This window comes from Rhinolophus sinicus, chromosome 18 (genome assembly GCF_057876585.1).
Source record: "Rhinolophus sinicus isolate RSI-liver-muscle chromosome 18, RSI-T2T, whole genome shotgun sequence".
NCBI lineage: Eukaryota > Metazoa > Chordata > Mammalia > Chiroptera > Rhinolophidae > Rhinolophus > Rhinolophus sinicus.
This window is the reverse complement of record NC_142518.1, coordinates 109541762-109613850: the sequence shown is the minus strand read 5'-3', so window position 1 is coordinate 109613850 and position 72089 is coordinate 109541762. Positions and strand designations below refer to the sequence as shown.

Genomic DNA, 72089 nt, shown 5'->3' with positions numbered 1-72089 from the left:
TGACTATTACATGTGTACTTGAAAATAGTATATATTCTTCTGTTGTGTGGAGTGTTCTGCAAATGCCAATTAGATTAATTTAGTTAATAGTGCTGTTTGCATCCTTCAGTATTTTTGCATGTTTTCTGTCCACCTTTTCTATCAATTACTCAAGGAGGAGTGTCACAGTCTCCACATATAATTGTAGATTTGACTATTTGACGTTTCCATTTTTTCAGTTTTTGTTCCATGTATTTTGAAACTCTGCTTTTAGGTGCATACACACTGAGGTTGCTGTTTACACATCAATGAGACAGATTGACCCTCAGGCTGACTGGTTGTGAGGACTGGCTGTGACTACAGTGGAGGAGCTGTGGTGCAGGGACTGACCCTACAGAGCAGGAGCTGCCTCAGCAGGGCTCTGGGGCCTGTCCAATCCTCCTGTTGGGTGTGTCATTCTTGGAGGTGGCTGGGTGAGGCTCCAGCTTGTTTTGAAGCTGGCCACTAGGCATGCCAGCCCCAGGGCCACCTGGGAGGGGACCCACTGCTGGTCAGGTTCACCTGCAGCGCATGCTCCACCTGGGGCTCCTGGCAGGAGCCCCAAAGCAATCTAACAATGGCCACTGCCCACACCTTGCTTGGAAGTGCCTCAAGAGGCCAAGCTATGAACCGAGGCCAGCTGCTGCTAGTGCTGGGCCCAGGGTTGCTCAGCCAGAGGTATGGGACATGCCCTAGCCAGATAATGCTTGCCTGGGTTCCATAAACCTTTGAGAGACTCTTTAAAAAGGTAAGAAACTTCCATTGGATCAAAACCTTCTCCTGTAACCAAAGACATTAAATTTGTCTCATCAAATATGTTTACATCAAGGTCATATAGAAGGTCTTGGCTTGTTAGATTCCTGATCTGATGGATAAGTGGAGGAAATGCTGTCAAATTAGTTCCAGGAAGGTTCTGTGGTATGAGAATATAACTGCAGAAATGGTTCTTCTGGCCGTGAAGTCCTTGCTACTGGATCTGTTCTAAATGTGTTGTTAGGATACAGCAACATAGACTCATGGAGACTCATATCGGGACTTGTAACCTGGCTAAAATTTATGTTATAATGTGCTCAAGAATTCATGCCATCATTGATAATTCCTAGAAAAGGAGAACTATCTCCCAGTGAGATGACCTCCAGTGAATTTTCAGACTGTGATGAAAGCAACTGAAATAAGTCTTCCAGAAGGAAAGACGTGCTGGTCTCATTTAGATGTATCTAATTTCTAGATTCGGTGGTCTTTTCTGTCTCCCACTCAGGTTTATCTGCTACTTTATTGTTTTGCTGTACTGATGTCTCATTCTGGGACACTGCTCATTTTCCTCATGCTGGGAACTGTGACCCACAGCTGTTAGTACCTCATTCTCCTCGCTCACGTGTCCGCTGGTGTTGGGTGCTTGAGCCATGGGTTCCACCAGTGTCTTTCCTCCTCCCCAGGGGCCAAGGTCCAGGTGGAGGCCTGCCAAGCTCAGCAGAATGGTGAGGTGGAGTAGGGCACCAGCAACGGACCACCACAGCTTCAGGCACTTCATCCCCAGCCACACAGTGGTGCCCTTGCTGGCACCCATAAGCCCCAGCACTCCAGCAGTGGCTGTGGCACTTGAGGTCTCCTCGCCTGCAGCTGGCACCTGCTGGAAAGAGACAGAGAAGCTAAATAATGGACCCAGGCGTCCAGCGGCGTGGACGGGTTTGCGGAGGGTTCCCGGAGCAGGGCACAAAAGTGCCCCTTCACAGGTCCGCAAGGTGCCTGGCGCTTAGGAGAAGCAAAGGAGGAATGACCTGCGTGTGGAGCCAGCCTTTCCAGCCGCCTCGAAGCTCTGCTGGAGCCAGGCCCCACCCTTATTTTCTTTATTATCATTTTGTATTCTCATTTTAAAATATTTTGAAAAAAAGTATTACACACATACATAAAAGTAGACAAGTTATATGCATAAATATCCAGAAATTACCATGATTGTATCACACCAGGGTCACACAAAAATCAGGTCAAGAAATAATTGACAAAGATGTACAGGAAATTCAACAATGAAAGGATAATGTTTTCAGCTAAAGATACTGAAAGAATTGGACATTTAAAAAATAAACCTCAATTATTATCTCACACCATATACAAAATTAACTTGCTTTGTATCATAGATTTCCATATAAAAATAAGAGCTGTAATACTTATATCAGAAACATAGGTGAAAATTTTTGAAACCTTAGGTTAGACAAATATTTCTTAGGACACAAAAACAAGAACCATAAGTGAAAATTTGATGAATTGGAGTTCATCAAAATTTAGAATTTCTGCTCTTCAAAGGACACTAAAAGAATAAAAAGACAAGCCACAACTTTGGAAAAACTATTTGCACATTACATATTTGATAAAGGACTTGAATCCAGAATATATAAAAGAAATCCCAAGTTAGATGGCCTGAACTTTTTGCCAACAATTCATGGCTCTTGCATCACAACAATGCACCAGCTCACAGGACACTGTCTGTGAGGGAGTTTATAGCCAGGAAACAAGTAACTGTATTGGAACACCTCTCTACTCACCTGATCTGGCCCCCAATGACTTCTTTCTTCACCTGAAGAAAAAGGAAATATTGAAAGGAAGACATTTTGATGACATTCAGGACATCAAAGTAATATGACGACAGCTCTGATGGCCATTCCAGAAGAAGAGTTCCAAAATTGCTTTGAAAGATGGACTAGGCGCTGGTGTCAGTGCATAGCTTCCCAAGGGGAGTTCTTCAAAGGTGACTGTAGTGATATTCAGTAATGAGGTATGTAGCAAGTTTTCTAGGAGGAGTTCACAAACTTAATTGACCTCGTATATACAACAGAATGTTACTTGGCCATAGAAAAGAATGAAATCTTACCATTTGAGACAACGTGGATAGACCTAGAGGTTATTATGGTAAGTGAAATAAGTCAAACATAGAAAGACAAATATCCTATATCATTTTTGTTCATTAATTCCTTCATTACTATTCTTTCAGTTCCTGCAAAACACTCCAATGTGTTGATCTTTTTCTAGTGTACCATTTTGATTCCCTATTCATTTCCTTTCTTTGTATATATATATATATATTTAAAAAACATTTTCTTAGTGGTTACAATTAATATTCTAAGTTTGTTAACAATCTAGTTTGAATTTATAGCAATTTAGCTTCAATAGCATAATAGCATATACAACTCTGCTTCTATACAGGTCCATACCCCCTTATACTGTTATTGCGTATTACATCTTTATACATTGTATGTCCATTAATATAGATTTATTTAAAATGTTTTATGTATTTGTCTTTTAAACTATATGAGGAAAAAAGAGGAGTCACAAATCAAATATACAAAAATCTATGCTTTATATATACAGCTATGTAGTTACCTTTTCTAGAGTTTTTTTATTTCTTCATATGGCTTTGAGTAATCATTTACTTTTCTTTCATTTCTACCTGAAGGACTCCCTTTAACATTTATTTTTATTTTTTATTTTTATTGGGCAATATTGGGGAACAGTGTGTTTTTCCAGGACTCATCAGCTCCATGTCAAGTCGTTGTTTTCAATCTAGTTGTGGAGGGTGCAGCTCGCTGGCCCATGTGGGAATCGAACCGGTGACCTTGGTGTTATGAGCACTGCGCTCTAACCCTGAGCAAATCAGCCACCCCCTTTAACATTTCTTATAGATGGGTCTACTGGGGATACATTCTGTCAAGTTTTTCTTGTATTAATCTGGGAATGTGACAATTATCCATTTTTAAAAGATAGTTTTGTCAGGTATGGGGTTCCTCTCTGAGGGATTCAAACTTCATTCCCCATGTGGTTGGAAGCCACTGGATGGTTTTGAACAGAGGCATGACACGATCTGATCATGATTACAAAGGCCACTCTGGCCACTGTGAAATGAATAGACTGCAGAGGGATAAGGGGAGATTCATGGGGGCAAGAAGAAAGCTGCTGCTTCTCAAGACCCTACACGGTGTCTGGCACACAGAATACATTCAAGCTTGATTGGGGTGAGCAGGAACCTCCATATCCTTGGCTTCATGGTAACTTGTTGAGAAACTTCAGAGGTGACACTCATGGCCATCTTCCTCAGCTTTTCCTTCTCTCCTTTCCGAGGTTGGAAGGTTTAAGAGGAGGAGCTGAGCACACTCCTTCCTCCCAATCAGCCTCCTTCTCCCTCTCTGTTTCAAAGGCTAACCCTTGACAGGATGCAGTGACGCTTTTATGATCTGCTCTCTGCCAAGCAGAAAGGGATCTGGCCATCAGGAGAAAACAGCGGATTAACCAGCTGTGTCAATGCCTGGGTGGATTCACCTGCAGAATTGCAGGAGGGACTGGCAAGCTCATGGTAATTGCTCATCTAAGGCAAGGCCTCTCATCAAAGCTTTACCAGCAGTGGAGCTATTACTTCCATCTCTACCTACCTGACTCATATGTATGCTTCTCCAGTCCAGAACTCTATAGGGGAAGAGAGATGCTACAGATCAGGTCCCAGTACTCTGAGCTGAGTACTGTGATCATTACCATGACCATTATTTACCTGGTGCCCAAGGATGGAACTCCCACCTGGGCATTTCCCACCAGGCACCCAGCAGCTTCCCTGGCCTGGCCCAGCTAGGGTTTGGCTTGGACCTTGTTTGATCTCGGCTATTCCAGCTGTGGCCTGGGACCACTGGGAGCAGGATTACTTGGGAGCTTGTTGGAAATGCAGCAATTCAAGCCTGCCCCAGACCCTCTGAGTCAGAATCTGCATTTTAACAAGATCCCCAGGCACTTTATAGTGTATGTTGCAAATCTGGCATTCCTCCATCAATAATTTTTCAGACTAAGCTGGCTTTTCTTGGAAATCTTGAAAATAACTTTTTCATTAATATCTGACAGCAAATTGCTGGAAAGGATAAATGCCTTAGGTAGCATAGATCCCTACCTGGGATTCAGCCTGTGGCAGATGTGTAATCATCTGGCTTTAGGCACAGATTAAGAACTGTTAGGGCATGATGGACTAAGGCACAGATGTGTGGTTGTTGGCAAAATGCAAGCTGGCTTTCCCCAGTTGAATGGCCCCATGGTGGCTTGCCTGCTTAATGGTCTTTCTATGGGAAGCCTCCTAAGCTACTCTGACCCTGGAGCCTGACTTGGCAACTGCTGTGTCACACGTGCAGTGCTCTCAGACTGCAGGGCAGGCAAGCCCACCAGACTTAGTGCCATCAACAGAACAGCCTGCTTCAAGTGGAGGCCTGAGGAAGAGTGGAAAATCTAAACCATGTGCATTCTGAGCTCCAGGACTGCGGGCCTCTCAGATGTCTCCTTGCTTTGCCTTCCCGAGTGGGTTCTTGGTTCTCCCTAAGCTTGGGCTGCCCTGGCAGCAATCATTGAGAGCTAGGGGTTATTATCACAGCCATTTTGCCAATAAAATGAGGTGGGCTCAGTGAGGCAAGATCTCATTCTTTTCCCACTGGGCCACAGTACAGGCCATTTCCTACCCTAGCCTTCATTTACAGAAAAGGGCACTTCCTAAAACGTGGACTCCAGCACTCTCGTGGTTGAAGGACCTTGAGAGTTTAGGATGCACACATCTTTGGCATGCAAGGTGTCTGCCTGATAGATTGTATGAATGCTTTCTTCCACTGAAGAGCTGAGATTGACAGCTACTTCCCCCTAACAATGTTGATACCTGCCTTTTGAATTCCCCCCAAATACCCACAGCGCTGGCCCCAGATTGGCTCCTGGACCTCTTGGAGAGACCGTGACTGGAAGAATCTGATTGCTTCCAACACAAAAGACTACACCTAATAGTTACTTGGTCTGGATGCTCTATTTCTAATAATGCCACAAAGATGACAAAAATTTGAGTTTTCTAAAGCTGCATCAGTCACAGTGAGGTTTACAAAGTGTTTTTCTCTCTTGGCGTCCCCTTTATCCCCAGTTGTGACTTTCTCAAAATGCTAACTCTGTATATGGAACCAAGGGGTCTGGTGATGAGACTATCTTCTCCTTGTAAGTTCACTGCCATTTATCACCTCTTGCCTTGTTCATTGCACATTGTCAATTAATTGCACCTTCACATCGTGGGTGCCTCACAGGGATTAAAAATCCATTCAAAAGCTATTAATTGGCCTCATCAAATAATTACTCAGTAAATAAGTAGATTGGGCATTTTAAATTGTGATTAACCTACTGTTAATTGGCCCCCTGGCCTTGCCAAGTACAGAAGTCCTGATCCGTCCTTGGAAACCTGCCAGTGCCCAGTTTCATGGGGTTGCCAGAAGCCAGAGCCTCCTTAGAGGGAGAGGCCACAGGCTCCGTTTCAGTTCCAGCCACTGCTGATGGATGCACAGCCTGAGATACCAGCCAGCCAAGGCCTCACGTTTTACAGATGGAAAACTAAGATCCTGTCTTATTCAGAGCATGTGACAAGTCAGGCTGCCATGCTTCAGGAGTTAGGCAGAAGGTCTCACAGTTCCTCATTGCATCCTGGGGAAGAGGTGAGAATTTCTAGGAAGAGTCATAATCCATGCTGAACTGTAAATCAGGTCCCCGGCTTGAAAGACTGACTGGAGGAACTGAGCCCATTTAAGTAAATGTTACAGTACGATAGTAGTGTCTCTCTCGCTGTCTCTTCCCCTCTCTCTGTGTTTCACTGCTCTCTGACCCCATAACCTTCAAGCCAGGATTTCCAGGCCTATATGTTCAAGGGCTCATTCCAGGCATACCAAGTGAGGACATATGTGAAGGGCCATTTCAAACACCTAACCATCTGGTGGTACATGGTGGTGTATTCCCGCAGCTGCCCACTTGCTCTGATCTATCAACTCTGAGCAGCCAATCCCCTACCAGGTAGAACTCTGTAAATCTCACAACAACAGTGGGAGATTCTCTGAAGAAGGAAAGACCTCTCTTCTGAGGGTCTACTTCTTCAATAATCTCCACGGTCCCTGCTCTGTACCCAATCCTTAGGGAAGGCTTGTCATACGCATTGCCCCTGAGAATGAACCCTGTACACAGATGCCTCACTATTCCTATAAATAAATACCAGGTGAACCTGATCTCACCATGCCACAACTTCCATTTCCGCCTACCTTCCTTGAACTGCCTTCCCTCTAAGGAATGGGGCTTATGCCATCAAGCCCTCTTACATATCCATAATACATTCTGAAAACCCACTTAGGAAACATGTTTGGCACTGGAGGAGATGCCAAAGAGAAGAAGACCTAGTTCTTGCCCTCAAGGAGCTCACAGTCTAAAGAGGGAGACAAGAAGATCACAAAAGGTGACTATGGATATAGTGCTAGATTGAGGGGTAAGCAAAGGGGAACCACAGCAAAAGGAGCTATTAAATCCACCCAAAGCATTCAGTAGAGGAAGCATGAAGTAGCTGACCTTGAAGCTGGGCCTTGAGTGCTGAGGGTGAGTTCAGTTGGGGTAAATGAAGTGGGATTGCAGGGTCATATGCAAACTATGTTTAGCTTTTTGATTAACTGTCAAACGGTTTTCCAAAACAGCTGAACCATTTTACAATCCCATCCGCAATGTGTGAGGATTCCTATTTCCTCACATCCTCTCCAACACACAGAATAAGAGAAAATATTTGCAAAATATATATATATCTGATATTGGACTTGTATCTAGAATATAAAAAGAACTTCCACAAATCAAAAAAGACGAATGACCTAACTAAAAAATGAACAAAATATCCGAGTAGACATTTATCCAAAGATAATACACAAGTGGCCAAAAAGCACATGCGAAGATGCTAACATCATTAGGTATTAGGGAAGTATGAGTCAAAGCCACAGTCAGGTACTGAATCACACACACTAGAATGACTAAAATCACAAAGGCATCATCTAACTTGAATTTAAATCATCCTCATAAAGTAGATAAGTACTTTAAAAAGTTTTCTGCAATGAAACAGCAGATGGAAGGTAACACTAACAATAAAAGCATAAACGAATGATAAGAAAATGGCACCAGTGACACTTCAACTAGTCTGGGAACAAACCCTTTGTAAGCTACATGACGAGGTAATCATATGTGACAAAAAAAATGGCAAAAAGGGGAATTTATCAAGACAATATGAAATGTGATAGTTCATCACCATTGTAAATGATGAAACTTGCATCAGCTGTATAGTATGTCTTGAGATTGGCAAATTGTGGGATCAAGCCATTAGGATTTACATGTTTACAGGTATTAGCTCATATTTATATCATCCTTCTTAAAATTCTAGATTTAAATATGCTTTATAATATAGATATACAATATGTTTATAATATAGAAATTGTCCAGATGTACATGTATATAAGTTATAGATAAATATTCATATATTGGGGATAGATGATCAAATATGTTTAACTGATTGGATGGGAAATCATGAAAGTGTGAAGATTACTGTGTTACAGCACAGATGTAGACTTATGTCCTTACTGAACCCCTTACTAGATGGTTCACTTTGAACAAGTTATTTACCTACTCTGTGCTTGGCTCCTCATCTGAAAAATGAGAATATCAAGAACTTGTACTTCATGGAGAGGTTGTGAGGATTAAATAATATAATGCACATTAAATAGCGCAGTGCCTGCATGTAAGACATGCTCAATAAATATGATGATGATGATAACGATGAAGAAGGAGAAGGAGGAAGAGGAGGAGGAGGAGGAGGAGATATATGTGCTCCGATGTTCGTCACAGCTTTATTTACGGTGGCCAAGACATGGAAACAACCAAAGGGTCCTTCGATAGATGAATGGATAAAGAAGTTGTGGTATATATACACAATGGAATACTATTCGGCGGTAAGAAAAGATGATATAGGAACATTTGCGACAACATGGATGGACCTTGAGAGAGTAATGCCGAGCGAAATAAGTCAGAAAAAGTGGAGAAATATATGACTTCACTCATATGTGGGATATAAAACTGAAAGCAACAAAGCAACAAGACAAACTAATAAAGAAAGAAAAACTCATAGACACAGACAATAGTTTAGTGGTTACCAGAGGGTAATGGGGGAGGAGGGATGGTAGATGAGGGTAAAAGGGATCAACTATATGGTGATGGAAGGAGAACTGACTCTGGGTGGTAAACATACAATGTGATATATAGGTGATATATTACAGAATTGTACACTTGAAATATATGTAGTTTTGTTGACCATTGTCACCCCAATAAATTTTAATTGCAAAAAAAGAAAAAAAAACCTGGGGTGGAGGCAGAAAGCAGAGAGACGTTATAGCCCAGCACAGTAACAAATTAAAACTAAATATGAAACCTGACTCTCCTGTGACACCAGGGCCTGTAGTGGACAGTACCACAGCATCTCACCCTCACCCTATGACTCTGTCTGCTACTTCTCTAAATTCTTCCTCCTCTCTCCAAGGTTCTCCATTAGGTCTTATTTTCAAACTCCATTCTTCCTGGCTCACTAGAGGAGAGGGGAAAACACTTGTTACTTTATTATGCCGAGTTATTTAATTCTTGTTGCTCTCGTCTCTCCTACCACCACTTTGGCCACAGGCTCTGCCTCTTCTGGCCATGTGGCCCTGTACGATGATTTTATAAACAAGGGATTTTTTTTTCTTGTAAAATTCAGCTTTCCTCCAGGGCCAACACACTCAAACTGCAGCTAGCTCTTAAAACAATCATTGTTTCCCTCCCACTGTAAATGAACAAATGAATAATCGAATGAAGAAGCCATCTTCTCTCCTCTCTGAAAGATCTCCGGGCCTGCTCACCAATTAAATAAGCAGCCGTACTGTTACCTCCCATGTCCCCTGGAAGTTGCCCTTTATTCTGCCACTCCAAGCTGAATTTGACTTCCTTACACTCTCTTCAAGTCGCTCAGGGCACTGGTGGTGGGGTGGGGGGTGACACTGGAGATTGTCCAGTCTATAGAGGAGGAAGTAGCCAGATGTAGCAATATGAGTTATGTTTCAAGGAATAGAAAATCTGGGCGGTAGAGCCAATTATCATGGGGAAGAAGCTAACTTTTCTGGGTTTCAGTTTTTTGTCTGGAAAACAAGAGATTAGAACAAGATTAGAGAGAAGACCTTGTAAACCAGGCAGGGGAGTGCTTTATATTCCTTTGGTGTCGTGGAACAGGAAGAGGAATGAACACTACTGATTTCGATTATCTAAGAATAAGCCAGACACAGGAAGTTTCAGTCACTGAAAATTGGCCACCCACAGTGGTTATCCTTGGTTGGGGAGATTAGAGCAGTTGTTATTTTCATCTTTTGTATTTGTATATTTTCCAAAACTTACATAAATGTCGTGTGCTGATTTTCTAATAAGTCAACATATAATGTCAAGTGAAAAACTCGGGATGCAACTTATGTACATAGTCTGATCTCGCTTTTGCATAAAAGTTTGTATGTATATATAAGAAGATGCCTGAAAGGAAAAGAGCCCAAAATGCAACAGTGTATTTCCCTGAGTGGTGGTGATGTTGTAATCATTTTATTTTCTCCATATTTTTGATATGTTATACATTTTATACCATAAGCACAATTTTTATATAGTAGACAAGCTTTCCAGCTGTTAACCATGGAACTGTACAAAATATACGAGGCAATTGTTTTCAGGCATTAGAGAGCAGAAAGCACATGACTTGGATAACAAAGATAAAGTAAACTGACAAGGTAAAGCCTCAAGTCACCTAACTCTTGACCTGGAGAAAGCTGTCCCATCACTGTGCAGTGAGCTAGAGTCAAAGCAAAGCATGGCATTCTCATGGAGAAGGCAGACTACAGAGATAAGGGTATCTGAAGTGGCTGAAATTTGAGGGGCAGAGTACCACAGAGGAGGGAGCTGCGGGAAGTAGAGGACTCCAGGAGCCCATATGGGTGTCCCCTATGAGTGTGTGGTGAGTTTTATTTGTATTTCCCTGATGATTAGTGATGTTGAGCACTTTTTTATATACTTGTTGGCCAATGGTATGTCTTCTTTGGAGAAATGTCTATTCAGGTTCTTTGCCCATGTTTAAATTGGGTTAGTTGGTTTTATGAGTTCTTTATGTATTTTGGATATTAACCTTTTATCAGTTATATGGTTTGCAAATATTTTCTCTCATTCTGTAAGTTACCTTTTCATTCTGTTGATTGTTTTGTTTCCTGTGCTGAAGCTTTTTTTTTTATTTTGGTGTATCCCTCTTGTTTATTATTGCTTTTGGTGTCACATCCAAAAAAATCATTGCCTAGACTAATGTCAAAGAGATTTCCCCATTTTCTTCTAGGAGTACTAGGGTTTCAGGTCTTATGTTTAAGACTTTAACCCATTTTGAGTTTATTTTTTTGTGTATGGTGAAAGCTAAGAGGCCAATTTTATTCTTTTGCATGTGGGTATTCAGTTTTCCAACATCATTTACTGAAGAAACTATCCTTTCCCCATTGTGTATTTTAAGCATCCTTGTTGAAGATCAGTTGATTATATATGCATAAATTTATTTCTGGGGTTCCTATTCTGTTCCACTGGTATACACACACACACACACACACACACACACACACACACACACACACACACACCTGTTTTTATGCCAGTACCATACTGTTTTGGTTACTATGCTTTTGTAGTATAATTTGAAATCAGGAAGTGTGACGTCTCCTGCTTTGTTCTTCTTGCTCAATACTGCTTTGGCTACTCAGAGTCTTCTGTGGTTCTATATGAATTTTAGGATTTTTTTTTCTATTTCTGTGAAAAATGTCATTAGAATTTTGATAGGGATTGCATTGAATCTATAGAAGGCTTTTGGTAGTATTGACATTTTTTAATAGAAAGCACTGTTTTTTATTTATTTATTTTTATTAAATTTATTGGTTGGTAAAATTATACAGGTTTCAGGTGTACAATGCTATAATACATCATTTATATATTGCATTGTGTGTTCAGCACAATAACAATATTAATTCTTCCAATTTATGATAACAAGTCTTGGTGTGGATATGGAGAAAAGAGAACCCTTATGCACTGTTGGTGGGAATGTAAATTGGTACAGCCATTACAGAAAAACAGCATGAAGGTTCCTTAAAAATTAAAAATAGAACTGCCATAGGATCCAGCAATCCCATTTCTGGGCATATATATCCAAAAAAATTGGAATTAGGCTCTCAAAGAGATATCTGCACTCCCATGTTCATTGCAGCATTCTTCATTATGGCCAAGATATGGAAACAACCTAAATGTCCATTGATGGATAAATGTATAAAGAAAATGTGGTATATACAGGTCATGGAATATTACTCAGCCATAAAAAAGAAGGAAATCCTAAATCCTGCCATTTATGAGGATATGGCTGGACTGGAAGGCATTATGCTAAGTGAAATAAGACAGACACAGAAAGTTAAATACTGTATGATCTTACTTATATATGTAATCTAAAATAGTCAAACCCACAGAAGCAGAGAATAGAATGATGGTTTCTAGGGGCTGGAGCAAAGGAGAAATGGGAAGGTGATGGTTAAAGGGTACAAAGTTTCAGTAATGTGAAGTACGTAAATTCTAGAGATCTACTCTTGTACAGCACACAGCCTGTAGCTAACAATACTGTATTATATACTTAAATTTTGCTAGGAGGGTAAATCTTATCAAAAGCAACAAAAGAACAAGACAAACAAATGAGAAACAGAAACTCATAGACACAGACAATGGTTTGGTGGTTGCCACCTCTGGGGTGGGGGGTGGGGGGTGGGAGATGAGGGTAAGGGGGGTGGGGGGTGGGGGGTGGGAGATGAGGGTAAGGGGGATCGAATATATGGTGATGGAAGGAGAACTGACTCTGGGTGATGAACACACAATGGGATTTATAGATGATGTAATACAGAATTGTACACCTGAAATCTATGTAATTTTACTAACAATTGTCACCTCAATAAATTTAAAAAAAAAGAGTTCTTGACACACACACACACACACACACACACACACACACACACACTAGTAAAGGAAGTGATGGATCTGTTTTTGGCCTTGATAGTGATAATGGTTTCATGGGTATATACTTACCTCTAAACTCATTAAGTTGTATATATTAAATATGTACAGTTTTTTTTATATGTCAACCATACCCCAGTAAAGTAGTTTAAAAATAAAATAAAGCTTCAGCAAAGTGGCAGTATGTTATTGACATAACAATTAGACATAAAAATCAATGGAACTGAAGAGATAGTCTAGAAATAGACCCTCACACATACATTTAATGGATGTTAGATTGAGGCATCAAGTCAATTCAATGAGGAAAAAACGTCTTTTTAATAAATGGTGCTATAGGAATTGGATATTTTTATGGGAGAAAAATGAACTCTAACCCTTCACACTATACACAAAAATTAATTTAAAATTTAGCATAGACCTAAATATAAAAGCCAAAGTTGTAAAACTTCTAAATGGAAATGTTGGAGAAATTTTCATAAATTTGAATGGGCAAAGATTTCTTATCCAGGATTCAAAAAACACTAACCATAAAAAGAGAAAAAAGATAAATCAAGCTTTATCAAAATTAAAAGCCTCCACAAATGAGAACAAAGTTAGAGTTCTTATTCTACCAGATTTCAAGACCTACTTATAAACCTACAGTAACCAAGACAGTGTAGACATGTCATAAGGATTGACACCTAGATCAACAGAACAGAATTCAGAGCCGAGAAACATATGTATACTTATGGCATATGTACACATATGTATACAAAGGCATTTGGTTTTTAATAAAGGTTTCAAAGCAATACAAGAGAGCAGTCAAAAATTTTCAAACAAACAATACTGGGACAACCGGATATTGATATTGAAAAAATAAACTTGAACCTGTATCACGCACCATAAACTAAAATGAATTCAAGATGGATCACAGACCTAAATGTAAAAGCTAAAACCCTAACGCTTTTAAAGGAAAATGAAGGAGAATGTTTTTAAGAATTGGGGGTAGGCCAAGGTTCTTTAGGCCACAGAAAGAAATAGCGATAAACAAAAATTAATAAAATGGGCTCAATTGAAATGAAAACTTCTGCTCATAATAAGACACCATTAAGGAAATTAATGGCAAGTCTGGGGCTGGAAGAAAGTGTTCCCCAAACATATATTTAACTAAAGATTATTATTCAGGGTATATATTAAAAAACAACATCAGGGGCGGCTGGATGGCTCAGTTGGTTCAAGCGTGAACTCTTAACAAGGTTGCCGGTTTAATTCCCGCATGGGGTGGTGGGCTGAACTAGTGCCTAGTGCTACAGGCAACGTGGGTGAACATCAGAGACATGATATTTAGCGAAAGAAGGCATTCATAAAGGAATCCATGCAGCATGATTCCACTTAAGTGAATTCTAGAATAGGCAAAGCTAATGCATTGTGATTAGATAAATGGCATTACTTGGGATGGGAGGGGAGAATGACTTCAGAACAATATTCAGGAGCTTCTTAGGGTGATGCACTATTCTGTATCTTGACTGTGATGGTAATTGCATAACTGTGTACATTTAAAAATTTCTCATTCAACTGTACTATAGTGAAACTGGGCGCATTTTCTTGTATATAAAAAGTACTCCAACGCAAATGGTAAGATTTCATTCTTTTTTATGGCAGAGTAATATGCTAAGTGAAATAAGTCAGACAGAAGAAGACAAATACCATGTGATCGCACTGATATGTGAAATCTAAAGAACAGAATTAACAAGCGAATAAAACAGAAATAGACTCATTGATACAGAGTAAAACTGATGGTTGCTAGATGGGAGGGGGTTGTGGGGACAGGGGAGAAAGTGAAGGGATTAGAAAGTATAAATTGGTAGTCAGAAAATAGTCACAGGGACGTGAAATATAGTATGGGGAACATAATCAATAACGTTGTAAAAATTCTATATGGTGTCAGATGGGTACTAGACTTATCGGGGGTATCACTTCATAGATTATATAAATGCCTAACCACTACACTGGTACACCTGAAACTAATATAAAATAATACTGAATGTCAACTATAAATTGTCACATGAATGTGACAACTATAAAACACTCACAGGAATGTCAAATATATATATATATATTCCAATGAAGTAGTTTTTAAAATAGCCAGATTGTAATTTTCCCTTGTCATGTCATACAATGGCTCCGCATTTTCTCTCAAGGTAGAAGCTAAAATCCTTCCAGAGGCCTAAAAGTTCCTAATGATCTGCTCTTCCTTCCCTGCTCCAAACTCTCTGACTTCAACTCTTAATACTCTTGGCCTCGCTCATTCCACGTTTGCTACACTTGGCCTCCTTGCTTTTCCTGGAATACGCCAAGCATGCTCTCACTTTAGGGACTTTGCACTCGCGGTTCCCTCTGTCTGCAGTACAGTTTTTCCAGATATCCACAACATGGCTCACCTCTCATCTCTTGTGGGTCATCATCAAATGATACCTTCTAAATGAGGCCTTCACTGATCATCTATTAAAAATCACGCACACACACACGCACACACACGCACACACACATACACACACCTAGCACTCACCAGACACCTTACCCTTCTTCTTTTTCACCTTTTCACCTTAGCACTCATCACTTTCAAATGTAGTACGTACTTTACAATCGTATGTGTCAGTCATTGTCCACATCTCCTGGTTAGAATGTAAGGTTCACAATAGCAGGGATTTTTTTCTGTTTTGTTCATGGCTATGTTGCCAGAGATTGCTACAGTGCTTGGAACGAACATATCAGGCTCTCGATAAAATGTTGTTAAACACAGAAATAATCTTCAGGCTGAAACGAGTATCTTCTTGGAAAGGGAAATGTGAGAGAAGTCAATTGGCAAACTGTCTTCTCACACTGGAGGAGTATGACCTCATTTGGACTTTTGTGCAAGTACTCAGTGGCTCCAAACAAACCCCAAAGACTTTCCCCATAAGCAAATTGCACATTGTAAATGGGAAAGGACAGGAGAGCCTTTAACCCCTAAGAGCTGGGAGAGGGGATTGGGGAAGCTGGGACCTACTCTGAAGCCCATGTTTGGGGCCAATATCTTAAAATACGGAATTGGATTGTAAGTTTTAGAAAGATGATTGGCAGACATGGAAAAAAAACCCTCCTTGAGGACTAGTTGGGCTTTAAGCCACACCTCCTAGATTTCCCTGACCTCAGTAATCTAGTGTACACCATTAGACCTGGTGATTCCAGGGCAAGGAGCCCAGTCCTGGACAGCACGCTCTGATGGAAAGAAGTAAGGAGAGGTATGGCACATGGTGCCCTGTTCAGGGAGGATCTTGGGTAACGAGAGGGTGATCGGCGGCCTAGTGACAAAGGCGTATTTTCTTGAGATCTGGCCTCAAGAGATTGCTCCACAGTTCTCACTGCCAAGATCACCTCTGAGTCTAACTTTTCAAAGTCACTTTTCACATACTTGAGGGATTAGATTAAATGGCAAATGCTGCTGCAGTTGAATAAAATCAGAAGCTCGATGCCTCTTGGTTAAACAGGTTACAGGTTGGGGGAGCAGGACACTCGAGCTAGAATCTGAAGACTAGGGTTTGAATCACACCTTGGCAACTTTGGTTATGAAGCCTTGGGTCTGTAAAATGAGATACTCATGCCAGTAAGCCAGCTCCACACCATGACTAACACGAGGATCAGATGGAAGTGTGGCCAGGAGACATTTTAGAAACTGTGAAGGTCTATGTATACGGAATCTAAAGCACAAAATCCACAAACAAAACAGAAACAGACTCACAGATACAGAGAACAAACTGATGCTTATCAGATGGGAGGGGGTTGGGGGGCTGGGTGAAAAGGTGACGGGATTAAGAAGTACAAATGGGTAGTTACAAATACTCACGGGGATATAAAGTACAGCATAAGGAATATAATCAATAATATTGTGACAACTATGTACAGTGACAGGTGGGTACTAGACTAATCAGGGGAATCACGGTCTGACCATGATGCCACATACTTGAAAGTAATATAAAATAATACTGAATGCCAACTGCAGTTTAAAAAACATAATTTTAAAAAACTGAGAAGGCCTGTACAGTATTAGAGGCTATTGTTCACAGATTCAGGTAGCATATTGACCAAGGACTAGCTGGCCAACTGGAGTAACTGGATGTATTTGAAGATGGAAAGAAGAACCTTCCAGCTCTCCTGATCCTGCTGGCTCAAGTGAGTCTCTGGATAATTGAGACCAACATGTAGTTCTCCCTTGAGCCACCAGCAATGGAATTAACTTCCCCAGACCCACTGTAATAAACTGTCCAGGGCAAGGTCCAGGAATCTGCATTTTTTAAAAATATTTTTTTTATTGGGGAAGGGGAACAGGACTTTATTGGGGGACAGTGTGTACTCCCAGGGCTTTTTCCAAGTCAAGTTGTTGTCCTTTCAGTCTTAGTTGTGGAGGGCTCAGCTCATCTCTAGGTCTAGTTGCCGTTGTTAGTTGCAGGGGGCGCTGCCCACCATCCCTTGTGGGAGTCGAACTGGCAACCAGTAACCCTGTGGTGGAGAGGACTTGCTCCAACCAAATGAGCCATCCAGGAGCTCAGCGGCAGCTCAGCTCAAGGTGCCGTGTTCAATCTTAGTTACAGGGGGCAGAGCCCACCATCCCTTGTGAGAGTCGAGGAATCGAACCAGCAACCTGTGGTTGAGAGCCCACTGGCCCATGTGGGAATTTAACTGGCAGCCTTTGGCGTTAGGAGCACGGACCTCCAACTGCCTGAGCCACGGGGCCGGCCCGGAATCCGCATTTTGAACAAGCCCCTCAGATGGTCCTGATGGCCACAGAGGTTGGAGACCTGCTTCGTCTGTTTGCCTACATACTATGCACTTTCCCTAGCTTTGGGGCTCATTTCTCTCCAATACTTGGCTCTGCTGATGGTCTGATTCATTAAAGAGAACACCTGTTTCTGGAGAAATTGGGTGGGCCCCACTTTCTCAAACCCATCTTGAACTGTCACGCAGATCAAACTGCACTATTAATTGCAAAGAAATAGTCTGATTGCTTGCTAAACAATCTGTTTACCAGTTTTCAGCCTTAGGTGAAACTCTTCAGAACTGCTCACCAGACATTACTGAGTCATTTGCATGATCTTTGTCATATATTCCCTTAGAGAGTCACAGTTGGTGAGAGGTACCAGCCTTTAGACTATGCTAGGCTCCTGCTGAGGGTCGTCAGAGACAGACAAAGACATGTCTGCCAAATACAATGCCAGATCCCACATCCCACATGTACAGGTTCAATGCCAGTCGGGCTGGAGGAGCAGGAAGGGACAGGACTCATGAGAAGCACAAGACATAGTGTTTTTAAGGTGCTTTTGTAGAAGGATGGCCAACAATTTTAACTCAGAGGATTAGCAGAACAGAGCAAAGTCTGTTCTCACACATGTCCCCGAAGTATCAGCCCCACTGATTAGAGGCCGTTCATGGTTTTTGCTTAGTAACTCTTCTAAGCTTCCCAAGCAGCAAGAATTTGATGGAGGAAAAATTTTTGTGTAAAATTCATAGACATAACAAATAATTTCCAGAAAGCTAGATTTTATATTTGGATTTGGGCTAGGACAGTGAAGAGACCAGGAGGTAGTCAAATTAGTTCTTATAGCAATTCTAAAACTGACCTGCTGGGTGACCACAGGCAATTCCCTTGCCCTCTCTGGGCATTCATATCCCAGTTGTTACATCAATGAGTTTGGATTCTGAGCCCTGTCCATCAGCAGTGGCAATCCAGAATTCCCTCAGTGAGCTACTAACTCAAGTGCCAGTCTGTTCCAGCCCCCAGAGGCAGCCTTCTAAAAAACTGAACAACCCTCATAACTTGACCTCCTTTCCTTCTAAGAAAGCTCACTGGCTATTTGTTTCACTTCTTTTCTAGCTCCCTAAACTTTCTTGAAATAAGGCATGATGCTCCTGGAAAGCATAAAGAAGCCTGAAGAATTTGGAGACAGTCTTCATCTTGGGGCCTTCCTAACACCAAAGCGTTATTTCATCTGAGTGAAAGTGTATGGTCTCTCTACTTCAAAGCCTGAGGCATCATGCACATAAACTTTGGAGGACACACAATCTTTAGTAACCTTGGAGAAGTCAAGAAAGCTGGAAGCCGAGAAGATACCTTCCAGTATCTTGCAGTGAGTGCCCCAATCTCAGAACCAGGCCTGAATCCCTTCCGCCTACTTTTGTTTGCTCTACCGGGAGCCCTTCTGGGAAGAGTGACTTCCCTGGAAAGCCAGCTGCCAATTATCGGCATGACAGGAAGTGCCACATATAGGCCCTTTTTTTCTGAGTGAGGCCAGGTAAGGAGGTGATAACCACAAATCTTGAGGAATTGGTGGCTTCTTCAGTATGTTTAAGTGTGAGCTTCCAGATTCCAGATTGGTGGCTGAGAGGGAGCACAAAAACTGAAGACCCTTATCTTTTGTATTAGTTATGGTCAACTGAAGTTACTAAAGAAAGAACTAATAATAGAGCTATTAAAAGATAAACTGAGGCATATTGAAATATTTAAGAGTTTATTTGAGCAAAAATCAATTAAAATCAGGCAGTGCCACACTGGAAGTGGTTTGGAGTGCTCCACCAAGGGGAGCTAGGGGAAAGACACCAGAACTTCCTCTGCCTTTATCACACTCGATCATCCCAGCACACTCGAGGCAAGCGTGTGTGAATTTGGGGCCTCAATGGAAAGAGAACTAAACCAAGGTTCAAAGAAGAAGTTATCTGCCCTACAAGTGGCAAACCTGAGATCATAATCCCGATCTTCCAACTCCAAGCACCTGTAATTCCTTTCACTATCCTATATGCCATCTTTCCGCCGTTCTAATCATTATCTGCTATATGGTTCTAAGCTATTCACCTGCATTTTGGACTTGTCTCCTGCCACCTCCTCATGCTTCCCAGAGCATGGACAAAGACCCACAAGAATAGCACCTTCTTTACCTTGGCAGATAGATGGCATGTGCTCCCAATAGGGATCCCTAGGTATAGCCAGACCAAGATGTTTTATGTCCTTTGCGCTATTGCTTAAAACAGGTTCTCAATCACTTTGCAGATGTCACTCACTCCCTGGCGTAGCCTCCATTCTGCTCTGGGAAAACCTTTGTCCATCAACATCTTCCAGGCTGGGTCCAGTACACACTTCTGAACAACACTCACTACACCTCCTCAATGTTCATATCCACAGGCCACTTATGTGGCCACCCTTGTGCTTCAATAGTTCCTCCTTCACACAGGGGTCACAGCGCTGTTTTTAACGTTAAGGCTGATCATGCCACCTGTATCAGTTTCCTAGGGCTGCCATCATGAAGTACCACAGACTGGGTGGCTTAAACAAGATTTTTATTTTCTCATACTTTGGGAGGCTATAAGTCCCAGATCAAGGTGTCAGCAGGGCTCCTTTCTTCCGAGAATCCCTTCCCTCACTTGCAGATGGCCATCTTGTCTTCACGTGGTCATCCCTCTGTGTGTGTCTGTGTCCTAATCTCCTCTTCTTCTAAGGACATCAGTCATGCCGGATTAGGGCCCCACCTCAATGACCTCATTTAACCTTAATGATCTCTTTAAAGACCCTCTCTCCCTAAACAGTCAGAGTCTGAGGTACTGTGGGTTAGGACATCAACACAATTCAGTCTGTCACACCACTTTTCTGCTCAAAATCTCTGTAATGATCCCCCATTTCAGAGTACAAACTACTGTTCTTTCAATGGTTCTGAAGGTTTTTCAGGATGCAGCCCCCAGGCAACTCCCTGACCTCATCCCTCTACCACTGTCCCATTGCCGGACCTCCTTTAAGCCATACTGGCCCCATGGCTTCGTCTCCAGCACAGCAGGCATGCACCCACCCGACTCAGGGTCTTTGCACTCCTCCTCCCTCTGCCTGGAATGCTTTCCCCTCAGCACTACCTCATTCTCTTCCCCGGCTTTATTTCTCTGAGTAGAGTTTTCCATCTTCTAATATCACGTGACATATTTATTTTTTAAAGTGTATCCTCTGATGAAATTCAAGCTTCATGGGGCCAGGGACCTTTTTTCTATTTTGCTTGCTTCTGTATCCCCAGCTTCTGAAAGAATCTCTGACATATGGTCGGTGCTTGGAAAATATTACCTAAAAGAATTAATAAGCCGTGCTTAATGAGAACACAACGGGGGTGGGGGTGGGGGTAAGGAAAGCCTCAGAACAACTGAAACAGCCATCATGAAGCCCAAGTTCCTTACTATTTTCAGAGGGGGCGCCCCCTCAGGATTTTAGCCAGAGCCCAGAACTTCACATAAAGTTCTATAAAACATACATCTAAATTCCAATGTCAAAGCAAATGAGAAATAGCAAGAAGTGATTTAATGCAAGAAGCAGGCTTGCTGACAATCATGAAATGGCAGTTGACAGTGAAGAAAGAAAAGACACCTTGTCAAAAGAGATACACTCACTCAAAACACACAGCCATTTGGGGCCATTTGCCCATAGGAGTAGACTGACTACACCTAAGTAGCCACCAAGAAAACAACTGTCATGGACAAGGACATGATGTGACGTTCCCAATAAGAACTAGGAGCATTAGGAAGACGTTAGATATGTCTGGTGTGCTTCGTTTTGCTAAGGTAGGAAAATGTGCCATACTCCAGGTATTTGCAGGGTTTTCCTTTCCTATGTGTGGTTTAAATAACTCTTTTCAAAAGCCTTGATGCTTAAAGTGGTGAACTTCCTTTAGACACCTGCATGCAGATCCCTTACTCCTCAGGCTGGAAAATGTGATATAAGAAGTATTTTTGTCCTCAACACAGTCTTGCTGTTCAGTTTCCCCTGATCTCAAGACAGGAATACATTACCTCTGGTTTACCTGAAGACAGAAACCAAAGCTCCCATCGTCTTCCTCGGCACTATCCCTCCTCCAATGTGCCTCTGACTTGATGCTTGCCTTTTGGATTTCCCTCACTGCCTCCCCACAAGGACCATCTGGAGAATTGCCCTCCAGTTTACAAAGTCCTCATTTCTATCTAACGTGCCATGTGTACCTTCACTGGGGATTGTTTGTCAATCAAGCAGGTCGTAGCCATTCCTCCATGACCTACTGGGCAAGAAAGCAAGCCTGAGCGGGGATGAAGAAATGTCTGAACTCATTTCTCCCTTGTAACATTCCCTGGGCCTTGGCACCCAGAACTTGAAGCCAAGCCAACTTAAGCCCTGGAAAGAGTCTAAGACCCAAACAGGGAGGCCCAGGGATTGTCTTGTGACTCAACAATGTAGGGAGGCAGCCAGGGTTCAGAACCTCAAGATACCACTGACAGAGCCAAGATCTGAACTACAAACCGAGTACTTCAGTAGAAATACAGGGAGGAGGGGTAAAGTAGGTATGGGAGGAAACCTGGGAAGGTGAAGTTGCAACATGTCCAGGGCCAAGAGCCCAGGCAAGGTCCAAAGGCAAGTGCAATCACAATGTCCCATTGATCAGAATTCTGCAGGCCCAGCTACAAAGCAGCTCACATCTATTTCCATAAAAACTCCAGGGTTCCATCTTCTGCCCAACTCTCTTCGTGTTCTCTGTAAGCTTTCTGAGGGTCCTCAGCAATTCCCATGGCTTCTCCCACCATCTCTGTGCAGCTGACTTTGCTATTTGAAGAACAATGGGAAACGTGTGGCGTTCAGCATTAGGGGACCTGCATTCTAGCCCCAGCTCTGTTACTTCCTGAGTGCATGAGCTTAGGCATCTCATCTAATTTCTCTCGGACTCAGTTGCCTCAGCTGCGAAATGGGAAAAATAATGTCTACTTCATAGAATTGGGGTAAGGATTAAATAAAATCGTGAAGATGAAGATGCTTTCTAAAACACTAAGAGCTATATAATACCATCCATGCTATTGATAAGTCCATCTCTAGCCTAGACTTCTGTCCTGAGCTCCATTCTGATATATACAACTTCCTCCTGGAAATTTCCACTTAGACTTACCACAGACACCTTAGAGTCAACACATCCCAAGCTACCAAAATCTTAACTTCTGTCACAGGGCATCCTGTCTCTCCTATGGAGCCCATCTCAGCGAAGGGCACTAGAGGAAATTGGGGGCCACACCTGAAATGTGAAGGTCCCCATAGCCTGAACACTCCTCACCATCTACATCCAATCTGTCACCAACTACCAGTCTGAGAATAATACCTGAAGGACTCTCAGCCTTTTTTCTCTAGCCCCTCTGCCCTGATGTAGGTCAGATTTCTGTCCTGGAATATTGTGCCAGCATCTTAAGAAACCAGCTACCCTGGTCTCACATCCCACCTCCCCAAATCCATGCTTGCCATCACAGTCATGCTAGTCTTTCAAAAACATAAATCTGACCATGTCAAACTCCTCTACTTGTATTGTGCAATGTCCCCTAAAAGAGAAAACCCAATTATAGCACCTTGGCACTAGAAATACATGACAGCTTCACTTCCCACTCTTTCCCTCTAAGTATCCAATGTTCTCACCACTCCTAACCAGAAGCATCCTAAACAGACCATGTCCTCTCCAGCCTCCTTGATCCTTTTCCATTCTGATATACCTTCATTCTTATCATAGAACTTATCCTTCCTGGAGTTATGGGGCTTTACAGCCAATTGGACAGCAAGAGCTCCCCTCAGAGCCCCAACTTCTAGTCATTTTTTTCTCCCCAACACAGCCTCACACAGAAGGCAGTTGCTGACTTTGGAATATCCACAATCCTAAGAGAGCACAGGCACTAACAGAACTCTGAATTAATTGTTAGATGGCTTTAGGTGCCATTCTTGTTCAAGTTCTGCCACTAAAGAGCCAACTACACTGTGTTGTTGCTGAGCTGCTGAATGAAGTAACCCAGCAGCCAGCCGACATACTTCTAGACTTCCTCTTATAAATGTTTTTGTTGTCCAAGTCAGTCTAAGTAAGTGTTTTCAGTACTTGAAGCTAAAAGCACTGTAAATGATCCAACACAATAGCTGACTTGAGCAATAGCACAGGCCTGTGAATTATGCACAGGCCTGTGAATTATGCACAGGGAGCTATCATCTTTCTCATATGAAACAAACAAACAAATATAGAAACTGAGGCTCAGAGAAGAAAAGCAATTTCCTCAAGAACATAGTGAAAATTCTATGGCTAATTGCATTATTGTGGCATTACGAAAAACTACTTGCAGCCTTGATTATCAGGTGAATAAGCTCTGTTTCCTTCTAATTGTGCTGTTCAGCTGCTGTGGGCTGGGTAACCAGATTCCCATAGGATACGTAGAACTGTATGTAGACTAAGTGTAAACAAGGTCTGGGTGAAGTCCTAAGGGCTTGCCTATGAAGAAATGGCAGAAGCCTTAGTGTTGACTTGGGGGCACCCAGATGTGTGTGACGTCTCTATATTCTTACCTAATCATTGGTCCACATAGTATTAAGATAATGTGTTATTTATTTATTTATTTATTTATTTATTTATTTATTTATTTTTGCATGTGAAAATAATTACTGAATGTCACAGATTGGATGCCTAGAGAGGGGGAACTCAAACCATGCCTGCTTCTGTGGCAGGGCAAAAGGCTGGTAGGGACAGGCTCTCTAAGTTCAAGTTGAAATGTTTTGTCCTGGCCAACTTAGAGTTGAAAAGCAAGAGGATTCCGATTGGCCCCTCTACTCTCTCAGGAGGAAGTCGCCCACAGAAATAGGATGTCTCAAATTCATTTAATCCACCATGAACCCCTTTTTATTTCATACAAGAGCACTAGCCCTAATAATTTTGGAACTGAGGCTCAACCAATCATATTGTTGAGGATGCATCAGAAAAAAGAGAACATCTGCTCTTTACAACGCCCTTTTTACATGGAAACTACTTTCCTTCCTTGTTGAGTGCACCTCCCAATGTGCTGGGACAAATCTCTTTTGTGAACAGACTGCTTTGTGTGGTAGATCCAATGGCAGAGTTTCCATCCAAGGAGCCTCTTGGAGCACTTGACCAAGCTCAGCATTCCCATTATTACACATGATTGGCAACTAGGCCCAGTGGGCATCATGAACTCACCAATTGGTTTTCCAAGCCCCGGGAGGAGGAAGGTCTTACATTATATATGGGCTACACTTGCCCAGAAAATGTGTTCCTCATTGGAATTCCAACAAGAGACTCCCTCTTTTCCCCCTTAACCTACAACAAGGCAAGGGACTGTGTCTGCTGAGGGGGTACAAGGAAAACACAGACTTTTCCATCTAGGTGCTTAGTTCCATCTCTACCAGGAAATCACCCTGCTGCCAGTCATTATTGAAGCCTCTGTTTGTTCCCTTGGCACCTTTGACAGTTGGGAAACTTTTTCTTAGAGCTGGGGTGAAGAAATATGGATCCTCAGAGTTATTCATGCTCAGAAACCCTGTCCCCTGAAAATAAGCAAACCAGACTGTTTGGTGCAAAGTCCTGCAGCTCTGAAGAATGAGTCATCTGCTTTTACCACCACTTGAAATAAACAATAATGGCCTGACAGCCTCTCGTATATTAATAGCCTTGTCATTTTACCTACCTCCTGCACCCTTTATTCCACATTAGAATTGTAGGTGGCAAAAGTGGTTTCAGAACTGATTGCCCTGAGTTTCCAAGCTGCCCCAAAAGCGCAGGAGGAGCCCAGGACCGTCCCTTTCCCCTGGCCAGATTGACAGTCCCCTGTCCTTCTCCTGTAGTCATTTTCGACTACATTACCAATTTTAACTGCTTCATGGCATTTTATTCTGGAAAATTATCAGATTTGTTTCCTCATTTGTGTATTGCCTGTTTCCTTGCATAAGAATATGAGCTGTGTGAAGGCAGGGACTTAGTCTGGCTTGTCACTGTATCCTGGGGCCCCAGGATAGCATCTGTGAGAAAGGAAAGTGGTGGCTGGAAGTGTTACCCCTTCTCTACAAAGGGGACAGGGGTTGGTAATGGGAAGGGCCTCAAGAAGGCGAGAACAGGACTCTGTAACCAGGGGATTTTAGATATCCAGACTCATTCCCACCAACCCCTGCTACGCACAAGGGTCACAGCTTCACCTCTGGTTAATGGCAGACTTAATTATTAAGCTTAAGTTAAAAGGAGTAAAAGCCTGGAAATTGTAATAGAAATGATTCCACCTCTATTTAGTGTCTCCCATTTGCCCATATAATAAGAAATATCTGTTTCCTGCCCCCTGAGAGAAACATTTCTGCTCTTTCTCTTACTCCTCCCCGGGGAGAAGCGATCGCTTACCTAATTGGTAAGACAGAGCACAGGAAATGCAGTGATCCCCTTTCCCTGGTTTTACTGTGCCAGGCTTCTGAGGTACACAGGAGGGTCACCTGCCTTTTGCAGCTGCCTGTCCTCTGGAAGTATAGCTAAGTGTGAGAGATGGAGCAGTATTTCTGGAAAGCAGTTTGGATCCTCTGTTCCTTATTAGGGGATGTGGAGAAGTATCCGTCCTTCTGTGTCTGTATGACCTCTATATCTTATTTTCAAATTACTCTGAATTTGGACGGGAGGAGAGAGGGTTGCATGTAACCATTTCCCTGAAACCTCAGCAAGATCCACCACACCCGAAAGCCCAGTCCTCCCCTGTAAGCGTGTGTGCTTGGTGCTCGCTAGCACACCTGTCCCTGAACTGCTGTGTGCCCCTGCAACTTCCCCTGAACCCCTGACCACTCTGGCTCCACCTCCCTATCTTCCAAATGTCCCACTAGCCCACCAGCATGTTGCTGTATGACACAGTTGTCTCCACCTTCCCAGCTCTTGGTGAACACTACCTCCACCTATTTGTCCAAATCCTACTCTTAGCTCCTTTTCCACCTGGAGGACATGGCTTCCCCAGAAAGCCTCTCATTCAGGTACTTAGTCATTAATCTGGTCAATACATTGTGATTGGGCACCAGCTCTGGGAGCCAATGGAAGCAGTTTATCCTCCTGCACTCCATTTCCCTCAGGGTCTGAGGTAGGTTGATCACCTTCGCCAATGCTGCTTCCAAACCATTACGTCCCATCCTCACTTGCTCACTCACAGATATCACAACAACCCTCATCCCCACTCCCCTCTGGCACGAAGTTTGCACTCTATACTCGGGCATTCCCATCAGCATATACCCGTGCTGTCGCTCCGCCCATATCACCTTCTCTTGAAGCTCCTTCCTTCTCCATCAACTGCCCCATTTTGCTGCTGTCCTCTCCAACAAAACTCCCCCAAGAAGTTGTCTTTGCTCCTTATCTCCAATCCCTAGCCTTTGATGAACCTACTTTAATTAGTCTTTTACTTTCCTCACCCTTCCCAAAATACACACACCATATGTCATGCAGGGACTCAGCTCCCGCTCCACGCACCAGAATGCAGGATATGGTGAGGCCAAAAAGGAACCCCAACGGATCCAGAGATAGGGGAGTCATACCACTACAATCTCACTGGCGGCTGGGTTGGAGACACAGGAAGCAGGAGCCACACGATCCACAACCTGCCATCCGCTTCTCTGCCAACCAACCCACCAACCAACGTAGCCATGGCAGTTATATTAGTGGCTAATGGCTCACTGGTTACAGCTGATGGCCAACTAGCCACAGCTGATGGCCATCTACCACCTGAGCCAGAACCTTTCTACGTGAGGCCGAGAGCCTGGAAACTGCTCTCTGGGACTCTGTCCCCATACCATAGGAACTTGTTTTGTCAAGGTTATTAATGACATATATTGCTAACCACAATGGTAAATTCTTAGCCTTAGCTCACTGGCCTGCCAACAACTGTTCACAATTGAATTCCTCCCTCCATCTTGACTTTCATGATGCCTCACTCTCTTGATTGTCTTCCCACCTCACTGGTCAAGTCTCTTGCTCTTTTTTGATGGTTCCTTCTCTTCTCCCTAGTCTCTTAATGTCAGATTCCCTGGGAGCTTAATCCTTGGTTCACTTATCTTCTCTGGCTACACTCACTCCCACGTTCATTTCATCCAGTCCCATGGCTTTAAATGCCTTCTCTATGCTGATGATTCTCAATTTTATACCTGTAGGCTACAACTTTCTCCCACCGAAAATTCAGACTCATAAATGCATCTATACTTGGAGAACAAACTCAACATGTCCAAAACTGAACTTCTGACCTACAAACAAAAACAAAACTCCAACAAAACAAACAACAACAAACAAACCATGTTCTATTCATAGCCTTGCCTATTTCAGCTGACTTCTGTCTTTCTTTCACATGTCATATATAATCTGTCAGGAAATTGTGTCGGTTCCACCTTCAAGATATATCCCAAGTCCAAACACTTCTCACTATCTATCCTCTGCTACCACCCTGTTCCAAGCTACCATCATTTCTTTTCTGGGTATTACAATTGCCTTTTTCTGGATTGCTACAATTGCCTCCTGTTTATATTTTTGCCATCATCACTTTATTCTAAATATAGTGGTCCTTTAAAAAACAGTAAGCCATACTATGGCACTTCTCTGCTCATAACCCTCCCAATGGCTCTTGTTTTCAAGCAAAATAATGACTACATTTCTTTCAATGACTACATTACACTACATGATTTGCCACCTACTCACCATTATCTCTCTGACCTCATCTAGTATTTCCTCCTTGTTCACTCTACTCCAGTCACACTGGCTTTTCTGTTGTTCCCGAAACATGCCAAGCATGTTCTGACCTTAGGTAGTTTTTCATTGTTTGTTTCTTTGAACTAGAACACTCTTCCTTCAGACATTTGCATAGCCCAGTGCCACCTGCTTAGTGATACTTTCCCTGACCATCCAATGTAAAATCGTAACCTATTCTCCCCAGCACTCCCAATCCTGCTTACTTTGCTCTGCTTGCTATTTTCTTTTAAACCATTTATTACCCTCTAAAGTGCTATTCATTTTGCTATTTTATGTATTTTTTATTGTCAGCATCCTCCCTCTGGAATGCAGACCCCACAAGAGCAGGAATTTTGTTTTTCTCCTTTCTTTAGCATCTAGGACAGTGACTGGTATGTAGTAGTAACAAATGTTGTTTGAATGACTGTCTGTCTCTTTCCTCCCCTCCCTCCCTCCGTGCTCTGAGGAAGAAGCATTTGTCCTCCACTGTAGATCAATTTTGCACACTGGGCTCTGACTGTACCCAACTAACTCCTTAAGGACTTTTTTCCTCCCCTCCCTCTTCTAGAGCTTCACCCATTTCTCCTCAACTGGCTTCTCCCTCTCAGCCTATAAACATGCTTAGGTCTCATTCATCTTAAAATGCAAAAATTAAAATGTTTAAAATATTTGCTTCCCTCTACCTGTTGCACTACGTCCTCCTTCATGGTAAATGTCTTAAGAAGTGGTCCGTTTCCTTTTTAAAAAATGTTTAAACATTTTCAATTACACTTGACATTCAATATGATATTAGTTTCAGGTGTACAGCATAGTGGTTAGACATTTATATAACTTACGAAGTGATCGCCACAATTAGTCTAGTACCCACCTGACACTACACATAGTTATCACGATATTATTGTCTGTATTCCCTATGCTGTATTTTACAACCCATGACTATTTTGTAACTATCAATTTGTAATTCTTAATCCCTTCACTTTTTCTACCCAGTCCCCTAACCCCTCCTCCCATCTGGCAACCAGCAGTTTGTTCTCTGAATCTATGAATCTGTTCCTGTTTTGTCTGTTTATTTTGATTTTTAGATTTCACATGTACGTGAGATCATATGGTATTTGTCTTTCTTTGTCTGACTCATTTCACTGAACATAACACCCTCTAGTCCATCCATGTTGTCCCAAATGGTAAGATTTCATTCTTTTTTATGGCTGATTAGTATTCCATTGTATGTATGTACCACCTCTTCTTTATCCAATCATCTGTCCATGGACATTTAAGTTGCTTCCGTATCTTGGCTATTGTAAATAATACTGCAATGAACATAGAGGTGCATATATCTTTTCAAACTAGTGTTTTGAATTTCTTCCCAGAAGTGGGATTTCTGGGTTATAAGGTAGTTCTATTTTTAATTTTTTGAGGAACCTCCATACTGCCTTCCATAACGGCTACACCAATTTACATTCCCACCAGCAGTGGACGAGGGTTCCTTTTTCTCCACAGACTCTCCAACACTGTTATTACTTGTCTTGTTGATAATAGCCATTCAAACAGGTGGGACGTGGTATCTCATTGTGGTTTTCATTTGCGTTTCTCTAATGATTAGTGACTTTGAGCATCTTTTCATACGTCTATCGGCCATCTGTATGTCCTCTTTGGAGAAATGTCTATTCAGGTCCACTGCCCTTTTTCATTGGATTGTGTGTGTGTGTGTGTGTGTGTGTGTGTGTGTGTGTGTGTGTGTGTGCGCGTGCGTGTGTGTGTGTTAAGTTGTATGAGTTCTTTATACATTTTGGATATGAACCCCTTATCATATGTATTATTGGCAAATATCTTCTTCCACTTGGTAGGTTGTCTTGTCATTTTGTTGATGGTCTCCTTTGCTGTGCAAAAACTTTTTAGTTTGATGTAGTCACATTTGTTTATTTTTTCTTTTGTTTCCCTTGCTTGAGGAGATATACCTGCCCCAAAATATTAAGAGCAATGTTAAATAATTTATTGCTGATGTTTTCTTCTAGGAGTTTTATAGTTTTGTGTCTTCCATTTAAGCCCTTAATCCATTTTGAGTTTATCCTTGTATATGATATAAGAAGATGGTTTAGTTTCTCTTTTTTATTAGGTTGGTGCAAAAGTCATTGCGTTTTTTACAATTATGTTTAACCTTTAAACCACAATTACTTTTGCACCAACCTAATAGCATGTAGCTGTCCAGTTTTCCCAGCACCATTTATTGAAGAGACTGTCTTTACCCATTATATATTCTTCCCTCCATTGTTGTAGATTAATTGACCATATAGGTGTGAATTTATTTCTGGGCTCTCTATTCTGTTCCATTGATCTATGTATCTGTTTTTATGCCCATACCATGCTGTTTTGATAGCTATAGCCTCGTAGTATAGTTTGGTATCAGGCAGTGTGATACCTCCAACTTTGTTTTTCTTTCTCAAGATTGCTATGGCTAGTTAGGGTCTTTTGTGGTTCCATATAAATTTTAGGGTTATGTAGTCTAGTTCTGTAAAAAATTCCATTGGTATGTTGATAGGGATTGCATTGAATCTGTAGATTGCTTTAGGTAGTATGGACTTTTAACGATGCTAATTCTTACTATACATGAGCACAGTATATGCTTCCATTTATTTGTATCTTCTTCAGTTTATTTCTTCAGTGTCTTATAATTTTCCGAGTACAGATCTTTTACCTCCTTGGTTAAATTTATCCCTAGGTATTTTATTTTATTTTATTTTATTTTATTTTATTTTATTTTATTTTACTGATGCAACTGTAAGTGGATTTTTTTTCTTAATTTCTCTAACAGTTTGTTATTGATGTATGAAAATGCAACCAATTTCTAAATAATGATTTTGTAGCCTGCTGTTTTACTGAATTCATTTATCGGTTCTAATAGTTTTTTGGTAGAATCTTCTCTATGTAGAGTGTCACGTCATTTGCAAATAATGACAGTTTTACTTCATCCTTTCCAATTTGGACGCCTTTTATTAAGTTGTCTGTTTTCTGACCTCATATCCTCACCTCACACATTCACTCCTCACAGAAGACACTTCCCAGACCTCGTCATTCTTAACTGTTGCCCAGCAGCTTTTGCCACTATTGTTAACTCCTTACTTGAATCTCTTTCTCTTCTGCTCCAAGGCTTTGGATCAGGCTCTAAGGACCCAGAGAATAATCAGACACAGCCCCTGCACTAAGCTCCCCTCCCAACACTTGGTCTGGGAGACAGTGGCCATTCTCCCTGCTTTCCAGCCAGACTTCTCCAATAAGCTGACTACATTCTTTTCTCACTGCCTCTTCTACACCCCTCAGTGCTCTGTGAACTGGTTCCCCTCACCACTGCTCCACTGCTCCAGCTGATGCCAAGCTCACCAAGGACCTCCATGTTGATAAATCCGGTGTGTACCATTCAATCCTCATCTTACTAGAACACTGTTGAATCTGCTATCCTAATAGAAATGTCCCTTTCTTCAATTGGTTGCTGGGAAAGCCCTTTCGGGACTCTTTCTCCCTGGGTGATCACATCCGGTCCCCTGGCTTTGACTAGCACCCATGTGCTGGTGACTCTCAATCTCCATTTCCAGCCATGACTCTCTTCTTCCTTGTAAACTGCATCTGACTACTACCAGCCTGGGGTGCTTGCTCAGTGGTCCAGTTCCTCGAAGTCCAGACTCTTGTTTTGTCTACTCCATGTCCACTTTCTTGGGACAGGAGCCTTGCTCTGCGGTGTACATCTGGGACTGGGCTCTTGCTCGCTGGTCAGACACGTCTGATGTGCTGTTCAAGATCTCAGGAATACCAGGTGCGCATGCACTGCTACTTACCAGTTATTATCAAATAATAGTAATGCTGAGAATGGCACGTAAGTTTTGTGGCATTCTGACCATGTGCCAGACACTGTGCCACATGCTTTACATAGGCGATGGCATTGAATCATCACAGATGCCATGTGAGATAGATAGTCCTTTCTCCAGCTCAGGGTTGCTGCAAACCCAGACACTTCACAAGCTAAGAGTTTTGCAGAACTTGTCGGGGCTGGAAATTTCCCTCGGCCTAATAGGAAAAGCATGTTGTACATGGGTTAGAGTTTGGGCCTAGGTAGGGCAGGGACACACAGACTTTAGGACTAGAAGCTCTGCTTTGACCCCTAAACCACATCTAGCAGGACACACGGTGACCTGATGTTGGTTATTAAATGTGATCATTCACAACTGACAAAGGGGTTGTTCACGGTTATTCTGATCACTGGGTAGTTTGGTTTAGTTATGAAAATGCAGCTTCTATGTTAACTTTTCTGTTTATATCCAGCTTGAATATCAAGTTGAAGAGAGACATATTTGGAGTACAAATGACTCAGGACAGAGAAGCGGAGACACACACACACACACACACACACACACAGGTAATAAATGTGAAGGTTCTTGGAACATTAGGAAGTGAGATGCAAAATGCAAGGGACTGTTCTCATAACTGTGACTTAAAGCTGTTTCCCCTCATCCTGCCTTCTGCATGTCTGTTCTGCCACCCTGGTTACGTGAGGAAGATCCTGAATCTTCTCCAACAACCCTCTCTCCTTGGCCTCCTCCCCCACTCCATGTCATGATCCATTAATTATATCAATTAAACCTTCCCCGTATTGCTCCCTCTTTTCCAATCACCCCTGTGGCTCTGCCCTCATTCAGATTTGCGCAACTCCTTTTCTGGAAGAAAAGAGGCTGCAGTCTGTCCTTCCTGCAAACACTCTTGCCTGCCCCAACTAGAGGGATCTTCTTGAAGAACGGCTCTGACCTGCAATGTCCCTGTTCAAAACTCTTCTGTAACTTCCCCTTTGCCTACAAGACAAAGTGCAAGTTCTTGACTAGCATTCCAGGCTCAGCACTAGCCTGCCCACCCTCCCACTCCAGGTTTGTCCCCCATAATACAAATGCTCGCGGCTAACTTTTCCTTGTTCCCTATCAAGCACTACGCATGTCTGATTTCAACAGCTTGGCTGGCTCTCTGCTTGGAGTGCCCCTCTCTGCACCTCTGCCTGTAAGAGCCATCTATTGCTGCCAGCCTCAAGTCCATGCTCCTCCTGTCTGCATGCAGATTCCAGGACTGCCCAGCCAGAGGTGGGCCCGTCCTCCTGGGAACTCCAGTGCAACCATGACTTTTTACCTTGTGTTAGTAATTTCCAAGAGAAGTTCCCTCTCCTCTCTTGCACCACACATGTGAGAGCCTAGACTGTGTCCGAGGCCTTGCTCTATGTTCCTTCATCACCAAGTTCAAGGCTCAGCACAAACGAGCATGTGCGAAATACTTGGCGAACTGTAAACTCTGATTAATCTCAACCCTTAGGAGAAAGGTGCCCTGGGTGGGTCCTCCGATGAGGAAGCTGTAATAGCTTGCCTGTTGGCTGCCTGGGATTCAGTCACTCACTCAGCAAATTTAACTAATGCCAGTCACTGGGCACTGCATTCAACCCAGGGGAATACAGGTAAATCAGACAAACATCCTTCTCCCGGAGCTCCAGTGTCCGTGGAGGAAGAGACATGCATATAACACACTTCAAGTGCAAGGCTGGCTACAATAAGTGCAGAACCACCCCCTCTCTGCAGAAGTCTAGTGCTGGACAGAAAGGCAGGCAGATACCCAGGTAGCTTTTTCTGTCTGGAGGCTCAGGGCGAGAGTGGCTACATAATTTGCAGGGCCCAGGAAAAAATAAAAATATAGGGCCACTTGTTCAAAAATTGTTAACAATTTCAAAAGGGAGACAGCAAAGCATTAAACAAAGTGTGGGGCCTTTCTGTATGCAGAGCCCTGTGGAAGTGCACGGGTCACAGGGCCATGAAGGCGGCCCTGCCGCTGGGCTAGGAAGTGCACACGCACAGGAGAACTGAATGAGTCCTGAAGCCTTTTCATCTCTCTTGCACGGAGTCTGAAGGGAGCCCAGGTCACAGTGAACTCAGTGGCACTAGGACACACAGCTGCAGAAAGGCCAGCAACAAATCCTTGCGAGTGCCTACTGTGTGCCCAGAACTCAGGTAAGTTTCAGGGAGATGGTGAAAAACCAGACAGACACAGTTTTTGTTTTGTTTTCTTACTCCAGTAGGGGAAACCCACCATAAACAAGCTCACAAAGAATTGCCCGAAATCATTAGTTAGTGAGTGGTGTTGTGAAGATGACAAAGTGGAGTGATGGGATGGGGGTGGGTGGTGAAAAGGGTATATTAGATTAGCCTGGTACAGCAAAGCCTCTCCAAGGAGCCACCAGGTGAGCTGGGATGCACATAGACCCTTCCAGAGCAACAGGTGAGGGTGCTGCTAATGTTTGGCATCAGCTTGATACGTAAATCTCTGCAATCCTTTCCCCTCTGAAGTGAGCCATGAGGGTCTAGGCAAGAAAGATGAAGTTTAAGGATGCTTGAGACTCTTGCGATGTTCCCCCTGAACAAAGACACTAACCCCCCACCCCCGCCCCCAGTGTCTTCTTACTTCTCCTTCTCTCATTACCAGAAGCCAAGTCTCCAGAAAGATTTGACCAGCTGGTCTAGGAGAGGGGATTTCCAAGGTCACTCCACCCCAGGTGGCACATCTCACACCCAGGCCCCCAGGCTGAACCAGAAGCCAACTGTCAATGTCTGTCGAGTGCTGAGAACGTCCTCCAGTGAGTGCCTCAGCCTGGTCCTCTGTTGACAGGTCCTCTCCACCCCCAAATACCTAGGAAAACTGGCCTGTGTAGCAGCTCATTATCTTGCAGCTGGGAGCTTGCTAGGGAGAACCCCAAGTCTCTCTTCTTCCCCTGTGCCAAGGAAGGTGCTGAGTTACCCAGTTGCCCTCCATGTCAACAGATGTGCTCTGAAGGATTGGCAGGTGTGGAATGAGGGTGGGGGAAATCTCTGAGGCCAGGCGACTTGGGGAAGCGATAAGATGCAACAGTTGGTGGTGGGAAGCGAAGGGCTGGAGGGGGGTCATAGAGGAGGAAGAAGCCCCCCCAGCCCGCCCATCTAGCCCCTGTCGCAGTCGCGTGCCGCCTGTTTCCCCCGCCTGGGGCCCGCGCGCCTCTTGCTCACCTCCTTCTCCCTCCCCCGTCCCCCGCTTTGGCTGTCTGGCAGCGCCGCAGTGGTGGCGGCGGGGGGTGGCGGGGGCCCTTGGCAACTGGGCTCCCTCCCCCTTTCCCTCCTCCTCCCCCTGCAGCCCCCGCCTACCCCGCCACTCTCCGCCGCAGCAGTGAACAAGTCGTCGGAGATTTCCATCGGGGCTCAGGGGGCGGGACCAGGGTGGGGAGCGCGGGGCGGGGCGGGGCGAGTGGGAGGAGTGAAAGTTGGAGCCCAACAAAACCCTCCACACCGCGCTGTGTGCTGCGAGACCTGGTGCAGCGACCTCCGCGCGTTTGGTCGCCCCGGTCTCCGCCACGATGTTAACCAAAGTTCTCTTGATCCTTCTGTGGATGTCCACAATCTTTCCGTCGAGGTGAGTCTCCATCCTGGAACCCAGGAGCCCTCGTCGCCCAGCTCCGTCTCCCCCGGAGCGAGGCCGGCTCCCGGGAGCCCCGCGCCCCCCTTGCCCCGGCCCTTGTGCGGCCAGCCTTCACCCCGTTTCCTCTAGGACGGGCGCGCTGAGCCTCTGAAAGGGCGCCCAGGAAGGAAGGCGGGACGCCTGTCCCCTGATTGCTCCCGTGCCCGGACTCCCTGGCTCCAAACCAGTGAGGCGGCCAGGGAACCAGCACGCCCACCCCTCTCTCTGTGTCTTCCGTGGGAAGAGGCGAGCGGCCCGTGGGGCACCGGCCAGGGCAGGCTCGCGCTTCTGGGGACTGGGGTGGTGGGGTCTTTGCGAAGGTGGCATCCAGAAAGTCGCGTGGGTTAGGGGAGCAAAACTGCATCCAAAATGTTTGAGGGTTGGCTAGTCTGTCGTCGCATTAATTTTTTTTGGTGCTCGCCTACCGAGTATCAGGCACTGTGCCAGAAAACTCTGACTTTACTTACTTAGCTTCCCTCCGTTCCTCTTGGTGCCAGTCCCAGGCGTGAGCCCTGGTTAATCTCAGGGTTCCGGCCCCAGCTAGGCCCCAGCTATGCACGCCATTCCTCCGCCGCTAGTCTACCCTTTACTTCCTCATGCCCCACCGCTGACACCCTGCTGGGTCTTGGGCGGATTGGAGCCCGAGGCCAGGGATGTTATTCTCTGAGGTCTGTGGTTTGGGTCCTGTATTTCAATCCCTCCCCACTTTTCCAAAAGCTAGCAGCAGGTTTCCCTAGAGCAGAGAGCTTCCCTCACACCTTCTTCTGGCCCTAGGACTTTGCTAAGAAGGTTGTCCCCTGAATTTCTGGCTTTGTAGGGTGGAAGATGACTGCTTGATATTTTTTGAGACGGTTTCCCGCTGACAGTGAACTATCAAGTGTTCCTAAGCTTCCTGATCTGTCGAATATTCTTGAAGTCTCCATGGCACTGGGCTTGTGTTCTTGCATATCTGTTTTGGGGAGAGGGAAGATGGCGTCCCTCCCCACCCTAGAGTGCTTTAGCTCCTCAAGGGAGGGGCTGTATGGCTCCTTGCTGACTCACTGGTGCCCTGACTGGGGAAAGGGGGGCGGGCGGCTGGCCTCTGCAGGGGCTTGGTAAATATTTGTAAATGCGTGTTACGAATTTTCAGTCATCCACATCTATCCAGATGTGAAATCGACTGGAGAGTGGTTGGGAGAACTGACATGATGACTGGCTAGGGCAAAAGAGGGGTAGCAGGGAGTCTGGAGGAGGGAAGGGGGAGCAGAGAGGAAAACAGCCGAGAAGAGGGGCTATTGAGATGGTAACTACCCTCCAGCCGGGGGGAGGGTTGCAGTAACTGATGTTCAAAGAGTCAACATGGAAACCAATGATGGCAAGAAAGAGCTGGGGAGGTGGCAGTAGGGTGTGCTGGCAAGGGCCACATCGAATCAGGAATACTTGCTCTGGTCAAGGCTCAGCATCAAATCAGTTGTGTGACTTTGGCCACAGCCCTTCCCTCATCGGGGCCTCAGTTTCTCCATCTGAAAGGTGAAAACCAGGGCTGTTTGGATAAAACAGCAACAACAACGCAGTGGCTCTTCTCACATTCCCTTCCCTCCCCCCAGCCAGTTGAATGAACATCCTCAGTGGGGGGAGGGCTGCAGAAATTCACCTCCATCTTGGACCATCACATCTAGAGGGATGTGGGTGCCTGAAAAGCCCCCATGGAAAGATTCCCACTAGTCCAGAGCATGAGTGTTTTTCAAGTTTTTGTTGTTTCTTGCCCTGAAAGTGGGCTTAATGGCTAGTTGAGGATAAGTATGCATTGTCAGCAGCTCCTGAACCCCAAGGATCCCAGATGAGTATGTTTTTGTTTGCTTGTTTGTTTATTTATTTTTTTCCAGTTAACAGTTGACATTCAATATTATTTTATATTAGTTTCAAGTGTACAGCATCGTGATTAGACATTTCTATAATTTACGAAGTGGTGCTAGACTTATCAGGGGGATCACTTTGTTTTTATTGAGAAAAGCTAATTGTAGGATTACAACAATTGCAAGACCCTCTGATATCATTTTCATTGCAGACTAGTGTGGGAGCAGACGTGCTTTGTTAGTTCCGGGCTTTTGCTTGTTTATTTGTTTGCCTCTTGAACCTCGGGGTTCTTGTTTTTGGCTCCAGACATCTGGGAGGGGCCACTGCAGGTATATGGGTGGCCTTGGCCAGCAGTACCATTCCTAATTCTGCCATACTCCCATCCATGTCACTCATTTTTTGAGGTCTCAGGCCCCTGTTCTCCCTTCTCCCCTCCAGCAGTGCCAGTGGTCGGCATTATCTATTTAGGGGACTGAGGGAAAGCCTCAGGGAAAGAGGACATTTCTGGATGTGGTATTTGGAAATGGAAAGTGCTTTTCCTAAGCCCAGTTTTTCCCTTGCCCACAGTGGGAATTAGCCACTTCAGACATGAGAAATGGTGTAGGCCTGGCACATCTGCATTCCAGTTAAGCATTTCTAAGAGCTTGAAATAGTACAGCAAAATGCATTTTGATGCTCAAGTTGTCAGTCCCTTGGTCTGCAGTACAGAGGCCATGCCCACATCTCTAGCCCTGTTAACCCCTTATTTTAGGAAGCAAGTTTCCTGATGGAATAGCCAGGAAATATAATTGTGTAATCAATATAATCATTTTGGAAGTATAACATACAAATTTAAAGTATAGAAATATAAGTGAACAGCTCCGTGAATTTGCACAAATTAAACATGCCATGTAACCCCCACTAGGCCAAGGAATAGAAAACTAGTACCCTCCACTCCACCCACCACAAGCCTCAGCACATGCGCCCTGCTAGTCCACTCTCCTTTCCAAATGAAACCACTCTCCTGCCTTCTGGCATTACAAATTAGTCTCTGATGGCTTTTTAAAAAGCTTTTAATTATAAAAGTTCTTTTTCAAACATACATAAAAGTACAGGAAACAGTAGAGTGAGGATGTACCCATCACCAGCCCCATTAATTATCAACTCATGGCCACTCTTATTTTCTCTACCCAACCCACTGTCCATCTCCAGTTTAAATTATTTTAAAGCAAATCCTCAGCAGTCCTGGCCCTCTGCCTGCCCACTTGCTCCCCCAGGGTGCTGGTCAGACAGACTGGAGACAAAGACCGATAGGCAGCCAGAGCTCATACACCAATAATTTTACACTGAAAAATTCTTTTAAAATATCAAGCTTTTTTTTTTCTTTTCTTTTTCTTTTTTACTAAAGAATTACCACGAAAGAGCGATAGCATGGAAAGTTTCCAAAGAACAGCAAGATTTAGAAGAAATAAACAAGTAAAATCCATTACTGGCTCATCATCGTGCCAGACACCCTTTAACTGTGCCTTGGGTTGTAGATTATATGGTTTCCTTCTGTCCCAAGAGGCACCAGCTGGGGCTCCTATAGAGTGAAGGCCAGAGCTTCATTTTTTTGTTTATTTGTCTCTGTTCTAGGATCGAAGGACCTCATGCTGAATCGGAGAGCGGACCCTCTGCCCGTCATGATGATGTCTATGGCCCCAAGCCCCAGGGGCCCCAAAAGAAGCTCCCCTCTGAAGAAATAAAGCCCACTACTGTTGATACACATCAAAGATTTGGGAAACTGGTAGCAGCCACTGAAATCCTGGACAGTATGCTGAATAAGTATGACCACAAACTGCGCCCTGGCATTGGCGGTGAGTGACAGAACATAGTTGTCCACCCCACCCCAGAGGGGAGAGGGTTTGAGGGCACAAGTATGGAGAATGGGCCTGGGATAGAGGTGGGAATGCCATGCGTGTAGGCAGGAACAGCTGTTGCTGACCTATCAGGTAAAAGATGTCAGTTATAGTCTCAGCAATGCCATTAACCATGGTGTAGACTTTTCCCTTCTCTCACCCTTAGTTTTTCCAACTATAAGATGATATGACTTCCGAGGTATGTTCAACTCTTAACAGTCTGTGAATTGGATCTTGCCATGAACAAACAAAGAAAAAAGATTGGATGTTGAACCTGTGTAGTCTAACCGTTCTCCATCTCTCTTTTTCTCCCCTTTGACAACACCCTCTACTGCCCTATGCCCCTGATTGACACTTACCTCTGCCACTTCTGCTTCCTTTACAGAGAAGCCCACTGTGGTCACTGTCCAGCTGTCTGTCAACACCCTTGGTCCTATCTCTATCATGGACATGGTGAGTACTGAGCCATTTTACGTTATCTCCTTGCCCAGGGAGCTGATCCATGGGAACTTTCACGTACTTGCTTTTTCTGCTTTGTGTGTCTGTAACACAAGTTTTGGGTGGAGGTGGGGGGCAGAGATTTTAACCAATACTGACTTGAGAAGGAGGCTGGAAAAGGTAAGTCCTTGCTGCCTGAAGAGGACCTTCAGAATCCTGACTATATCTTCCAGTCTTCATTCAAAATAAAAATAATAAAGCAATTTTAAACAACACAGTGGAATGGCTCGATTTTTTTGGTGGGGGGGGACTTAAGTCTATAGTTACTGACTCTTGCACTTAAGACTGTTTTTCTAATTTTGCTCTGGTTTCTTCTCTCCTTTTCTACTGCTATCATTCTAGTGTCAGCCATCATGATCTCCCACCTGAAATACACAAAATTCAAGGTCTCTGTCTAGCCCAATCCACCTACTAACCCAGCCTCCTGAGAGACGTGCCTTTCGCATTCCTGACCCTACTTAAAACATGAAGTTCAACCCCACACGTTAGCAGTCAAGGCCTTCCAGATAACCCACGGGTTATTTCTTTTAACCCCTTTAGAGTCCACATGATCTAGTCACACTAGACTGGTGTTCCCAAACTATATTGTACCTCTGAGACTTTGTTTAAGCTATTTACTGTTTGGTATGCCATCGCTCCAATTTTCTATTTGTCATAAACGTTATCCTTCAGGGTGTAGCACAAATAACATCTCTTTCATAGCATCTTTCCTCACCTCCATAGCTATTTATTGCTCCCTTCTTAACACTACACTCCTCTCTTTGACACTAAGACCTTTCTAGCTTGTATGTCAGTTGTTTACCTGATCTTCCCTACCTTGTTATATTGTAATTATGTGTTCTATGTTTGCCTTGCTCTCTCAACTATGGGCTCCTTAATGCCAAGGACTCAATATATGTTAGTTGAGCAAATGAATTATGAGAGACAGTCTGCAAAAGTCACTTTCATCTGCAGAGCCTGACAGCTCCATCAGCCATAGACCTGGCCTGGTCCAAGTCAGACAGTTTTAGCATACTCACTGGTACCCAACAAGCACCATGTGATTGGGTGAGCTCAGAGTCTAGGCTCTGAGATGGGATTTGCAAATAAACACTCATAGTAGATCAAGGTGTTTACATAGGATAAGTGGAGGTTCACCCCTATGATGCTTGGTTTGGCTACCCAGTTCTTGAGGTACGATGTACTTATGTATTGCTATGTAACAAATTATCCCAAAACACAGGGTCTTAAAACAACAAATAGTCATTAGCACACAACTCATGTGGGTTAAGAATCCAGGCATGATGTAGCTGGGTCCTCTGTTTCAGGGTTTCTTACAAGGCTGTAGTTAAGGTGTCAGTTGAGGCTGAGGTTTTCTCTGAAGGCTCATCTGAGGGAGGTTCTACTTTTAAGCTTTCATGTGGTTGTTGTCAGGATTTAGTTGTCCTCTGGCTTTTGTCTGGAGGCTTCCCACAGTCCTTGCCATGTAGGCCTCTCCACAGGGTAGCTCTGCAGGGCAGCTGGCTTCCCTCAAATTGAGCAAGAGCATGAGAAAATGGAAGCCACAAACTCTTGTAATGTTGGGAGTGGCATCCCATTGCTTCTGTGGTATTCTGTTCATCAGAAGCAAATCGTTATATCCAGCCCACAGTCAAGTGGAGAGGATTACACACGGGTATGAATACCAGGGCGTGAAGATCATTGGAGGCCATCTTAGTTAGAGTCTGCCTACTACACATGGCCATTATGTTCTCCTATTGGAGCAAGTAAAGGCCTGTAACTCCTAGAATGGAATGCTGGGAAATAACAAGAAGAGAAGCATGAAAGCAGACAGATCTTTTTCAGTTTCTGTTGACCTATTTAAAGTTTTTTTTTCTCTTGATGTTAGATTTATTTCTTGCTATTATCAATGTGCTTAACCACTAAAATGAGTATGAATTTAGTGATCAGTTTGATTTACACTGTTGGTATACTAAGAAACACTGGATTGTGAGGAAGACCCAGAGGTTGAGGTCTTGGGGTCCCACCATCATGGTCACTGTTTACTCTTAATAGGAAACGGACTTCTCAGGTCATTGGTGTGGGGATGGGAAAAGTGGCTTGAAGAGTAGTGGAAAATTTGCAGCTATTAGGTTGATGCAAAAGTCGTTGCGGTTTAAAAGGTTAAAAATAATTGCAAAAACCGCAATGACTTTTACACCAACCTAATATAATCTCCTTGCTATTTGTTGTGTAAGATGGGGGTTTGGGAAACCAATTTCTATCATCTGCAAGAGCCCTTGTGGCAGCAGAGCGGTAGCCCCACTCATTGTAGCTGGATGCCCAGTCTCTCCTTACTCTGCCCCTATTCATGTTGGCAGCATTGGCTTCACCTGAAGTGCCAGGAAGTGCTGATACCTGACAATGCCAAGGGATATAGTCTAATAACTCAGCAGTCACTGAACCTGGCATGCGACACAGAACTGGTCCAAAGAGGAGCCAATAAGTTGATTTTCTTTGGCCAGTAAGGTGGTGCTTTAGCCAAATGTCTTTAGAGGATTCCAAACACTCATGTGGTATTAAATTTGCTGAGAAGTCTGGCCTTCTGTGTAGTTCTAGATTGTTCTTTAAAGCTGTGGGAGGTCCCAGATTTTGTACAGCCTACTTTTCCCTGGTGACACTAGAGTCCTGCGCTCGGTGAGAAGGGAACACACATCCCCTCACACAACCACAGCATTTAGCAAGCAAATTTGTCTCCTCGGATCTTTGTTGACAGCCTGTGTGGCAGGCAAGGCTACCACTGGGATCCTAATTGTACATTTCCCTCTCTCAGCAAGGTTGTGAGTCCTCAGCGTTCTGTTACACAGTAGGCATGGTTGGTTGAGGGGCATTCCAACAGCCTTCGGTCATGTTATGTAAAGGACAGGAATCGTCCTCAGGAAAAGAAACCTGAGTCCACAGCATGTGGATTTCAATCAAATGTTTCTACCAGTCTTCTGGCTTAGGTGGAAGTCACCAGTTTGGGAATGACTGCTCATCGCAGCATCAACAGTTGCTAAAGCTGCTTCTTGCTGTGGTAATTATCGCAAGCAATTCTAATTAAGCCATCTCCTCGATACCAAATTTATAGTGTCAGCTGAGCTAAAAGAGATGTGCATCCCAAACTCTCTTGTCAAACTGGGGAAGAATTGAACCATCAGTTCTCAGTTGATGTGTAGTGAACTTACGTTTGGTATCTCATTAAATAGAAATTAAACGCTCATTTGAAACACTATAACAGAGTTGAGAGCACACCGTGGATTGTGGAGGGGAAGGCTTCTCCTGACTACCAAGCACTTCACAAGACCTGAGGACGAAGGAGGCTTTGTAGGCCAAGTTGGAACTGCCAGCCACTTGGGACTATAGAAATACTCTGAAGTCCACTTGTGAAGGCTAGAGGGGCCAGGCGGAGCAGGGTTGGGGGCTCCCCTGTGAATGATAGCCAGGCTCTGTCAGCTTTTTTTCTGTCTGCTTATCTGGACTCCTACAGGGAACATTCTCAGTCTGGGAGGCTGGCTCCAAGCAATTTGGCAGTGGCTCTCACCAGCTTTTGGCCTGGGCAGGGAAGGCAAGCAAGGATCATCTTGACCTTCCCCCTACAGACTCCACTGGCCTCCAAGGTTGTGGGTATCTGGCTGGTGCTCATTAGTTGATGCAGGATAACTCGGGAAAGACCCAGGGATTCTGCAGAGGGAAATTGGACCTCATTACCCAAAGGGATTGTTGGTGCAGGTAAAGTAAGCACTGGAGAGCGAGATCAATGAAGGTTGTCCCAGGACAAGGTTGTGGTAATGATACTCTGAGCATTCAGAGCCAGTGTGCTGCTGTTAACTATTAGTGTGACTTTGGACAGGCCCCTTTCTCTCAGCCTCAGTTTCCCTACTTCTAAAGGAAAGGCAGTTGGGTTAGCTCTCAAGGTTCTACCTTGGCCTAGTTCTGGTATTTTCTGTCCATGCTGCTTGCCGTTCTATTACAGTCTGTTTTTAGTCTCTTCAGTTCCAGTGGTGCAAATTGTAGCTTCTCATGCTTCTTCCTGTTAAACATCCTTCTTGATGTTTAACAGGCAGTTTATGGGATAGACAATATCTGGAGACCAAATAATCATTGATATATCTACACACCACACACACACACACACACACACACACACACCCTCATAAGTTAGGTGCCCTTGTTTAAAAGGAAACACAAAACAAAACAAAAAAATGATTCAACAAACATGGGACTAAATAGACATTTCATTTTTTTCATATAATTCTGGAGGATAAAGGATTGAGGTTAATTAACACCTGTGCTCCCTAAATGAAAGCTGAAAGGGGAAATTTTGCTGTATACAATGAAAGGTGTGTGTGTGTAAATGTTTAAAATGATTTTGAGCTGAGATCTTTGATTTGCTATGAAACTGGGAGCTGAGAGAGTCCTGACCTGGCTGGAGCAGCACCACAGCTCTATAAGGGAGTGGCAACGTGGTGAGTCCAGCCCATTCAATTAAGCCACCATTGCCTGTCTGTTTCTAGGTGAAATGTATCTTGCCAGACTGTTACCCATTTGGAAATGTTCCTTTCTTTTTGGAATACCTGGAAATAAAAAACTCCTACACCCAAACTCATGCTGCTTTCCTGGGTGCAAACCTAAGTGGGTTCCTATTCCTTGATAGGCCTCTCACAGGATGCCATGGGAATGTTTTTTGTTTTTTTTGTCTGCACAGCCCCAAATGTGTGCTTTTTTGGTCCTCCCCACCAGGAATACTCCATTGACATCACCTTCTGCCAGACCTGGTATGATGAGCGCCTCCGTTACAATGGCAGCTTTGAGAGCTTTGTTCTGAATGGCAACCTGGTGAGCCAGTTATGGATCCCGGACACCTTTTTTAGGAATTCTAAGAGGATCCACGATTATGCTATCACCATGCCCAGCCAGATGGTCCGCATACACAAGGATGGCAAGGTGTTGTACACAGTTAGGTATGTCAAACCTCTGGAGTCTTACCTTTTGGGACTCTTTCTCCCCTTCTGAGAATTTTCACCAAAGCAACATGGGCAGAGGTTTCATCCTGAACGATACTTGTAAGGTCCCTTCCAAGCTTCTCTAGACCATGAGCTCAACCTCATCACGTACAGACACTAAGTCTTCAAAATAGAAAGATACTGCTTAAGGTCACACACCAAGTCCATGACAGAGCTGGGACTAGTACCCAGTCACTTGGCTCCATGTCCAGAGCTCCCCCCACTAGAATGTACCAGTATGATTGAGTTGCCTGGACAATTCCATCCCAAGTGGGCACTGGATGTAAAGACATGTCCACGGTGGTGGAATTGTCTAGATGGAACAGTAACACAGCAGCTGGAAAGATATCAAAGACCAGGCTAGATACCTGAGTGCCTGGCAGGGGATAGTTGTAAATGGGTGGTATAGGGGTGGGGAGGCGGTAGAGAGTGGAAGAGTGTTGGCAGGTCCTAAAAGCTGAGATGGGCAAGAGACAATCCCATCTATGTCAGTCCCTACAGTCCTCTGATGATGGAGACCAGAGTATCCAGATACCTCCAAGGTGTTCTTCCTCTCTTTTTGTCTTTCCTTTGAGCTCTTTGTCTCAAATCCCACTGTTGCCACTCATTGGTGGTGGTCCCCAGGCCCAAGCTGGGTGGATACCTAAATGCTCAGGGCCAGCCTAATGAAGCTCCTTTCTCCCTTCCAGGATGACCATTGATGCTGAGTGTTCACTCCACATGTTCAAATTTCCAATGGACTCTCACTCTTGCCCTCTGTCTTTCTCTAGCTGTGAGTACCTTCTTAGGTTTCTGGGGCCCCAGAGTCATGCTGGGCCCCTTCTTTTTCTTATCCTTGCCCTGTACATTTCTCCTAAGATGATGCCAAGGTTGCCCAGGGCCACCCAATCTGCACTCATCTCCTTTCCTGCTGATAATACTGTGTTGGTCAACCTGGGCCTCATGTTGGGTTCCTCCCTCTCCCTTCCACACCATCTCAAGTCAGTCACCTGCCTCTGAAGTGTATCTCAAGTATGTCTGCTTCTCTCCATCTCCACTGTCACTACCTTGGTTTAGGTTTATATCATCTTCCGCTTAGATGCAACATCTTCACTTTGACTCTGAACAAGTCCCAAACTAAATCCATTCTCTCTTCCCAATCTCTACAAATGTGTTGCTTCTGTGTTCCCACCTAGCCCATCAAAAGGCACCATCACTCACTCAATTGTTCAAACCAAGAACTTGGATGCTTCTTTCTCTTTCACCTCCTACATCTAATCAATCAGCCCATCTTGTTGGTGTTCCTTTCTAAATATTTATTATTCCTGTCTGTTCCTCTGCATTTTCACTGCCACAGCTCTGAATCCTGCCTTCATCCATGTTATTGTGCCTGGATTACTGTACTGGCCCCCTATAACTGGTGTCCCTATCAGACCATCTTCATAAATGACTAGAGTGACCTAGTTGAAGAATCATCTAGACAAGGTTATTTCTTAATTTCAAATCCTTCCTTAACTCGCATGTATCAATTTTAAATTCTTTAGAATGTCCCTCAAGGCCCTTAATTAACTGGCTCCTGCTATCCACTTCTGCATACCTCATTCACCCTCTGTGAGCTAGCCATCCTGAACTTTTGGCATTTCCATAATACATCAAGCATGTTCACCTCTCCATGCGTAGAATACCCTCCTCACCCCTTCAGCCTCATCCATACAGAAAAAATTGACTCAACTTTTAAGACTTATTAGGAATGTCACCTACTCTGTGAAGTCTTTTCTGGTGTGTTCCGAAATGATCTTTCCTCCTCTGTTTCCCCACTGTCCCAAGAGCAGAGGTTTCTCAGAGCAATTCTGACAATTACAGATGTACACTCACAGTCCCATTCAATAGAATGTGAATGCTTGAGGGCAGGGCTCCTGCCTTGCTCATCTCTATTTCCAGCACAAGGCCTGGTACTGAAGAATGCTCAGTAAATGCACTTATTGAATGGACTTCAACAAAGAGGTAAGAGAGGCAAGCTACCACACTGGTGAGGCCAGAGTCAGGACTCCAAAGCATTGCTCAGACTCCATGGTGGTGGAAACCTCTGCTGGGCTTCCCAGTCTCACATGACCCTCCTTCCCACATTGCTTTACAGTTTCCTATCCTAAGAGTGAGATGATTTACAAGTGGGAAGATTTCAAGCTTGAAATCAATGAGAGTAATTCCTGGAAGCTCTTCCAGTTTGATTTTACAGGAATGAGCAACACGACTGAAACGATCTCAACTGTTGCTGGTAAGTGCCCCTTTGGAGCCAGGGCTAAGCAGAGGCCCAAAAGGGTGGTAGGGATGAGTGGAGGTGGCCGTCCATACATACAAATGCTATGTAATCATCCCAAGAAAATATTGTAGAAGATGGTTCCTGCTAAGCACTTACAACTGTTTGCAGAGGAAACTGAGATTTTCTAGCTATATCTCCGTCTCCTCTGCAAAGAAGCAAGTGCTTTGCCAAGCCCCAGAGAAGGGAGGTAAGTAGATCAAGTTATATTGCTATCAGAATTTATAACTACCTTTGCAATGAAGACCCTTCAGTTTCAAGGTCTTTGTTACAACTGACCTATTTGGATGACTTGGGGAATGGAGCTCCTGTGAGTTCTCCATACCCAGAACCCATCCAAGCTGGCTGAGTGCAAAGCAGAGTCTGTCCTAATAGGAGGTGGGGGTTAGTGTTCTAATGTCAGCTAGGTGAGGGCTGGGATAATATGGAGGAGGTTTCAGCGGCTACAATGGCTGCTGCATCAACCTTGTAAAGGAGCAACTCTGACAAATACAGATTCCTATCGAAGGTTTCATGGTGAATTCAACATGGACATATGGTGATCACTGGTTTTCTGACCTTGTCCCTAACAAGAACCAGAGGGGAGGGTCCTGGGTCTCTTAAATGTCAGCTCACAACTAGGTGTGAGCATCTTTGCTTGTGTTCCTAGGTAATCTGAAGGAGGAGCCGAGGGACCTCCCCAGGGTTGCTCCCAGAGCAGCCCTGGAAACCCTCTTCACACATACTGACCAAATCAGGGCAGTGGAGGCACTGCCCTCATCGTTTCCAGAATGCGGATGGAGCCAGTCACCCAACCGGCCATTTGCCATGGGAGGAGTCTTGCTTTGCTTCCATGAAGCTAGGCAGAAAATCTGCTTTTGCTTTACTTGTTGAGTTGGTCACTGGGTGAGGGATAGCTCATGCTCGTCTGGCTGGAGCTTCGCTTGCACAGTGCTAGGCAAGGGGAGAGGTCTGCTTTACACATGCTTTCTTTTGTCTCAGGGGCTCTGCGTAAGCAGTTTAACTGCTTTTGACTTGGGAATCCTTGCTCTTCTGCCAGCTAACCATGGGCCTGCCTCCTGCCTTTCTGCACCTCAATTTCCCCAGACAGGTGGGACCCATCATCAAAAGTGGCAGAGGAGACAAGGGCCAGGGGCTTTCAAGTCACTAGTGGTTCCGTTTAGTAGATGGTTGTGCATTGTTTCAAAATGGTACCCTAGTGACTACAAAGCCCCAGAGCCAGCATCATCACCAAAGCAATGACAATAGGTAAGCACCAGCTCTCCCTGGAAGAGAGGAGGGTTCTCGGAGAGAAAGGAGGAGGGCTTCTTCTTTTTCTGCTAGAGACTAGTTGATCTGGAATCATAGTTTTTCCAGTAGCACAGTTTCTTTCAGACTGGTCCTAAACTCTTCCACTTGGAACTGACTGGGCAGTTCTCCATCTGGAGCCAACTTATGTACTCAGCTCCTAATGGCTCAGAATGCAATGGTAGCTTGCTACTCTGGGCAACTTTGGCCTTGAACAAGAGAATCTCTGTTTCAGGAGGCTCTAGAGTCCAACCTTGCCCCAGTGAATGAGTCGTCCTTCACTGGTGGCTGTTGAGCCTCTGATGGAATCTCACCTGTGATTAGGACTTTGCTTTCTTGTATGGGAGTTTCTTCCTTCTGTAGACAACTGTGTCTATCAGAAAACTCTCTGTTCATCTGAAATTGGAGTCTCTAGAGCTTCCATCCATTGGACCTAGTTCTTTTTCCCCATATTGAGGTTACAGTAAGTCCAGTCAATTTTCCAAAGGATCAAGATTAAAGGACTGGTATGATTCTAGCTCTTGGTCATATTCTTTTATAGGTTATACAGCTCTAGTTCCTTTTTCTTCCCTTGTTATTCAAGGCATTGGGTTCACTTATCCTTCTAGTCCCAGTCCTCTGGGCACAATCTTTTTAATTCTTTTTAACTTTGTTCTTCTGACAGTGCAGTGACCAACTGGGGTCTGGCCAAAGCAGATAAGAGCAGAAAGCATCTTTAGCTTTTTTTTTCTTTGGCTTTGGCTTTGGCTTTTTAGCCTAGGTATCTCTTTTCCTTTTCCCCTTACCCATGCTCCTGTATTCCTCAGAAATAAGAAAATGAGGTGTGTTAGTATTCTTTTCTCAGCCTTCAAAGACAAATTTCCGTCTTTTGACAAGTGGAGAAGGTTCTTCTTTGGCTGGAATAAATAAATAAAAAAATACAAAAAGCTAATAGGATAACAAATCTTCTTGCAACAATAATATATAAACTCAGCCAAGTTTTGTGGGGAGTGGTTGTAGCTAAATAGGGATGTCTTAAATTTCAGTCAAGACCCCAGGGCAAGAGAACTAGGAACTTGATAAATACATTCTGGCCAGTAGGCCCTGCAGCAGCCCTGGAGAAAGAGTTCTATCCTCAAAGCCACTACTCTGGATACAGGTATTCCACTGACCCCAGGCCACTGCCTTGCCTTTTTTCAGAAGATTCTGAGAAGTCTTGCCCCTTGAGTGTCAGTGCTATTGAGGTGAGTAGGAAAGGCTGCTCTTCAGCTCCCAGACCTGTTGTACAGGTGATCTACTTTCCAAAATAGGAGGACACATGGCCAGGTTAGTGTTCTGGTCTGCTGTACAAAGGTGTTGGCAGGGAACAGCAAGAATTGCTAAGTGTGTGCTAGGTTCCAAGCTGTGCCAGGCTTGGATGGGCAGGAGCTAAGCCACAGTGCTCACCTGACTCTGCTCTGAAGGGGTTTAAAAGCCCACCTCATTCTACACCATCACTGAGGTGGGATTTTGGAGCATAGTTTCACTAAGGAACCAGCATTTGAGTTATTACAAATCCAATGTGATGTTGAGAGTGACAAAGGATGTTCTGGGCTCAGAGAAGCCCCCCCAAATGCCCGGAGTCGTGATGGGCATGCAGCGTATTTGGGATGAGTATAAGGCAGCATGAAGGGTACAATAGAAGATCCCAACTGGAAAGGTAGGTTGTCATCAGGTCCTGTAGGAGACATCACTGTCTAGGGAGAGAGGCAACATCAGGGACATGATGCCCAATGGAATGTGAAGACCTCTGACATCTAGAGGACCTGCGGCAATGTTTACTTTCAGCTAATTCTGTTTTTCCAAAACACTCAATTTAGGTTAGGGTACTAGACTAAGAACAGGGAGTCAACGGTTGGAATATTGGTGTAAATAGGCAAGGTATTGTAGGGGACCTGAAAATAGATAGGATTAGCTTAGGGTAAGGCAGTGTGTGCATGTGTGTGTAAGATGTCAGTTGGAGCCAGTCCATGGTGAGCCTTTAGTGTCAGGTTAGAGGGTAAACTTGATTGTGTAGCTCTTGCGGGGTAGGCAACCACCAGAGGTTTGGCATAGGCGAGTGATTTCTTTTGGCCATCTAGGGAACAGTGCTAACTCACCAGCATATGAATGTATGGGAAGGAGGCCAAGTGGATTCTGTGCTTCCACCATCACGGCGCCCTTGGCTCACTTCCTGAGAGTGTACATTGTACGGGCCTGCAGTGCATGTGTGGGGCTGTGATTCTGCAGAGAAGATGTGGCGCCTCCATTGACAAGAAGGCCTCGGTAAACCTTTTGGACATTAGCTGCGTGGTCCTGGTATCCAGAGGGCTAGCTGAGTTTTTCAGTTTCATCTGACTCTTCTGCCATCCTGGAAAGATAGACGTGGGCTATGGGAGAGTGAAGTGAGAAAGAAGCAATTATGGTTCTGGCCCTGGCTTAGCTCTTAACTGACTGTGGCTCTTCTAGGGTATCTCCTCTCTGGACTTCTGATCCTCTGTGTGTGGCATTGGAATAATGTGCCTCTATCCTATTACTGGGGTGGGGATCCTGTTAGCTGAACTTTAATATGCATGTCCTGCCTGGGGGAGAACCTCACGTCAGTGCTGTAATGACGTGGTATTTTTTATGTCTTCCAGGTGATGTCATGGTCATCACGCTTTTCTTCAACGTGAGCAGGCGGCTTGGCTTTAATATCTTTCAAAACTATGTCCCTTCTTCTGTGACCACGATCGTCTCCTGGGTTTCCTTTTGGATGAAGAAAGACTCTGCTCCAGCCAGGACCTCTCTAGGTAAGCGGGTAAGATGGGCATCGACCTGGGCCCACAATTGCCTTCTCAGGGTTCCTTTCCACAGTGTAATTACATGGATCAGTGAGCCCACCTCCACTGCTGTGCTTTTACAGGGATCACCTCTGTACTCACTATGACCTCACTGGGTTCCTATTCCCGGAAGAATTTCCCACGTGTGTCCTATATTACAGCGCTGGATTTCTATATTACCGTCTGCTTCATCTTCTGCTTCTGTGCTCTGATGGAGTTTGCTGTGCTCAATTTCCTCATCTACCAGCACACGAAACCCCGTGCCTCTCCAAGACTTCGCTATGTATGAGCTGGGTATGGGATGGGTAGCAAGGCTTGGAGGCATGCAAGTGAGGGCACTAGGACTCAGGGCACATGGGTGGTCAGCTCACTGAGTGATGGGGGGAAACCTGGGGTGTTGGGGACAGTAGAATATACTTGCTGATGTGATGATGGGAATTCTGGGGGCAAAAAGTGTGTGCCAAGGACAGAATCTCCAGACACTCCTGAGGCAGTTCCTAGGCTTGCTTTATGTCTCCTTGACTTTCCCCCTTCTTTCTTGTCCATTGCAGCCTCGTGCCCGTGGCCGTGTCCTTACCCCTCTCCGTGCCCGTGGCCGTGCCCAGCAGCAGCAGGGCAATGTTGTGTGTGAGATGGAGGACTCTGAGGACGAGAGTGATGAAGAGGAGGGCCCATCTTGCCCAGCTCAGCAGTCCCTCCACCCAGGTCGCAGCCACTGCCCTGGCGGCTGCTACAAGTTCTGCAAGTACTTGTGCACGGCCCGCCGTTGTGAGGGTGGCATGTGGCAGCAGGGCCGCCTCTTCATCCATGTCTATCGCCTGGATAACTACTCGCGAGTGATTTTCCCAGTGACCTTCTTCCTCTTCAATGTGGTCTACTGGCTCGTTTACCTTAACTTGTAGGTGCCCGCTGGTACCCTGTGGGGCAGCCTCCCCAGTTCCCCAGGAGGTCCCACACCCCTTGCCAAGAGAGTTGGGGGAAAGCAGCAGCAGTAGGAACGACGACAAAGTGTCTTTCCTTCCCCTGCCCGGCCCATTCACTGAATCTCCTTGGCAGCCCATTTCCTCAAGGGGCGTTGTTGATGCTCAGGATTAAATAATGTTAGGCTCTCAGTGACCAGCTCCCTTAGATTGTGCCCAGGTATGAGCAGATGAGCTATCTCCCAAAAGTGCTGACACCTACTGCCTTTTCCAAGAATCCCAATACTGCCTTTGTGATGCTCCAAGGCCCAGCTCTGGCCTCCGCCTCAAAGTGCACAGACCAGCTGCTTGCCTATTACTGATATCTCCTTAAGATGCTGGGCAGCAGTGTAATGAGGGGGTGGGTGCATCCTTAGGTCAGATTATTGTATTCTTGGTTCTGTCTCCCTGCCTACCCTTCCCCTGGAGATAGACACTGGCATTATCCCTTTGGAAGGAGGACAGCCAGCAATTGAGACTCTTTGGGACGGTATCCCTCCCTCTGCTGCTGTGACACCTCCCTCTCCCCCCCGCCACCATCCCTCATCTGCACTCCCAAGTCAATTCCTTACATCCAGTGGGTTTCTATTTTTGTGTGTGATAATAGTAATAACCCCCTGCTTTAGACGCTACCTCCTTCCTCTTCCTTGACCCCTGTGACTCGTACTGTATCTCCCCCAGTGACTTTCCCAGCCCTGACCCAGGTGCTAGGCCATGGTGACTCCCCAGGGCCACGAAACGAAGGGAACTCTGCTTTGCAGTGGGCATTGCCTGCCTCGATTGGTGCCCACCTAAGGCACAGCATAGGATTTCTGTCACTCCCTTGGCCCCTGGACCCATCAGCCAGTCCTCTCTTATCCCCGGGGCACTCTCACAATCACAATCAATCAATTGAATTCCCTTAAATTTGTATAGCACTTTACCTTTTGCAAAGCACTTTTGACAAATGATTTCTATTTTGAGCTTTATTATAGCCTGTGATAGATTCAGGGCAAGATTCTTATCCCCATTTTGCAGATGAGAACCCTGAGGCACAGATTTCTATGGGACCGTGGATCTCACTGGAAACTACCCAGGAGCCCACTGTCACCTTCTAGACTGCATGACAAGGCTAGGCATCTCTGTTCACCATGATTCAATTCTATAGCCTCTGCTGACACCCCAGTGGCAGAGCCCAGAGTGGCAGCCTCTCTTCAGCATCGGCCTGCTCAATTCCTGGGCCACAGGTGCTCAGACTGCCCCCAAGATCGAGCCTGTCCTGGCTCTGGTAACCCAGTGAGGTGAATTTGGACATGCCCCAATGCTTGTATATGCTAAATGAAATCTGTGTCTGTATTTTATTGGGGGAGGTTGGGTAGGGGATCCATCTGCTTTTGTCACCATCACCTGAAAAGGGGAAATATATCAATAAATATATCAGCAAAGCATGCACGGTGTGGCTGGTTTCTCATGCATTCAAGTTTGCTTTCAGCTCAGGTTTGAAATCTTAAAGTATTGACCCAAACCTTTTGGTCTATTTCCCTCTCCCATCCATGACCCACAGACCTACAAAGCACGCACATGTACCTGCTCTCAGTGCAGAACTGAAGGGAACAGTGACCAAGTGGGTGTCCCCCTTTTATTGATCTCCTTCCTTGTGCCTATGCGTCTGCTCCTCCCCATGTCCCTTTTGCTTTACCCATCCTAGCCTCACCTCGTCAGACATAAAATGTTCCCACAGATCATCAGACTCAGAATACTCCCTCACCATGTAAAGATGGAGATACTTAGGTACACGGAGGAGTGTCTGCTGTCACACAACCAGTCAGGAGAGTGGGACTAACCCCTAGAAATCCCAGTACCCTCAGCTTGAAGGAAGCCTGGAGATCATGGTTGATCCACCCCTCAAATGAAATGTCTCCAAAGGTATATCGGGAAAGGTTGGCCCTAGCATCCTGTGACCCATCCAACTAAGCGAACTCAGAAACAGTAACAAGAACTGACGAGGACACAAAAATGGCATCTGAATAGCCAATATTTTTTGCCATAAAATTCTTGAAATAATGCTCAAACATCTTAATTCCCTATTAGAAATGACCTCACTGTGTATTTTCTGAGGTCCTAACCCATGGCAAACTACAAGTAACAATTTAGAACAAAGCAAATAGCTTCTCATTTTCACTTACATTAGAATGATGCAGGGGGAAAACAAAAGGTAGCCTGGCTCCTGTGCAATGAAGACACGCAAATTTGTGAACACATTTAAATACATTTTGAAACAAAGAGTGCAAACCAGATTCTTTATTAATCACATTGCAATTAAAGCTAAGAACAAAGAAAATTCCTACCATTTGTAAATTTTAAAATGCTCATGCAAACAGTTCTTTAAAAATGAAGAAATTAAAAACATAATTGGGTACGTATTATCTAAAAAATAAAATTAATGAAGAAAAAATCGTACCTATTAAAAAACATGGGATGCAGCTAACACTGCACTTAGAGAAAGATTAAGCATTTCAATTACTAAAACCAATAGAAGAAAAATGAGTCAAGGATTGAAACCTAGAAATTGGATAAAAGGATAAAAGCACACTATACCTTAGAAAAGTTTTGGGGAAAGATTAATTTTTAAAATAAATAGTGTAGAGAGAACTAGTTAACTACTAAAAAACAAATAAAACTGTCTCTCTTTACATAAAAATTACAGATCAATCAAAGATTTCAAAACTTCAAGGAAACCAAAAGAATATGGGTGAATATATTTATGTTCTTGGGATGCAAAAAGTGTGAAAGAAAACAGCAGAAACTACAAAGCAAAATACTGAAAATTTCTCCATACTAACAATAATAATTAAAAAGCAAAAAAAAAAAAAAAAAAAGTATAGCAAAACACACTGCCACTGGTTAATTTTTGTGGGAAGCAATCTCAGACTCAAGGCAAGAGAAGGTGCTGAAGGTGGCCATCGAATAGGCCCTGGCCACCTCAGTGACCATGGCTTGTGATCTCTCTTCTTAATCTCTCTGAGCCTCCTCATACCAGGTAGGAAAGGCCTTGGGGATGGTATTGGTGACCTTGGCCAAAAACTCCAGGATTTTCATCTTGCTGGTTTCAGCATGGGCCCTGAGACCCCACCGGAACTTGTAGCATGCAGGATCGCTGTTGGGTACCTGCCGGTACTGAAGGTACTGTTCCTGCACCCAAACCTTGGTGATGAGCCCCCTGGACTCCCCATAGATGGAATGCTGCACCCCATCATGCAGCCCCATGTCATTCAGCGCTTCCCACACTGCCTCCTCAGGGGCACGGTTGCCATGCATGAAGATCACACCTAGAATATTTATCAAGAGGCCGGTCTTGGGCATGCTGTGCTCATCACTCCCCATCCCATTGTAGGTGAGGCCTAAGGTGGTGACCAGGACATAGGAGCAGTCGCTGGGGTCCACTTCCTTCACATCAACGCCAAAGACCAGCTGCAGGCACAGTGAAGCTTGACTGAGGATCTCAGCGAAGTGGTCCTCGTGCTCTCTGATGATGCTGCTCAGCATTTCCACCTGTGTGGTCGGCTCCTCTGCACAGTACTTCTGGAGCAGGAACCGCACCAAAGCATCCGCCCTATCGTCTATGGCCTCTCTAAGCAAGGAGCCAGTGTCTGGCAGGGCCTGCAAAGTGTCTGGCCCCTCTTCTTCCTGGCTGCTGCAGCCCTGACATAATTGGGCTGATGGAGTGACTGCCATGGCATTGGGAAGGAAGCAGGCTCTCTGAGGAAGCTGGGGAGGCCTTGGTGTCCCAGTAGCAGCAGAACGTGCCTTTATGTAGCCTGAGACCAGATAATTGTGGCAGAAAGAGAAGGAGGGAAAGGAAGAGCAGGAGCAGCAGGAAGCAGAGGAGGAAGAAGAGCAGGAGGAAGAGGAAGAGGAAGAAGAGCAGGAGCAGGAGGAAGAGGAAGAGCAGGAGCAGGAAGAAGAGGAGGAAGAAGAAGAACAGGAGCAGGAAGAAGAGGAAGAAGAGCAGGAGCAGGAGGAAGAGGAAGAAGAGCAGGAGCAGGAGGAAGAGGAAGAAGAGCAGGAGCAGGAGGAAGAGGAAGAAGAGCAGGAGGAAGAGGAAGAAGAGCAGGAGTAGGAAGAGGAGTAAGAAGAGCAGGAGCAGCAGGAGCAGGAGGAGCAGGAGAAGGAGCAGGGGAAGGAGGAAGAGGAAGAACAGGAGCAGGAAGGGATGAAGAAGCTGGATTCCTCCTCCTTAGCCTCGGGATCCTGTGCGCACAAGAGGCCCTGGGCCTCTCTTTGGGACTGTAGGTCTTTCTCAAGCATGTACCTCTAGGCATGATGACTCGTGTCAGGCAGCCACAAGAGTGTGGACAGGAGGTGGGCGATGGGGACCCACGGACCTGGGGGAGACAGGGAGTGTGAGTGGCCTCAGCTGAGAAACCCACCTTAGGAGCCTCTGACAAAGGCGACTTACAGGTCTCCTCTGTGTGGGTGCTCTCGGGCGGCACAGTCTCTCCTCAGCGGGCTGTCCTGTAAGATCCTGAAGGAGGAAGTGAGATGTCTCCTCAGGGTGCAGCCAGCACGCCCAAGATCCTGGAGACACTGGGGTCCCCTCTGTTCTGGGGTGGGGGAGCTCCTGGGGACACATTCAGGGTATGTACCTCACGTTGACTTCTGACACTGCTTGGGCCTCCTCTGCTCTATGACCTGCGGCCACGTGCCTCAGATTAAGGTCTTTACTTCCCAGCTCATGGAGCCCCTGTAACAGGAAACAAGGGGACACCTCAGCTTGCAGATGGCATACACAGCCCTGAGCCCCCAGCGCTGACAAGAGGGGTGAGCGGGACTCTGTGAGATACCCACTGTTCTGGGGTGTGTGGTCCCCGCTGTGCTCCCTTAGGGTCCTCACCTTATTTCTGGCAGGGCCGGCTGCACCCCTCTGCTGGCCTGAGGCAAAACTCACAGAAGAAGACCACACACCCCTGATACTGAACAGAAGGAAGTGAGGGAGCCCCACATGTAGCCACACCTGCCCAGGGCCTCCCAGGGGGAACAGCGAGGGATGACCAACTACCGTGGGGTCCATCTGTCCTGGGATGTGGGGTCCACTCACTCTTCAGCTTCATGCCTGGCAGGGCTTCCCCTGTTTACCTGCGGCCACCCTCCTTAAACAAAGGTCTCACCTTTGTGTGAGACCAAAGATGGAAATGAGGGGTCACCTAATGCAGCCACACAGCTTCAGGTCCTCTCCTGGCTGGCAGAAGGGACGGGGGGATGGGGTGTTGGGTGTCTGTACATTCTCCTGTGCTGTGGGTTCACCGAGTCTTCTCTCCCAGTCCTCGCCATGACTCCTCAAGAGGCCTGGGCCTCCTCCCTCTGCCTCCCTCAGTCCAGCCCTCTGTGCGTAAACCTCACCTTCCTCAGCTGCCCAAGCAGGAAGTCAGGAAACATCACACTTGGAACCGCTCCCCACTCCCAGCTGTACCTGCCCAGGGTCCACAGCAGGGGAGCATCTCTGTGGAATCGCCTCTGTTCTGGGGTCCCGGGTCCCTTCCTTCTCCCTCTGCATTCTCACCTTGACTCCCAGGAAGACCTGGGCCCTCCCTCTGCGGACCTGAGGCCCTAGCCCCACACCAAGCCCCCAGGCTCTCTCAGACCAGGATGCAGATGTCAGGAAATGCCCTGTGGCCATCTCACCCTGGGGCCTCCCGGGCTGACTCTGCTCTGGGGTCCAGATTCCCTCCGGCCTCCTTTTCCACCCCTGCACAATCTGGGTCCTCCCACTGCCGACCTGAGGCCCTGCTCCCTCCTTATACCAAGTGGGCAGTTTGTGTCAGACCCGGATGTAGACGTTAGGGAAACCCTCGCGTGGTCATCCCGCCCTCGGGGCCTCCCAGGGCTGATGGCAGGGGCGGGCTTCGCTGGGGTCCCTTCTCTTGTGGGGCCCAGGGTCCCCTCAGTCCTCCCTCTGTGATGTCACCTTGACTATGACACACCCTGGGCCCTCCCACTGCCGACCTGACGCCCTGCTCCCTCCTTATACCAAGTGGGCAGTTTGTGTCAGACCCGGATGCAGACGTTAGGGAAACCCTCGCGTGGTCATCCCGCCCTCGGGGCCTCCCAGGGCTGATGGCAGGGGCGGGCTTCGCTGGGGTCCCTTCTCTTGTGGGGCCCAGGGTCCCCTCAGTCCTCCCTCTGTGATGTCACCTTCACTATGACACACCCTGGGCCCTCCCTCTTGTCAATCTGACGCCCTGCTCCTTTTACCAAGTTGGCAGTTTTCTCAGACCTGGATGTGAAATTTAGGAAAAGCCATGTGTGAAAATCCCGTTCTCAGGGCCTCCCAGGCCCGATTCTGTTCTGGGGTCTAGGGTCCCCTCAGTCCTTCCCTTACCTGCTCACCTTGACACCAGGATGGACTTCGATCCTCCCCTCTGCCAACCTGAGGCCCTGCTCCCTCCTTATACCAAGCGGGCAGTTTGTGCCAGACCCGGATGTAGACGTTAGGGAAACCCTCGCGTGGTCATCGCGCCCTCGGGGCCTCCCAGGGCTGATGGCAGGGGCGGGCTTCGATGGGGTCCCTTCGCTTGTGGGGCCCAGGGTCCCCTCAGTCCTCCCTCTGTGTCGTCACCTTGACTATGACACACCCTGGGCCCTCCCACTGCCAACCTGAGGCCCTGCTCCCTCCTTATACCAAGTGGGCAGTTTGTGTCAGACCCGGATGCAGACGTTAGGGAAACCCTCGCGTGGTCATCGCGCCCTCGGGGTCTCCCAGGGCTGATGGCAGGGGCGGGCTTCGATGGGGTCCCTTCTCTTGTGGGGCCCAGGGTCCCCTCAGTCCTCCCTCTGTGTCGTCACCTTGACTATGACACACCCTGGGCCCTCCCACTGCCAACCTGAGGCCCTGCTCCCTCCTTATACCAAGTGGGCAGTTTGTGTCAGACCCGGATGTAGACGTTAGGGAAACCCTCGCGTGGTCATCCCGCCCTCGGGGTCTCCCAGGGCTGATGGCAGGGGCGGGCTTCGGTGGGGTCCCTTCTCTTGTGGGGCCCAGGGTCCCCTCAGTCCTCCCTCTGTGTCGTCACCTTGATTATGACAGACCCTCGGCCCTCCCTCTGGTGACGTGAGGCCCCGCTCCTTATACCACGTCGCCAGTCTCGCTCAGACCCGGATGTAGAAGTCAGGACACACCGCGCGTGGTCCTCCCGCCCCGAGGGCTCCCAGGACTTACTCTTGTGGGGACCAGGGTCCCTCAGTCTTTCCTCATCGTCCTCACCTTGAGCCCTGGCAGTTCCTGAGAACCTCCCTCTGTTGACCGGAGGCCGGGTCCCTCAGACCAAGGCCCTCCCTGCCCTGCGTCCTCGCAGGAAGGTCTGTGACGTCACATCCGGCCGCTGCGCACGGCAATGCCCAAGGCTGATGGCAGGGGCCGCGATGGTTTGTGGGAGGCAGCGTCCTCCCTCTGGTCCCCACCTTCACCCAGCAGGGCCTGGGCCCCCATCGCTCTGTGGACTTGACCAAGGCTGTGACTCCCCGCGTTTCTTGAGAAGGTGAGGGCTGGAGGGGTTGCAGTTTCCTACATGTAAACATCAAGCCCAACTTCTGGCATGTAAATACCTGTCTCATTCACCCTCCACTGTTAAACCTATGTCTAGATACTGTACCTACTGGAGCGAACATGAAACCTCAGACTTCAAGCAAGGGTAAGATAACTAGTTGAGCAAATCTATTCACTAAATATAGCTTAAAGGCAGTGATTTCAAGCTCGAAAATACAAAACTGAGGAGAGCTGTGTAGACTGTGTTAAAAAGAGTTGCGTTGGAAAAAATCCCTCCTAGTGGCCAAGAAGTGAGTGGTTTTCAAAGTGCATAATAAGAGCAACTTGTAGGAGGGAAGTGGGATGATTTACATCTCCACAGAGACAGCCACATTACCTTGGAGGGATTTTAGGTTAAAACTAGGTAACGGTGAAGGGTGAGAGAAAACAGAATGAACCACTGTAATGGTGGCCTTGGGGAAAGGGTTGGAGGAAACATCATCTCCTTGCCATGTGACCCATCAGAATTGAACATGGGATCAATCAGTTTGAGAAGTCTTTTTATGGGTGCTAAAAAATAATATCTTTCTCTTGGCAAAGCATCGTGGCCTGTCATCTCCCCTTCTCACCATGGAGGTGTCAGGATGGCTTTGCGATGTCTGAGCTTCTCTCCCAGGGCTACCATTGGCTGGAGGAGATCCTTGCTGACCAATCAAAGGCTAAGGGTGTGGCCCCCTCATTGTCCCAAAGAGAAGCATATATTCTTTTCAGTTTGTTAAGGTTTCTTTCATGGCCCAAAATATCATCGCTCTTGTTAAATATTCCATGTGCCCTTGAGAAAAATATGTATTCTGCTATTGCTAGGTGCAGTGTTATGTAAATGTTAATTGGGTGCTGCCCAGTGCGATCTTTTCCACAGCTGGCATAGTGCCCAGCTGGTCCAGCCAAGAGTCTTGCTCCTGAGCAACTGCAAGTCCCTCTGCCTCCTTTAAAAAAGAGTATTCTACAGATCAAGGAATCACTGTGATTGCCAAGTAGGGAGGCTGTCAGAGCTGTCAGCGGTCTTTGAGGTCCTAATTGTATGAAGGAAGAACCTGAGGACCAGAGACAACAGGGACTTGTCCAAAGTCATCAGCAAGGCCATCAGTGGCAGAGCTGATTTGCTAATAGTTGCCAGGCCTGGGATCATCCCAAAGCACCATTCTTCCCTACAGTTTCACCTGGTCCTACGTGCCCCAGAGAGGGTGCTACCCTCCCTCCACCTGGATAGGCCAGGTGAATTTTCCTGTCAGTCTCTCTTTACCTCTCCAGGGTCAATCCCAGTGGTTGCCACAGTTCAGTAGCTAGGCACAGGCTAACAGCCACCCACAGACCCCCAGATGACTCAGAGGACAATGTCCTGGGAGGTCCAGGACCGGTTTTTGTTCTCCTAGCAGGGAGCCTCACTCACCAAAGGCCAAAGTATGGAAGTTTGGGTGCCTGACTCAGGGAGCTTCTGTGGACTCAGTGAATTTTCCCAACGATCTTGAGAGGTCCAGCTTCTCACACAGGAAAAGCAAAGTTACCTGCTGGAAATCACATAGCCACTAAGGAGCAAAGCCAGGATTGGAACCCACTGCAGGTGAGCCTTCCTCACTGGCTGACCTGAAATCTCCCACTAGAGCTAGGAGGCAGCTGTGGTTTAATGGGAATCAGGAGGCCTAAATTTCAGTTCCAGCTTGGCCCGCTACTGGTTATGCACCTGGCATAGGCACTTCATCTTTCTGAGTCTCAGTTTCCCCAGCTGTATAGTATGGACCACATTGCGAACCCTTTCTAGCTTTTGGTCAGTCAACAACGGTTTACTTGGCACCGATTTTATGCTACATTGTGCTAGGCACTACAAGTACAGTCAAATAAAGCCTCAGGGAGCTTACATTCTATTGAAGGAGGGCAGTTAGAATACACAAATATTGTATTTTGCTGTGTGTAATGAGCACTTTTTGGCTCAAATTTGTGAGGGAAAAATAAGGATGTGCATTATACATGGGTAGTACTAATTCCATAGCCACATAAATGTTTTTAATTCTTTTATTTATGCTTATGAGTTAATAGTGTAACTCTAGAAATCAATAACAATATCTGTATGCAAAATAATACCCTGGAATATGATAATCGATTTTGTTGAACTTATGACAAACTTGCAACGATGAAGAGTTCTTGGCCTTCTATGATGCGTAACTATCGTAAATTTGTTACCAGTACATAAAATTTCTTGTACCTTGTATCTGTTCTTGTGTTTTGTAATTATTTGTTACATAAAATTTCTTGTACCATAATATGTTAAAAAACAAATGCTAAAATTCCTTTAAAAATAACACAAGTACCTAAATGTAAACAAATAAAAATTTGAATTGAAAAATTAAAATGAAAGATTTTGTCCTTGAAATTTGGCCCCAAAATGTGGGAGCACATTATACACAGCAAAATACGGTAAATGACCAGATTATATTACGTCAGGCCAGCTAATTTCTACAAAGAAGATTCAATAGGGAAATGTGGTGGAAAGCAGTTGGGGGCTGCTTTAGCTAGGATAGTAGAGACTTAGGGTTGGCATGTAGGTCTAGTAGAATAACACACATGGAACTGCTCAGCAAACCAGGCCAGTGGTGAGGAGTGAGTGCCATAATGTGAGAGGGTCAGGTCAGTTTGCTCCCTATCTTCAGAATCTCACATCTCATTTCTTAGCCTCCCATAATCCCCACTTAAATCACTGTTCCAGCTCCAGTTCGGCCCTGTTGTTCCCTATCTTTTATGCCTCTAGAGATTTATTCCTACCACTCTTGCTGTCCTGTATCAGATTCATCTTTCTTTAGCTCCAGCTGAGATTCACCTCCTAGAAGTAACCTGTCACCTTATAGCTCCCTCTCAAGACTCACACATCTGTCTTCTCATGCTCTAGCTCCAAAGGATGTGCTTCTCTATAAGAGTAGATTTCTGCATGTATATACTTCACTTAGCCTACCAGATAGGATGACAGGGGGCCATGACTGCTTCTGAGCCCTTTGGGCCCCAACATTACCAAGTACATTATTTGGCACAGAGGGCAGGAGGCACTCAATTTATGTTTCATGGCACTGGTGGCAGCAGGCTCTCAAACTGAAGACTCTGCAATGTCCCACATTGTTAGAGTAGAGCCAAGCAAAGGCCAATAGAAGGGAGCAAGGGAATTCAGGAGAAGAGGGGGCTGGGTTTGTCCAAAGTCACTAGGATAGAAAACCTAGAGCTGTCCTCCTCTTTGGTCTCACATAACACTTTCTCCTGGCCTTCTTTCCATCACTAGCCAATTCCTCTCAGTCGTCTCCATCCATTACGTGTAGGTGCTCTTCAAGACTGTGCCTCAGCTCTTCCCAACTTCTTATATCGGTTACCACACACTCCCCTGGCTAACATTATTCATTCCCCCAACTCCAGCTTGACCTCTCTCCTGAGCTTCAGAGCTGAGTATACGGTTGTCTCCCAGGCCCCTCCACCTGGAGGCCTACCAGGTATCTCAATTTCAACAAGGCCCCAAACAACCTCATCTCCTGAATAAGAGCACCATGATCAATCCAGCAGACATTGGAATGGAAATCAGTGCTGAACGCTCCTGTTGATTTTACTCCTAGATGGCTTCTGACCCCATCTTCTCTTCTCTATCCCCACTGTCATCACCTTGGTATATAGAGGTCCTTGTGCTGGCCCATTTGCCCTCAGATCCATTCCTCACCCTTCTGCTGCTCCACTCTGTTTTTCAGGCTGAATTTCCTTGGCACTTGTGCCTCTTGAAGGGAGATTGGAGGGTGAGAGGAAAGGGAAAGGAGGATGAGAGAGGGAGCTCCTCTCTCTCTGCCTTGAACTGCATCTGTCTTCTCTGTGACCTCATCTCCCACCAACAGACCTTCCATGATTTCAGTTTCCACCAGGTGACCCCGCCTCAGGGCCCTGGAGACCCTGGCTCCATTCTTTGTCCCTCCAGCCTAGGGTTGGCAGTAGTTTCCTGCTGTTGCGTATCTCTGGGTTACCTCATCTTATACAGTTTGGCTTCTCAATAATTCCGTCTCCTATATAACTTGTTTCCTGCATTATATTTCTTGTAAAAAAATTAAAGTGGCTTCTGTTTTCTTGGTTGGACTCTGATTGATGCAACACTTATTACTTCTAACCTAGCTTACTATAAGAGCTTTTAAGTAAGTCATGATTTTAGTCCTATTCCTATGTTTGCATTGAACATTGCAGCCAAAGTAATACGTCTTCGACTAACTTTGCCTTAAACCTTCAACAGCTCCCATTGCCTACAGGATGAAGTGGTTATCTTGGTTTGCAGTCTGGTGATGGGATGAGTGGGAGAGAGGCTGTTGCCAGTGTTTGGTTTCAACATTGGGACCAGGGTAGCAAGCTGGAAATGTCCCTTAGCTGCTGGCTTAGTTTCAGATTTGCTCTTCACAGAAGGGAAAGTGACATGGTGAGTAATAAAGGCTCAAGATACCCTGATAAATATAGACCAACTGATTGAAAGCTCCTCATTCATCCACTTGCTACGTTCTCAAGATACACCTGTCCCCAAAACAGATGACCACAGTGTACCTGTAAAAGAAGCTTAGGAGCTTTGTTTCTTTTCTTTTTACACTTCCCCTTGTTCAAAAATGGAATTCGGAAAATTTTCAAAAGCACTTGGACACAATCTGATTTTTAAATTATTGGAGTATCGGGGCTAAGGAAAAATACAAATTAATTTAAAAATTAATATTTTTGAATGAATTAATAGTAATGCTGGAGAAGAGAGGGGAACCCAAGAGACACTTTGGGTGAAAAGGTGTCCAGTAATGTCCTGGCCCTTCAGTGCTTCTGAGTGTTACAAGGTGTCAAGAATTCATAAGAAGATAGAGGGGACCTCCCAGGAATCATACATCCAATGTTAAGGCCTCAATTTTGTCAGAGAAATAAGAACAAGGCTGCTTTCTATAGGCAAGAAGGATGACAACTGATTAGGAAACTTGAAGTTAGCAGAAAAGGTTTTGAATAGTGACTGGTAAATGTAAAATTCAAAGAATTTTACTGGCCAGTTTCTCAGCAGGCACACAAGGCCTTTTAAGCTTGCCTCTCCCTCACAGTCTAATGGTCCGACCTTATCTGCTGGATGATGAATGGGGGTGAAGCTCACCATAGCCATGGAAAAGAGTAGCTTGGCAGTGAGGATTGCTCAACTGAGGACAGACCCTGTTGACAATGAGGCTAATCATGGTTGTGTGCATTTTTTCCCAGTTGGACTCAGAGCTGGGTCAAAAAGGAAAGAAGTTGGGTTGTGGATTATTAGTCCATCCAGGGTTGGGGTTTGTTAGGTGGGGCAAGTGAAAGAGATGAATGGAAAGGAACCAAGAGTACTGGAGACAGAATTGCCCCACTGATTCACCATGTATGGGGGCCTGGCTTGGAAAGGAAGGAAGGAAGAGAGGCTTGGAGGAGGCTGCTGGACTAAGAGTGAAGGGATACACCCAGGGGTGGACACCTGTCTGAGGTCAAGGAGAAGGTACATTGGGAGTGAAGGTGTGAAAGCATTGAAGGATGGGGGCATGTGCTCAGGGATGTGATTTGAGGGCTGTGGCAGGCAATTTAGCTGTAGTTTCAGCATCTGAGCTTTTGGATGATGTTCCACATTGCTCTGCCCATTGGCTTTGGCGAACAGTAAGCTGGAGTCCTACCTCAGGTAAAATTTGGCAGGAGGGAGTATGTGAGTGGACTTGGAAAGTTCCAACTGTTTTTGAGTTGGGGAGAGGCGATAAATGTAGGAGCCAGAAGAATTCCATGGAAAGAACATTTTTCAATGAAAAAGGTGTCACAAACAACTAATTAGAAAGACTTGTCTCCTGGATCAGCTAAGAGATGCGTGTGATTTGGAGCATAGTGACCTTTTCATTTCCTTAGAAAGAGATGGGATCACTATGGGGATGTTCTTATGTGCAATGGCATTAATTGGGCTAAAATTGGCTCTGTTATCTAATGTGATAGTAATAATAATAATAATAATAATAATAATAATAATAATAGAAATTTACCAAATTAACAGAAACCTGAGGGTTCAGTGGAAAATATTTGCATTCTTAATGACTTAAAGCAAACCTGGGCCAAAGAAGTCACCGGAGGTTCAAATGCAAGGTGTGGAAGCACGCTAGCTGGGTGACATGGTGAGCTGGCCTGGGGCACTGGCTGGCCAGCTTCAGCCAAGGATCCAGCTCTGAGGCCACCTGGCTGCACACCGGCTGTAAAACATCATAGTTATGACATTCTGCTTGGTCCTGCTAGGGCCAACATGACCTGGAGGAATCTTGGGACCATGGAAATGACAGTCAGCCAGCTGCTCTCCTAGGGTGCTCTGAACAGGCCCAGCACCCCGTCTGTGAGCATTTGAACCTGATCTGACCTTTAGTTTGTTCCTGTGACAGACAGAAGATCAGCCATGTACTGTGTTTTATTCCGCTCTCCTATCAATTCACACAGCGCTTCTCAAACTTCATCATCAGTAGAAACACAGGGGCATCTTGTTCAATGCAGATTCTGATTTGGCAGGTCTGCAGGGAGGCGTGAGAAGGTCCCAGCATCCTGATGATGCCAGCCTGGGGGCCACACTTGGAGAAGTGAGACTCTCATCCCGGCTTTCTCCAACAGAGCATCTCCTCAGTCACCACCACCACCCTTTTCAGTGAGCATTTACTGAAAATCTTTCAAAGACCAGTCCCTGCAGTGGGGGGTGGGAGGCAGGAAGAAATAAAAGGGGCTACATAAAAGAACAAGACATGGTTCCTGCCTATAAGGGAACAGGCAATGATACTGTACATGGGTATAATATAGAGATGAACAGAAGATTGGGAGAACACAGAGATGGGACTCAATCTGCTAGGGTTTTCAGGAAGAATTCACATAAGAGGTGACATTAAGATGGATCTTGAAATCTGAGCTGGAGGGCACCAGGTGAAGAGATGGAGAGACACACCCAGAAAAGGGAAACATTTGTTCAAAAGCCTAGAGATGCACAGCACATGAGAAGTCCAGTGCCAACAGAGACCCAGGCGGACAGATGGATTGTGAGTGAAGTACAAGGCCATGATGGCTTTCTCTGTTCTGCTAACAAATTGGTCAGCAAACTTCTTTGCATGACTACACATCCCAGTTAATCCAAAGCTCAGACAGGGAGGTTGAACAAGCAGATATCTCAGAATAACAGTAACTTCCTATTGATGCCAACCTCCACAGATGTTTATTCCTCCCGGACTGGATTAGGTCTACCCTGGGGGAAAAGGGATGACAGCGAGGAGGAGACCGCAAATGGGCAAAGCATTTTGAGAACCACAATGTGTACCAAATTAATGTACTAATTACACATGAGTCTTATCTGTGCCTCAAAGCCAGCCCTAAAGCTCCAGGCTACTACTTTGCATCTAATTTGCTGTGAGAATACGTGAACTTTATGTAATTGGAATAAACTGACTGCTTTTCTTTAAAGACTGTATATTATCAGGACTTGAAGCAATTTATATGGCCGGCCTCCATTTCCCGCCATGTCCCCAGACAGAACAGCCAATTTCCATTTATACACAGAAAGGAACAAGACCTGCTAGGTTTCTCTGGTTTTGCAGGTTAAGGACAATGGGGAGAATGAAGGGAGGAAGGGAGGAATGAAGGGAAGGAAGGAAAAAAAGAAGAGAGGAAAGAAGGAAGGGAGAAAAAGAGAAAGGGAGAGGAGGAGGAAAGAAAGAAACAAAGAAAATGAAAATAATCAAGAAGAAAATACATTTTGAAACTCAACGTTCCAGAAGTGGAATTACTGGATAATAAGGTAGTTCTGTTTTAAATTTTTTTGAGATATCTCCACACTGTTTTCCATAGTGGCTGCACCAATCTGCAATCCCACCAACAGTGCAGAAGGGTTCCCTTTTCTCCACATCTTTGCCAACACTTTTTTGTGGACTTATTGATGATGGTCATTCTGACAGGTGTGAGGTGATATCTTATTTTGACTTTAATTTGCAGTTCTCTGATGATTAGTGACGTTGAGCATCTTTTCATATGTCTATTGGCCATGTGTATGTCCTCTTTGGAGAAGTGTCTCTTCATGTCCTCTGACCATTTTTTCATTGGATTATTTGTTTTGTTTTGGTGTTAAGTTGTATAAGTTCTTTATATATTTTGGATATTAACCCCTTATTGGATGTATCATTTGGCAAATATCTTCTCCCATTCGGTAGGTTGTCTTTTTGTGTCATTGATGGTTTCTTTTGCTGTGCAAAAACTTTTTAGTTTGATGTAGTCCCATTGTTTATTTTTTCTTTTGTTTCCCTTGCCTACAGCCAAAAATAAAACTAAACAAAAACAAAAACAAAACAAATCCCCACTTCTGGAGATTTGTATTTGTCCGAAGAAATCCAAAACACTAATTCAAGTATATGCATCCCTATGTTCATTGCAGCATTACTTACAATGGCCAAGATATGGACGACTGGATAAAGATGTGGTACATACCGTGTTTCCCCGAAAATAAGACTGGGTCTGTGGGGACAGAGCCCCAGAAAGTAGTTTACAGGCTCTCGGCCTCACGTGGAGGAGTGCTGGCTCAGGTAGTAGATGGCCGTCAGCTGTGGCTGATTGGCCGTCAGCTGTAGCCAGTTAGCCAATTAGCTGCTAATATAACTGCTGCGGCTACGGAGGGAGAGAAGAGAGAAAGAGAAGAATGGGGGCTAACAAGAAGATGGCGGCTGGGCTGGCAAGTGTGGATGGCGGTTTGCGGACAGGGTGGATCCAGCCTCCAGTGAGAGTATAGTGCCGCCAGAGAGAATATAGTGGTATGACTCCCCTACCTATGGTTCCGTGGGTGTTCCTTTTTGGCCTCACCATATCCTGCGTTCTTATGGGGGGAGTGGGAGCAGAGACCCCCCAAGGCCGCCCCGCACGACAGGGTCTTATGTTAATTTTGGCTCCAAAAGACGCATTAGGGCTTATGTTCAGGGCATGCCATCCTAAAAAAATCATGCTAGGGCTTATTTTCGGGGAAATACAGTATGTACAATGGAATATTACTGTGGGGGCAGAGCCCCAGAAAGTAGTTTCCAGGCTCTCGGCCTCACATAGACAGGTTCTGGCTCAGGTAGTAAATGGCCATCAACTGTGATGGGATGGCCATCAGCTGTGGCTAGTTGGCTGTCAGCTGTAACCAGTGAGCCATTGGCCACTAATATAACTGCTGTGGCTATGCTAGCAGAGAAGAGAGAAAGAATGGGGGCTAGCAAGAAGATGGTGGCTGGGCTGGCAAGCGTGGATGGCGGTTTGCGGACAGTGTGGATCCAGCCTCCATTGAGAGTATAGTGCCGCCAGAGAGAATATAGTGGTATGACTCCCCTACCTATGGCTCCGTGGGTGTTCCTTTTTGGCCTCACCATATCCTGCGTTCTTGTATGGGGAGAGGGAGCAGAGACCCCGCAGGCCTCCCTGCATGACAAATGGCGCAGCGAGCAGGGTCCCCCGCACGACAAATGGCACAGCGAGCAGGGTCTCCCGCACGACAAATGGCGCAGCGAGCAGGGTCCCCCGCACGACAATTACCTGGCCATAAAAAGAATGAAATCTTACCATTTGTGGCAACATGGATGGATCTAGAAGGTATTATGCTAAGTGAAATAAATCAGACAAAGAAAGACAAATACTATATGATTTCAGTTATATGTAGAATCAAAAAAAATAAAGAAATAAATGAACAAAACAGAAACAGACTCATAAATACAGAGCACAAACTGATGGTTGCCAGATGGAAGAGGGATTGGGGTCTGGGTGAAAAAAGGAAAAGGAAGAAGATGTGCAAATTGGTAGTTACAAAATAGTAATGGGGATGTAGGGTATAGTATAGGGAGTATGGTCAATAACATTGTAATAACTTTGTATGGTGTCAGGCAAGCTAGAATGCCTCAGCATGTAGACTTATGGGGGGGTCACTTCATAAGTTATGTAAATGTCTAACCAGTATTCTGTGCACCTGAAACTAATATAATACTGACTGTCAACTGTAATTGAAAAATTACAAATTTTTAAAAAAGAAAAAGCAAAACAAAACAAAACAAAAACCGATGTACCTAGGCGTCTATCACCATAGGCAAAATCAGAATGATGGAGAACATTCTTACAGTCATTTTAGCTTTATACAATAGGTAACCATTGTTTTTAATTGCATATAGGAGGATGGAATAATCTTTTCCTTGCTTAGGGCCTTTGTAGCTCATAATCAGGCCCTGTTCTTGTGAATTCCACCACCTGGAGTGTGAGAGTATGAGGTGCAGGTGTGTTGCTGAGCTGGCCCAAAATCGCCACAGCCATCAGCTCTGAGTATTTATTCATTGGTATTCAGTTTCACACCCACAGTAAAATTACCCACCAGGATGAAGGACTCTGCCTTTACTTACAAACTAATTGTATTGGATTTAGTTGCCTTTGGTCACATACATTTTCCCCCTGGCTGCATGGGGTAAATAACTGACTTGATTAAGTCCTCCATTGTTGACTAATTTCTTTGGGCATAATGAAGCCATCCCACGTGTACAGAAGAAATGAGCAGGTATGTAATGAGCTGCTGCTTCCAATCGCTCACCCTAAATGACTGTGAGGCTGCTGAGTAGCACCCCATGGATTCATTACTGGGCCTGGGTGATTCATGCATAGTGACCTATGGAATTTAGTGACTAACCCCTGTGTCTCTTGAGGAATGGCAGAGCTGGCAAGAGAAGGGGGAAAGAAGAGGACTTGGTGGAGCCCGACTAAAAAGTTTTTTTTAAATCAATCCTGAGAGAGCAGGGAGGCAGATCTCCTGCTTGTCATTAGAACTATGTACCTGGACAGCTTTTTTTTTTTTTTTTTTTTTTCAAATTAAATTTATTGGGGTGACAATTGTTAGTAAAATTACATAGATTTCAGGTATACAATTCTGTATTACATCGTCTGTAAATCCTGGGTTCCAATCCTGGGAAAGTCATTTCACTTCTTTAGTCCTCATATCAGTGAAGTGGAGGTGCTAAGAGCTACCTCCCAGGGGGAAATATGAGGGTCCATTCATTCACTTCTTCATTCATTTAACAAACATGCGTTGAGTATCTACTCTGGATCAGGTTCTGTGGAAGAACTTGGGATACATTAGTGAAAAGAATAGACATTATCCCATCTTCCTAGACTTTCTGTTAGAGGCCTGTCATGCGGGGTGGCCTGCGGGGTCTCTGGTCCCGCTCCCCACATAAGAACGCAGGATATGGTGAGGCCAAAAAGGAACACCCACGGAGCCACAGATAGGGGAGTCATATCACTATAGTCTCGCTGGCGGCTGGGTTGGAGACACAGGAAGCAGGAGCCACACGATCTGCAACCTGCTGTCTGCTTCTCTGCCAACGAACCAACCCCATTTGCTAACTGCAACCCGCTCTTGCTAGCTCAGCCACCATCTTCTTGCTAGCCCCCATGTGCTGCTAGCGTAGCCACAGCAGTTATATTAGTGGCCAATGGCTCACTGGTTACAGCTGACGGCCAACTAGCCACAGCTGATGGCCATCCAATCACAGTTGATGGCTATTTACTACCCAAGTGAGCACCTTTCCACGTGAGGGCAAGAGCCTGGAAACTGCACTCCTGGTTCTGTCCCCACAAGGCCATATACTAAGCAAATAAACAAATGATATAGCCTCTCTACGGAAGCAGCTTCTGAGTTGAGACCTAGATGATAAGAAAGAGCTGGCCCTGAAAAGATCAGGGAACAGATTCTAAGCAGAGAGGATATCATGGACAAACACTGGGGGAAAAGCTTGGCTTCTTAAAAGAACAGAGAGAAAGCCTGAGGCCTTCAGAAGAGTGACCCAGGGGAATACTGGTGACAGGTGAGACTGTAGAGGCAGTCAGGATTCTGCAAGAACATGGAAAGGTGTGTGGATTTTATTTGAAGGGTGATGGGAAACCACTGGGGGGCTTTTAAGCATGGGGAA

At 45.3% G+C, this 72089-nt stretch overlaps 2 protein-coding genes across 2 annotated transcripts; one reads left to right on the top strand and one right to left on the bottom strand.

The window, feature by feature from the left end:
- Positions 1 to 35810: 35810 nt before the first annotated feature.
- GABRE (gamma-aminobutyric acid type A receptor subunit epsilon) lies at positions 35811 to 53992 on the top strand. Its single transcript, XM_019711248.3, has 9 exons — positions 35811 to 35945; positions 39441 to 39661; positions 40089 to 40156; positions 44942 to 45162; positions 45894 to 45976; positions 47321 to 47458; positions 51424 to 51576; positions 51690 to 51889; positions 52158 to 53992. Exons 1-9 carry the CDS (start codon positions 35890 to 35892, stop codon positions 52506 to 52508), a joined length of 1491 nt encoding a protein of 496 aa, XP_019566807.3. The 5' UTR covers positions 35811 to 35889; the 3' UTR covers positions 52509 to 53992.
- Positions 53993 to 55448: 1456 nt separating this feature from the next.
- Positions 55449 to 56279, bottom strand: LOC141569592 (melanoma-associated antigen 10-like). Its single transcript, XM_074323328.2, is given in 1 exon segment — positions 55449 to 56279. A coding segment is annotated over 1 exon segment (831 nt).
- Positions 56280 to 72089: the final 15810 nt, after the last annotated feature.

Coding starts and splice junctions, on each gene's coding strand:
- GABRE (XM_019711248.3), top strand. CDS start 35,890: ATGTTAACCAAAGTTCTCTTGATCCTTCTGTGGATGTCCACAATCTTT. Junction 39,662..40,088: donor ACTGCGCCCTGGCATTGGCG/GTGAGTGACAGA, acceptor CTTCCTTTACAG/AGAAGCCCACTGTGGTCACT. Junction 40,157..44,941: donor CTATCTCTATCATGGACATG/GTGAGTACTGAG, acceptor CCTCCCCACCAG/GAATACTCCATTGACATCAC.